This window comes from Narcine bancroftii, chromosome 3 (assembly GCF_036971445.1).
Source record: "Narcine bancroftii isolate sNarBan1 chromosome 3, sNarBan1.hap1, whole genome shotgun sequence".
Classification (NCBI taxonomy): Eukaryota; Metazoa; Chordata; class Chondrichthyes; order Torpediniformes; family Narcinidae; genus Narcine; species Narcine bancroftii.
In genome coordinates, this window is record NC_091471.1 from 145,957,700 (window position 1) to 146,029,788 (window position 72,089).

The 72,089-nt window shown below is 42.4% G+C and overlaps 1 long non-coding RNA gene across 2 annotated transcripts; it reads right to left on the reverse strand.

Moving 5' to 3' along the window:
* Positions 1-14,043: 14,043 nt before the first annotated feature.
* LOC138756250 (uncharacterized) lies at positions 14,044-38,537 on the reverse strand. 2 transcript variants are annotated; one of them, XR_011352909.1, is made up of 3 exons: positions 38,093-38,537; positions 22,171-22,303; positions 14,044-14,257 (listed from the first exon to the last, which is right to left on the reverse strand). It is a non-coding gene; the product is annotated as an uncharacterized lncRNA (long non-coding RNA). The 2 variants fall into 2 exon arrangements; XR_011352910.1 differs by lacking the exon at positions 22,171-22,303.
* Positions 38,538-72,089: the final 33,552 nt, after the last annotated feature.

The window sequence follows — 72,089 nt, forward strand, 5'->3', positions numbered from 1 at the left end:
ATATGTATTAGTGGGGGAATGTCCACAATGGAAGCCTGCACTTTCTGTCTAACAATTCACCCCTCCCCACTCAGTGGTCACCCTAAGACCTGATTGTACCTTCCGTATGATCATCTCACTAAAACTCCTCTCTCTCTATGATGTTCTCAGCATCCTAGATACACCTGAGTGAGTCCAGTTGCTGGAGATAGTCAAAAGCTGCAACTAGACACCTTTATCATAGGCAGTAGGGGCACTGAAGGTTTCTGTGCTATCCCAGGTTCTTCAAGAGGTGCCACTGCCCTTATTGTTATCTCAACTTCACTTTCTGGGACTAAAGGCACCAGTGGCCCAGGTTCAAATCCAGCGTTTGCTCGTTCTCCCCAAGTCTGTGTGGGTTTCCCACATTCCAAAGATATACGGGGTTAGTAAGTTAATTGGCCACATGGGTGTATTTGGCCAACACAGACTCATGGACCGGAAGGGCTACCATATCTCTAAATTTAAAAAAGTTAAAGTGATTTTACATCGCATCACCACAGCCGAACATCCTTGCTCCAGCCTCTGCCCAGCCAAGGCAGTCTCTGAGAACCAGATAATTCAGGTTTAAAGTATAGAGAAAAAAAAGGAAATAAAATTAAATAATATGTGACTTGATGGCAGTGTGGTTCATGCACTTGCTATCCAACACACCTCTGTTCAAATAGGATCTGTGCATTTTCAAGGCAGCTTGCTTCTTGACTGAAGTTTTCTACAATTTCACTTTCTTCCTGATCAAAACCTATTTGTTTATATGGGTTAAACATTTTCATGCACCTCCACCTTTTTTCCTTTTAAATTCATGGTGAAAGAAGCAATTGCATGAAATAAGAACTGCAGTCTTAAGGTCATGCAGCCCAGCATTCTTCATGGGGATGTCCAGATTGATATTCCACTTCTCAGAGCTATAGGCATGAGACAAATTTTATTTTTTATCAACCACTATCACATTCTGATACTTTTAGTCAAGTAGCTGATGCACCATCAATTATAACAGAAGACGGAGGTTGTGAAACTGATAGGCTTTTATTGACTATAGTCTGGAGCAGCAAGCAACCTCATCGACTGATCATGACAGGATGAATTGGGAGAATGGAAATAGTTATGGATAGGATTGGTCATGGGAGACGTGTCCAGCTGGTAGTAGCCAATCACAGTATAACAGTGGTTTACCACATTCATCCCTCCACTTTAAGCAGAGTCCTGCAGGGTGAGAGAAAAAAAAATGAAGCAAATATATAACATATACATATTTTACAGGTCAAGTTTGTCAGGGGGTCTCCTCTGCTGCAGCAAACGACATGGTAATGGTTAGGGCACTGTCATGGCACCCTGGACAGCTTGTGTGGCTGGTCTGTTATCACTGGTAACAGTTCACTGGGGGGAAGGAACAAGTGAAGGGAGGAGATATTGTGGTGCTGGTTCATCATAGGTGACAACAGTTGCTGGGAGTAGAGTGTGGTCAGCAGCAGATGGCTGTGATGGAGGGGATAGTCTTTTGGTGGTCAATTGCAGTTAGAGGGGCACCAGATGATGCCAAATCCCAGATAGAGACCCTGTCCTTGCAACTATTGGGGAAAGCAACATAGATGTACTGGGGATTTGTGTGGGGGAGGTGGACCCTCTCGACCAGTGTGTCAGTCTTAGATTGCCTGGTGTGCTCCAAAACAGGACTGGTCCTAGGGAGTTCAGCCAGACAGGCAGTATAATCCCTGATGTAGACTTCCTAGGGAAGATAAACATATATTCTTGAGGTGTATTGTTAGCGGCTGTCCTAAGAGCGACTGTATGAAGTGAAGAGTGTCTGGAGGAACTCTTGCCAGTGGGAGACAGGGAGACCCTGCGACCTCAGTGCCAGGAGGATGGTTTTCCAGACCATGGCAATTTCCCTTTCTACCTGCCCATTCCCTCTGGGATTGTAGCTGGTGGCCCTGCTCATGGCGATGCCCCTGGCCATCAGATACTGCCACAGTTCATCACTCAAGAATGAGGTCCCCTGGTTGCTATGAATGAAACAGGGGTACCCAAAGAGCATGAAGATATTGCAGAAGGCCTTGATAACTGTAGCCATGGTCATGTTCGGGCAGGGGATGGCAAGGGAAGTGTGAATACTCGTCGATGATGGTGAAGAAGTTTATGTTCCGATTCAACTAATGGGACTAAAGCCAGACAAATCACCTGGTCCTGATGATATGCATCCAAGGGTCCTGAAGGAAATGGCAGAAGTTATAGTTGATGCATTGGTGGTCATATACCAAAATTCCTTGGATTCTGGGCAGGTCCCAGCAGATTGGAAGATAGCAAATGTCACGCCACTTTTTAAGAAGGGATGTAGGCAGAAGACTGAAAATTATCAGCCAATTAGCTTGATGTCTATAGTTGGAAAAATGCTTGAAGCCATCATTAAAGATGAAATAGTGAAACTTTTGGAATGTAAGGGTTCAATCAGGCAGACGCAGCATGGTTTTAGAAAGAGAAGATCTTGTTTGACAAACTTGTTAGGATTCTTTGAGGATATAATGGGTGCGATAGATAGAGGGGAACAGGTTGATGTTGTATTTTTGGATTTCCAGAAAGCGTTTGATAAGGTGCCTCACAAGAGACTTCTCAGTAAGTTACAGGAAAGTGGAGTCCGGGGAAGTCTATTGGCCTGGATTGAAAATTGGTTGTCTGACAGGAAGCAGAGAGTCAGGATAAATGGGAGTTTTTCAGGTTGGTAGAGAGTGGTAAGTGGGGTGCCGTAGGGGTCAGTGTTAGGCCCACAACTGTTTATCATTTACATTGATTACTTGGAGGAGGGGACAAAATGTAGTGTAGCCAAGTTTGCGGATGACACCAAATTGAGTGGAAGAGCAAACTGTAATGAGGATGTGGAGAGTCTGCAGAGGGATATAGTTAAGCTGGATGAGTGGGCAAAGGTCTGGCAGATGGAGTACAATGTTAGTAGGTGTGAGGTTATCCACTTTGGCAAGAAAAATAAAAGAGCTGAATATTATTTAAAGGGTGAAAAACTACAGCATGCTGTTGTGCAGAGGGACTTGGGAGTGCTTGTGCATGAATTGCAAAAAGTTAGGTTGCAGGTGCAGCAGGTGATTAAGAAGGCAAATAGAATGTTGGCCTTCATCGCTAGAGGAATTGAATTCAGGAGTAGGGAGGTAATGTTGCAACTGTATAGGGTACTGGTGAGACCGCACCTGGAGTACTGTGTCCTAAGATTCAGGGGAGTAGATTTAGGACAGAGATGAGGAAAAAAAGTTTTTCCCAGAGAGTAGTGAATGTTTGGAATTCTCTAACCAGGGAAGTGGTTGAGGCTGCCTCATTAAACATAATTAAAATTCGGTTAGATAAATGTTTACATGATAGAGGAATTAGGGGATATGGGGAGAAGGCAGGTAGGTGGAGTTAGGTCATAAATTAGATCAGCCATGATCGTATTGAATGGCGGAGCAGGCTCGATGGGCCATTTTTGGCCTACTCCTGTTCCTACTTCCTATGTTCCTATGTTCCTAAATGCCCCTTGAAGTTGATGCTCAAGTGCTTGAAGGGCCGAGTAGCTTTGATCAGGTGCGCCTTGACCGGGCAGTAGAAGTGCGGTTTGCACTCGGTGCACACCTGGCAGTTTTTAGTCATTGTTCTGACTTCCTCAATGGAGTATAGTAGGTTCCGTGCTTTAATGAAATGGAGAAACCTGGTCACTCCGCGGTGGCAGAGGTTGCTGTGGAGCGTCTGCACTCTATTTGGATACTGTTACAAGTCCCGCAGCAGAGGGTGTCCCTGGACTTGTTATGTTTGCCAGGCCTGTGTAGGATATTGTAGTTATAGGTGGACAGTTCGATTCTCCACCTGAGTATTTTATCATTCTTGATTTTTCCCCTCTGCTTATTATTGAACATGAAGGTGACTGCCCACTGGTCCATGAGGAGCATAAATTGTTTGCTAGTGAGGTAGTACCTCCAGTTTGTATCACCTCCATGATGGCCTGGGCCCCCTTTTTGATTGGATTTCAGGGCCTTGGAGGGTTTGTAAGAAGAAGGTAATGGGTCAACCTGCTTGGTTGAGTGTGTGTGCCAGGGTGAAGTCAGATGCATCACTCTCCACCTGAAAGGTTGTGGACTCTTCTATCGCATGCATCGCTGCCTTGGTGATGTCATCCTTGATACAGCCAAAGGCTGCACGAATCTTTGCTGACAGGGGGAAGAAGTGACTTTGACCAATTGGCGAGCCTTGTCCTCATAGTTGGGGACCAATTGAACATAGTACAAGAAGAAACACAGGCATCAAAGATCTGAGGGTGTGGGGAAGGGGTAGCTCCAGTAGAGGGTGCATGTGGTTGGCGACGGGACCAAAGACGCCGTTTTTGACCACGCAGCCAGGAATAGCTAGTCGGGTTGTTCAGAACCCACATTCTCTTGTCATAAGTAAGGTTCATGAGTTTCATGGCCTGGAGAAATTTTCGAAAGTTGGCATCAAGGTTTTGCAGGTTGTAGCCACAGATAGTCATATTATCAGTGTCTGGAAAAGTGATTCACCATGCGGACCATATCCATCTGAAAAAAGGAGACCCCATTGGTTATGCTGAAGGGGACATGGAGGAATGTGGTATATTGGCGGTCCGCTGGGTGGATCGAGAGCAGGTGATAGGCTGATCTGAGGTCATTCATGGAGTATACCCAATATTGTCCAATCTGGTTAAATATATTGGATATGCAAGGGAGGGATACTCATCGAGCTGTGTGTAGTGGCTGATGGTCTGGCTATGATCTATCACCATCCTGTTCTTCACCCCATTCTTTACTATGACCACCTGGGCCCTCCGGGGGCTTTTGCTGGCCTCGATGATGCCCTCACCTAACAAAATGCTGAACCTTCAACTTGATGCTGCTCTGTCTGCAGTATTGCCTGCTCCTGGTGGCGCACCGGCTTGCATTCTGGGGTGAATTTCGTGAACAGTGGTGGAGGGGTGACCTTGATGGTCGAGAGCCCACAGGTCATGTGCAGAGGGGCATCTCAGAACTGTATATTGCAAACGGTGAGTGGGGGGATGGGACCCATCGAACTCCGATGTAATGCTTTTCAGTTGGCACTGGAAGTCCATCCCCAGCAGCCAAGGGGCGGAGAACTGCGGCATGACGCAGTTTGTAAACTGTGCATCCAGTGGTCAAAGTCACTGTACGGGACCCGTGGATGACTCATCTGCCATATGGGCTTGGACGCGAGTGATATCTTATGGCTGACTGGCCGCACTTAGAGAGATAGGCACTTATTGGGGTGAATAAAGCTTTCTGTTCTCCCACTATCAAACAAGCAGTTCATTATGTGCCTGTTTGCTATGACATAGACATGGACCGGACAAGTGTTATTACTAATACAGGGCTTTTATTAACAAACTCTCAGCCACCGCTATACTGGGCCAGTGGGAAAGCATCTACATCTGTTATACAGTAGGGTGGAGCATCTCTCCAGCTATAGCCAATAGCAAGCAACTTCATATATGAGAAGAAGTCAGTATAATACCCCCTATTACATCATCACATTCACCCCCCCACAAAAATTGACCAATTTTAATAAAATGTTACACTGACCAAGCAAAAACTGGAAAACAAGCAGGTTAAAATGTCAGAGGTAAAGGGTTACACCAGGATCATTCAAAACCAGAATTAATTGGAACACATACCAGAAAACAGGCTACAGAGATAACAGTAAGTAGCCTTTGTAATTATGTCTACGACTAGTAATGATCATAACACAGTCTCTGGGGAGGTTTAGAAATATGAGCAGATCTGCGCAAAGGCACTGGTGGGAGCGGAGCTTTATCTCCTAACGAAGGACATTTCGTACCAGCTGTGGGAGTGGAGAGTGGGAGACATCATTCTCATGTGGAGAGTATTGTTCCTTGGGCATTGGATCAAGTAACTGATTTTCTCGTGATGGGGAAGGCAGTGAGGGTGTCAGTATAGTGGAAGGGCTAGCAGACCACAGACCAGGAGAAGCCAGGTCTCTAAGGAAATAGTGTCCTCTCTCCCATCAAGTAAAGCAACATAAGCATACTGTGGGGTAGAATGAAGCAGTTGAACACGTTCTACAAGCGGGTCAGATTTCCTGAGTCTGACATGATTTTTTAATAACACTTCTCTGGGCTCAGATAGCCAAGTCAGCAAGATCGATCCAATCTTCGATTTTCTAATGAAAGTAAAAACATGTTGGTTAGGAATTTCATTGGTAGCTGTACAAAGCAGTGTGTGAATAGAGAGTAATGCCCCCAGCAGCATGTGTTGCCAGCGGCTGGTGGGAAAAACTTTCGAATTCAATGCAAGAGTGCTAGTTTTCCAGATTGTACCCTTACCACGCTCCACCTATTATCCTGAGGGTTATAACTTGTAGTACAACTAGAAGTGAATTCCCTCTCAAGAAGGTATTGCCTAAGTTCTGTACTCATGAAAGCTAACCCTCTGTCACTATGAATGAAGTTCGGATAACCGGAAATACTGAAAATCATATCAAGACATTTAATTACAGTCATAGCAGAAACATCATCATGTGGTATAACAAAGGGAAAATGAGAGAACTCATCAATGATGTTAAGGAAGAAGACGTTCTTATTGTTTGAGGGTAGAGGTCCTTTAAGATCCACATAGAGGCGTTCGAAGGGTCTAGACACCTTAATCAGCGTAGAAGTGGGAGGTTTGTAATAGCGTGGTTTACATTCTGCATAGATTGGATACTAGTCAATTTTTTTATGTCTTCTAGTGAGTACGGCAAATTGAGGGACTTAATATAATGATAAAATCTAGTGACCCCTAGGTGGCATAATTCATCGTGAAGGCCTTTCAAATGGTCCAGCTGCAGACTTGCACAGGTCATGCGAGAAAGAGTGTCCGGGGGTCATTGAACTTTCCCGGTCGATAGAGTCTATCATAATCATAAGTAGAAAGCTCAATTCACCAACACATGATCTTAACATTTTTAATCTTGCTCTTCAATTTAGTGTTGAACATGTTGGGAACAGATTTTTGATCATGTGAATTTCTTTCCGGCTAAAATGTGTCTCCAATAGTGAATGGATTCTACAATGACTCGTGCTTCCTTTTCTATAGAGGATTACCTGACCTTTGGCCCATGTAATGTCCGAGATTAAAAAGCCACAGGTCTACCATCTTGATTTAGTGTTGCTGCGAAAGCCCAATTGGATGTGTTCCACTTGGAATGGTAAATCCTCATCAACAGCTGACATTGTCACCTTGGCTATATTATGTTTGATGTGTTCAAAAGCACAGAGGGCTTCTTCAGACAGGGGAAAACTAGTTGTTTTAAACAGTGGTCGGACCTTATCTGCATAATTCGGCATCCAATGAGCGTAATTGGAGAAAAAACCCAGGCAGCACTTGGAGGGACTTTTGTGTCACAGATGGGGGCAGCTCCATGAATGGTCTCATACTCTCTGGGTCAGAGCTTATTTCGCCTCTACTCACAATATAGCCAATAGAGCCAGGCATTTAGTGTGGTATACACACTTATCATTGTTAAGGGACAAGTTCAGATCCTTGGCCACCTGGAGGAACTTCTCTAAATTACGAATGTGATCATTTAAGTCCTTGCCACATATGGTGACATTGTCCAGATAAGGGTAGATGTCTTTCAAGTTGTGAATTTCTACTAGCTTATACATTTATCTTTGGAAGACCAAAACACCGTTGGCAACTCCAAAAGGGACCCTTTTAAATTGAAATAGTCTGCCGTCTGCCTCAAAAGCAGTAAACTGCCTTTCATCCTTGTGAATGGGCACCTGATGGGAGGCTGATCTCAAATCAATTGTGGAGTATATTTTGTATTGTGTAATCTGGTTTACTGTGTCTGAGATACGTGGCAGGGGATAAGCATCCAGTTGTGTAAACCTGTTTATAGTTTGGCTGTAGTCCATGACTATTTTTGACGACTATTACTTGTGCACGCCAAGGACTCGTACTGGGTTCAATTATTTTGAACGACTAACTTCATTCTTAATAAAGAGTTTGTCCTTTTTGCTATAGCGCCTACTCTTTGTAGCTATAGGCTTACAATCCAGGGTTAGATTGGTAAAAGACACGGACGTTTAGCCTTAAGGGTTGACAAACCACAAACAGCCTCTTGGGGTACTGTGATCGATGGTAGTGGGCCGTTAAATGCCAGTACAATACTTTCCATTTGGCACTGGAAATCTAGCCCTAATATCATCAGAGAATACAGACTGGGTAACACGTGTAATTTGAAATCTTTGTATTTGTTCCCCTGAACTTTCAGGGTTATCCTGCAGCAATTTGTAATGTCTCATTTTAGTCCAGAACAAGCCATAGAAATTTTGCGCTTAGATGGATACAGGTTAAGATTCAGGGAGCTTGCGGTCGTAGGGTGGATATAGCTGTCAGTACTGCCTGAATCAAATAAACAGTCAACAGGCTCCCTGTTTACCTTCACCTTCATCGTGGAATGCTTCCGCCCATGGGATTCATCTTGGTTTATTGTCATCGACGCCAGAACAGGGTCTCCCTGCAGCGGTGATCTATCAGAGCTCGCCTCGTCACTGGCAATTCAACTCACAATTTGGTAGAAGAGGTGTTAGATGAATTGTTAGCACTCCAAGTCAACTCAGCAGTCTCAAGGTGGCGCTCCTGGTTATTAGCAGCACTTCTGCGCTTCTTTTTCCCTCTCTTCAACTCATGGTGTGAGCTAAATGAGGACTCTCATGCCCAGCAGGCTCTGGCCCAGTGCCCTTGCTTGCTGCAGTTGGCATAATTGGCTTGCTGTGCAGGGCACTTGTGAGTAGCAACTTCTGTCGTGGCCTCTCCGCTGTGGTTTCGTGGCGCTCAGCAATGGATCATCGCTGCAGGTGGGCTTTGGGAGTGCCACTTAAGCACCTCTTTCCTTCTCAAGGGCTTTAGTGCTTTGTAGTGCAGCCCTAAAGGTCTTCAATTGTTGTAGAATGGCATTAAAGGTTAGGTTTGGGTCTCCAGTAAGCATTGTCTGATGTGCCCTGACTCCAATTCGCTTATGAATGTGACAAACATTAAGAATTCTCGGTGGGTTTCGTCCATGACAGCAATGCAGGCACAGGCTCTAGTTAGCCCTTTTAGTACGAGCTCGGAAGTATCTTCACTCTCCCTGGATTGCTGTCTTCGAGTGTGAAGTTGATCTCTTGCAAATAAAGTATTTTGTGGCTTATCATAATAGGTTCTGAGGAGATTCAGTGCATTCTGGTACATTCCTATCTCCCTAACCATGGAGTAAGGTATTTCTCCGAGGAGAGCCACAAGATGGTCCATCTTCACAGCGTCTTGCACAACATTGTTTACTCACATGTATGCTTCAAAACACTGGAGCCAGTGATGAAACATTTCTCCCGCTAGATGGCATTTTGATCTATCTCGAGTTTTCCTGGTTTGAGGGAAATATCGATGTTAATAAAATTGATATGCCATAGACATGGACCAGACAAGTGTTATACTAATACAGGGCTTTTATTAACAGACTCTCAGCCACCACTATACTGGCCAGTGGGAAAACATCTCCATCTGTTATATCAGTAGGATGGAGCATCTCTATAGACAATAGCAAGCAACTCTATTCATGAGAAGCAGTCAGTATAATACACCCCACCCCCCATTACATGATCACACCATCTACCTGGATGTCTATCATGGATCTGGCGAGTTCGTGTGGTCCCTCTTGGTTCAGGATGATGGAGGCCAATATAGATCCACTGTTTGAGTCCGATAAGGGTCTGAGTTTCCAAGATGGCCACCTTTGCTGTTCCCCTGCAATGCTGCAGGCCTGAGAAGTTGGCGCCAGCTGTGTGGTCCAAAATGGCAACCGCCGTGACTCGCAACTGGCGTTGCTGGTCCGCAGAGGGGATGGCGCTGATCGCAGTGTCCGGGGTGGGGGACCATGTCTGCACATGGTACTTCTAGGTTTCTAGGGCGGGTTTGACTGACAGAGTTTTGCATAATGTCCCCTTTTCCCGCATCTAGTGCATACCACCTTCTTGGCAGGGCAGCATTTCCTTGGTGCTTGCCCTGCCACCACCGCTGCCAAGGTCAGATTACTAGAGGAGTGAAATGAAGCCTCCCACCATTGTTCCCCCGCCCCAAGCATGCAGTGGCCAAGAGGTGGCTGAATAGTTGTCAAAGATTTGGAGGGCCACCTCCAGTGTCTCTGTTAATTCAACTGCCCTTTGCCGGTCAAATACCTTCTGCTCAAGGAGTTGATGTCTTATGTATCCAGACCAGATGGCAGCCACATAGACATCCTGGATGAGGTTCTCTGCATTCTGTGCGGCCGTCACGGCTTTGAAGTTGCTTGTCCTGCAGAGGCCCCAGAGGGCCCATAGGTATTTGGCACTTGACTCACCGGAGGTGCCGTGCGTAGATCTTGTTCACCCTTCTGCAATACTGGACCTTCAGTGTACCTATGGTCTCTGCATACGATTTGGCATTGTTGATCATTGTGAAGACCAGGGTCTGACTCATGAGAAGAGGAATGTCTGTCTGTCCTCGTCCGTGTTAACAACATTCACAGTTGCTGTCAGTAAGTTCTCTTTTTTTTTAAACTTTATTTAAGATTTTATAACATGAATAACATATAGGATTACATTAAAAAAAATTAAGAATAAAAATAATAAAATTACAATACAATATCAGTAATCTAAATAAACTATACCCTCCCCAATAATTATTACACATTAATAACCCAACTCAAATTAGTCCAACCTCCCCTTCCCCCCCCCCCCCCCCCCCTGTCAGTAAGTTCTCAAATCAATGTAACCAGAGTTTGAACATATTCAGGGCATCAGAGGATCGAGGGCCTATGTTGAGTCTCTCTGGTTTCCTTTGAAAAATATAGTCAATAAAATTGATGCACCATCAATTTCCACAGAAGACTGAGGTTGTGAAACTGCTTTTATTGACTATAGACTGGACCAGCAACCAACATCATCAACTGATCATGGCAGGGTGAATGGGGAACATGCAAAGGGGTCATGTGTAGGATGGGTCTTGGGAGGCATGTCCAGCTGGTGGTAGCCAATCACAATATAACAGTGGTTTACCACTAATGTGGTGACATTTATTAGCAGCCTAGATTCCATTCAAGTTGCTTCCAAATAACAGTAAGCCGATAAAGAATTCTTTATTTAAAAAGCAGAGAATAATGATTGAATTGCTATGTGTATGAAGTTAGCCTTTTTGCAGACCTGGAACGTCAGAAAGAATTTTGATCGATATTGAAACAATATCTCATCGTTGATTTTAACATACTTCTTGCTTTACATATTAATTTTTAAAAAATTATTATAACAATGTGAATTCTCCACCCCCCCAAACGTGCACTTGATTTAATTTGTTTTTATTCTTTTGCCATGTCTTGCCGACAGCAATATATCCATAATTGTTTAAAGATTTACGAAGAAAATTTTAATAAATATTTGAACCTTTCAAATTTTGCTCATTGACCCCTCACCTCCAACCTTGGACCTTACAATTGACACGTTTAGTCCAATGAGTTTATGAGAAGCAGTACATAAATGATGATGAGCGTAGTACAGGAATTAAAATCAAACATCATACTCTGATGGAGCAATGGATCTTTTGAGCTCTTTATCTTAGTCCTGAAATTTCTGGATACACAGTAAACAGCAGATTGGTGTTTCTTTATTGACTGAATGGGATGTTCAACACAATCTCTTGGAACCCCACCCCCACTCCTGACTACTCTATGGAAATTCCCATCTACAGCATAAGCATTATGCCTCAGAAGACCATTACAGGCAGAGCCTCGAGACTTAATGCAATTAATCCAGTTAAACACTGTGAAAAGTGAGAGGATAGAGAGAACATTTTGTTAATTTTAATTTGTTTTCAATTCTCCTTACATATACAACGGACCACCCATTGGGTGTAACATATTTTCTGTGTTTCAGTAATGGGCTAATCTGTTCCAGCTTCCACCATGGCTCTGACAAATTATAGGCCAAGCCTATAAAATTGTTCAATTGAGGCAGTTCCCTCCTCTGTCTTTGTCGTAGCACATCTAGGATTTTACTCAGAGAATTTGAGACCAGTCTGACACCATTGGCTGGGACAAAATGCTGAAACTATAGCAGCTTTTCGGTGTCCAGAATACCCGACTGTAAAGCCACCTATTCTACCCCAATGCAGCTGTCAGGTGGCCACCTGAAAGTGGAGAACCCGGTCAGGAGAAGCACTTACCTAACCCTTCTCTGGCTCGGAGAATCCCTGAAAGCAGCAGTGGGACTATGGCCACAGTCCACAGGAGCCAGCGTTCGCTCGGACGCAACCCTCCTTCTGGCATGTTCAGGTGACAGAAAAGTGTCTTCTCTATGACCACCTGAACGTCCCAACTGCACTCCCCCAGCCGTGTCTGCTGGTGCATTATTTGCATCTGAGCACTTGAAAGCGGCTAATGGTTGGCAGCAAATAGAGTTAATTGCTATCAATCTATTTCTGTTAATTTCATGTGATTGCTGCAGATGTGGAAGAAGTTTTAAATATCTCCTGTGTTAGTGGATGATCTAAGCTGGGTTGCCTGGAATAGTTCTCAGCTCTTCCAAGCTGAACTAACAATGTCAAAAAGCAAAGGGTAGAAAATGGAAATAAAAACACAATAAATTGGAAATATTCAGGATTTTGTTTTCAGTTTAAATATCTGTCAGAACAAAAAAGTATGGTGTTGCACTTAGAAAAGATTAAAGTGACATCAAAGGTGGACAGTGTGATAATGAGTGTCTTTGGCACAATTGCATTTATTAGATGGGGATTTGAGTAGAAAGGTTTGGGCATTATTCAGTTGTATAAGATGTTGGTGAGATAATACAAGGAATATTGTTTGAATTTTTGGTCACGCAGTTATTGAAGGATATTAATAAGTTGGAATGCAGCAGAAAATATTCATCAGACTATTGCCAGGGCTAGAGATCTTGAGAAATAGGGAAAGGTTGGCGAGACTGGGTCTTTATTCTCTATAATAAAGAAGGAAACTGGAGCACCTGGAGAAAACCCATGGAAGTCATGGGAAGAACATACAAACTCTTTATAGACAGCTCAAGATTCAAACCCAGGTGACCTGTGCTGCTGCCAACAGTGAGTTGACATGACCAGACTGACCTTCCAATTCTGTTCTGTCAGAGACATTTTAGTGAGCTGGATTTTGCTGTGCTGTACACCACAACTTTAAGGAGTTTAACTGCATGCTATTTTTTGCCTTCTGCAGGTTTAGCTCCCATAATTCAATAGACTTTGAATTGGCAGTTTGCCTGGAAGTGATAACACCAAATCCCAGAAGTGAAAAGAGTTTTTGGTTCGAACTTCCTTATCACTTCCTTTGTGCCCGTAATCACTGGGTAAATTCAGAGTTTAAAAAAACCAATAATGGGCCACACATCCATAATCCAATTAATGAGAGGACAATGTTGTTCTTACTTGTCATGGTAACCTTGCCTCATGCCACAAAGCCCATCGTTTAGATCACATCTTTTGCTTTCCTTATCTTCAAAAAGAAAGCTTATGGGCTGAAATTTTGGCATCTTTCTGGTGCATGTCTAAAGTGTTACAGTGGAAGTCCAGCACAAAGGTGAGGTTTGGGATCCAGGTCTTACATTAAAGATTACTGAGGCCTTTGTTTATGGTAGCAACTTCGCTAAGCAAAATGCTGGAGATGCTCGGAGGACAGAGGAGGGAACTTCCTCAATTAAACAAGTTTATAGGCTTGGACTAGTATAGTCCAAGAGAGCTAGTATAGCTCGAGAGCCTGGAATGCAGAAATACATTTAAAAACAGTAAAACCATAAATAAGTGTATTGACTATTTGTAGGATAGAGTCAGGGTTAGTGAGCTGTAGACTTGGCTCCTGAAATGTTCCAAATCTACAAAATATCTCATTATTATCCCAGCCATTGATAGGATCTTCAGACATTATTAGTTTTAATGAAAATAGGTTTGATTAGAAGAATATATTGAATAACTCTTCAGTAATTCAGTGTCAATATTCCATTTCCTTTATTGAGATATTCTATTTGTATGTTAATGCTTCAATTTGCATCAGTTTATACAGTAAAGCTCATTATCTGAGTGTTCAGAAATCTTGGCAGCTTTGGCATCTGATTGACCAGGTACTGATTTCCTTGCTCCCTTGAAATTCACTGGGACTCTGGTTCCTGTGCTCTCTTGAAGCTCTTCGGATTCTTTATTATGCTCTTTGTAAATTTGAAAATAATTGAATTAACACCATATTGGAGTATAAACTGGAATAATGTCTAATAGTCTGGAAAATCTACTAGTCCAGTACCACCAAAGTTCTGATGGTGCTTGATTAACTTTAACATTACGTAATTAACTCCTCTCATAATACTCTCTCATTCTATCTAATTTTTATATTTTCTTGAACATTTAAGGCCTGGAGTTTCCATTCAATGTTCTCAGCTTAATTTCCATAATGTTGATGTATCTGGTGGAAAGGATGTGAAATTTCAGGCAATTTAAGTATCCATTTACCCTTTTTATAATATAAAAATCATCTACTTGGGTCTAAGAGTAGGCCTTGCTGACAAAACTGCAAGGCCTGCTCAGAATTTCCCTGGGGAAATTACAAGCCATCATTTGTGGCTTTGAACCTTGTAGCCTTGCTCTGAGATCTGAACACCAGAAAATTAAGAAGGTGGGAGTGATGCACTTGTAGAGGTGCCACTTTTCTGATTGGATATTAAACCAAGGCACCGAATCTCTCTGATAGATAGAAGAAATCCAATACAATCTCCAGGAAGAATAGAAAATTCACCTTGCTGTCCTGCTTGATTACTTTTTCTTCCATTGACAGTTTTACTAGTTAGATTACTTTGTTATTATCACAGTGTTTTTTTGAGGGAGCTTATGGTTTGCATTTTGTCCACCACATATTTATGCTTTGGCAGAAATGTGTCATAAATATTTCAGATGTTTGAGGCTTACTGTCATTCTTTCTATGGATTCTTCTTTCTGAAAGGGTCAATGTGACAGACAGAAAGAAAAAGACAGAAATCATAGGACACATAGATTTTGGCCAGTGGAGCAAAAAGAGATTAGATGTCAGATACATCCATTCATTGGGAAATGCATGCATTAATTGGTGTGCATTTAGATAGCACTTCTACACTTATCCCAGATGTTAAAGCTCCTGCCTCACAACTCCAGCAACTGTGCTTCTTTCCTAATATTTGATGGTGTCTGTGAGGAGTTTATATGGTTCCAGGGCCACAATCTGCCTGGTTTCAGTTTGCTGTTCTCAGGTCATATGGTTTTTTCAAGCAGAGGGAGATAGAGAGAGAGAGAGAGAGAGAGAGAGAGAGAGAGAGAGAGAGAGAGAGAGAGAGAGAGAGAGAGAGAGAGAGAGAGAGAGGAGAGAGAGAGAGAGAGAGAGAGAGAGAGAGAGAGAGAGAGAGAGAGAGAGAGAGAGAGAGAGAGAGGGAGGGAGGGAGAGGGGGGGAGGGGGGAGATCAACCAGGCTTTCTTTAAGCAGAGAGAGAGAGAACTGGTTTCTGCAGTCATGACAAGATGGCAGCTTGTTGAAACCCCATTTTAAAGATGGGTTGTGACTTCTGAGTTCAGCCTGTTCAAAACCCTTGTGGTCCATACTAGAGAAAATAGCTGGCTAGAGTGTTTCACCTGAAATAAGGGAAACAAAAGGAACTCTGTTGTGACCTGCAGAAGAAGAGGTTATCATTTGGAAAACCCTGCTGGGGCAAGTTTCTTCGGCAAGACACTGAATTGGCTGATTGGAGGGAATCAGTTTGTGTGTGTCCAACGAGCATCAAATATCTCTCTGAAACTGACAAGAACCTTCCTGAGTGGTAACTAATTACCTTTAAGTACCAGAGCTTGGTGAAAATTCATAAATATTAAATTCTGTGCACAGTATAACGATTCCCTGTTATCGGAGAACTTGGAGACATGAGAAGTAAATGATTGGACTGTGAATGGAAGAACCTTTCTGAACATATACACATTACATACATGTGCGTTTAGAATTAGAAGGGGGTTAAGTTAAGTTAAAAGCAATGTTAAAATTGATCCTGTTTTTATTGTTTAAAGAAAATTAAAAATGACTTTTGTTTAAGTAACCATTTGTCTTGGTGAATTTCTATTGCTGCTGGGTTTTGGGGTCCTCTGGGCTTGATAAGTATTCTGAAATAAGTAATTTTTTAAAAATTACCGGTTAGCTGAGTCTCATCCCTCAAAGGTTGATGGACTAATTAGGTGTGAACTGTAGACTTGAAACATTGCCTGATCTATCCAGATGGAGTACCTGCACAAGATCCTCGCAAACTTCAACTGAAGGTGCTGTTGTGCATGTTTCAAGATACTCTTTGAGCTAATTGATTGCGGAATTATGGGTCTGCAATGGACAGACAGCATCCGCCACCTGCTGGTGCTGCTGTGTACCTGTTTGGAGGACACACTACCTGCCAATCAAGGTCAAAGACTCACCCCAAGCCATCAAGGTGACCCTTGCGATTGGCCCAGACTCAGTCTTGACCTTCACCCAATTGGTCCAGGTGAATCACCTTGGCTAACCCCTGCTGAGCCCTTGCACTTGGCTTCGAGCCATTGGCCACAGCAGTCAAAGGGGTCCAGCCTGCCTCGAGTGATTCTCCCCCCAGTACTGCCTGCAGAACTATAAAGGACCATGTGCCCCTTTGTTCTATCTCTTTGGACTCCTTGTGGCACGTAGGTAGCACCTTTCACACTGGGTTGGGGTGAATCCTGAGGTCAGGTAGTAAGAACCATGTCCGAACTGGTCAAGGGGTAGAGGCACGTAGTATCACCTTGATCCTGACTGCTGAATGTGTATGTTCATGTAATTTCCCCCAGTCTTCTGTCGATCCCTCCCTCACTATCCAAAATGTATATTTACCCCTTGCGTACTGTGTGTGTATGTGTATAGAGGTTTGCCTAGCATATTGACTCTGTGGTCCTGTTTTCATCCCTGAAATAAATGTGTGCTTTGTATCTCAACTTTGGTCTGGCTCTTAACCTGTGGGACCCACATGAACCTGAACAACAGGGTCTGCATACTGAAGTGCCCTACTTGATGTTCTGTAACGGTAGGATCTATCTTCGCTTTTTTGAACTTCAGTACAATGAATTCTCATTCCATGACACTTCAGTGTAATAGAAGAAAAAGGAAGGTGATATTGAGGAGGTATTACCATAGACTGCTCTTGCACACTACCTACCGAATGGCTACAAGAGAAGAAATGGCAGAGGTCTGGGTGAGATCACTATTTCCTGGCTTTCAATAGATTATGATGTGCAGGATAGAAGAGAAACAAGAAATCTAAAAATATCCAACACTACATTTAAAAAGTGTCATTAGTACTGTTCTAATTGGATCAGACATTATTGTCTTTGCACATCTATACTAACAGCTTACCTAGCTTAATCTGCAGCTTTATTGCATTTGACTGATGGTACTATTAATATTAAAGTATTTGGTATTTTAACATCAGCAAATATGTAGCCTACATGCATCACGTTAAATATCAGTGTTCCAGCTACAATAGATTCATTAGCATAGTATAATATCTTTAGCTATTGTAAGGTCAATAAACCTGATGCCTGAAAGAGTAATACAGTTTCTTGCATACTATGGCATCATTAAGCGCATTAATTTCTCTTATTATTGCTTTCCTTTTGTGGAGAACTGAATGATCAGCTGTCAGATTTATGTCGCCTATGCAAAGGAAAAACACTTTCAGCTGTTTTATCAGCTGCCGTACGTGAAAATACAGCCTACACACTGAGAAAGGACATTTTTAAAAATTCTTCATCAGTTCTTCAAATTCTTCCAAAATCTCAAAGGTATTTTGCTTAATTAACTCCTGAATGACCAAAGTGTTGAGCCTTTTGAGAAATCTAAGAAACACAACAGTTGGCATTTAAAATTTACACCCCTGCTGACAATTTCATTAAAACATTTTAGACCCCGTGTTAGTTGATGGCGATGATGATTTTATTGTCCTATGAATAGTGCAACATACATATGCACCAAATTGTCATACACAAAGTACAATGCACCAAATCCTTAATTGCTGCAGCCGAACAAGTATTTGTAAAGAATGACTAACATAGTAAACTAATTGAAGAGACAAGAAAGATAATAAATATTCTCAGTAATCCTAGTCTAGAAGAAGTGACTTGCAGCAGAGCAGTTGGCCCATGATCAGTGCACTAAGTGTTTCTAGAGTCTGATAGTCGTTGGAAAGAAACTGTCCTTGGCAAATGTTGCAAATGTAACAGTGTCTGATGCTCAAAAGAAATGCTTTTGGTCATCGGGTGCTTCAGCGACCCAGGTGTGTATCTGGGGTGCTGTCTGTAAGGAGTTTGTATGTTCTCCCTGTGTGTGCATGGGTTTCCTTTGGGCGCTCCGGTTTCGTGCAAGAGTGGCAGGTTAATTGCTTTATTGGAGGAGGGGGTAGGATATGAGTCTATGGGCTGGAAGGGCCTGTAACTGTGCTTTGTGTCTAAGAAAGTAGGAATACGGGGGGGGGGGGGGTGGATTATGGTGGTGAAGAAAGCATATGGATAAAGGAGGCAGCGTGTGCCTGGAGGCAGAGACGGTTGGGGAGGTCCTATATTAGTGATTCTCAAAGTGGGCATTGCTACCCATCTGTGGATGGTGGAAAGATCCAAGGGGGTGGTGAGGAAAAAGGGGGTATTCTGGACTTTCAGTCTTGTTATTATTCACTTTACTGCAAAGTTTAATTAAGCAGCCAGTGCAGTAATTTTCTGGCCAGACTCAGGGTGGCAGCAGTGAGCAAAATAAACAAGAGCTGGATTCGGGGGCTTCCATGTTGTACTGGCATCCCTACCCCCCACCCTGCTCAGCGGAACCACTCCTCCCCAACCCCACTCAGCGCGGCCACTAACCCCCCCCACCCCATTCAGTGCCACCACTAACCCCCCACCCTGCTCAGTGGCACCACTAATTTCCCCCACCTCAGTCAGCACTGCCACTAACACCCCCCACACAATGCTGTTATATGGTGGGGGGAGGGGTGTGCTCGGGATGTGGCCTGGAGGTCAAGGTCCCTGTTCAAGGTAAGTTCAGAATAGAACAAGCTTGTGTGCTGGACCCATGTTGAGATTAAGAAAGAGAAAGTGCTGGATCTTCTTAAAAACTGTAAAATTGATAAGTCCCCAGGGCCGGGAGAGATCTACCCTATGTTGCAATGGAAGGAATGAAAGAGATAGCTGGGGCATTGACAATGATCTTTGCAGGATCCTTGGGCACAGGGGAGATGCTGGAGGATTGGAGAATGGCAAATGTGGTCTCCTTGTTTAAAAAGGAAATAGGGAGAATCCTGGGAATTATAGACCAGTGAGTCTTACATCAGTGGTGGGTAAACTATTGGAGACGATTCTTAAGGACAGGATTACAGTCTTCTCAGGGACAGTCAGCATGGCTTTGTGAGAGGAAGGCCATATCTCATGCGCCTAATTGAGTTCTTTTGAGGAAGTAACAAAAGAAATTGATGAAGCTCGGGCAGAAGATGTGGTCTATATGGATTTTAGTAAGGCATTTGACAAGGAGAGGCTCGTTCATAAAATTATGAGTACTGGGATCCATGGAACCTTGGCTGTGAATTGGCTTGCATGTAGAAAGGGGAGCATAATAGTTGACAGAAAGTATTCTGCCTGGAGGTCATTGATGAGAGGAGTTCCACAGGGATCTGTTGTGGGACCCCGCTCTTCGTGATTTTTTATTAAGGACCTAGATGAAGAAGCTGAAAGATGGGTCAGTAGATTTGCAGATAAAACTAAGGTTGGAAGAGCTGTGGATAATGTTGGAGGTTGTTGCAGGTTACAAAAGGATATAGACAGGATTCAGAGTTGGGCAAAATAGTGGTAGATGCAGTTCAATCTGGATAAGTGTGAGGTGATGCATTTTGGAAGATCAGACTTGAAACCTGAGGGTAGGGTGAATGGCCAGAGATGCAGAAAAAATTCTTTAGTCAGAAGGTCTGTGGAACTTGTTGCCACAGGCAGCAAGGTATATTTAAGGCAGAGATTGACAGGTATTTGATGAGGCAGGGCATCAAGGGTTACGGGGAGAAAGCTGGGGAATGGGGCTGAGTGGGAGAATGGATTAGCTCATGATTAGAATGGTGGAGCAGACTCGATGGGCCAATGGGCCTACTTCTGCTGTTATATCTTGTGGAACCTAGAGGGCTGGTTTCAGGCTTCTTTACCTTCTGTCCAAAGGTAGCAGTGAGGAGAGGTTGTGATCAGGATGGTGGAGGTTCTTTATGACATTGTCTGCCTTCTTGAGGTAGCATCTCACTTAGATGTCTGAAATGGGAGGAAGGTCAAAGCCTATAATGAAACTGACTATGTTTACTGCTGTCTGTAGTCTTTTGCATTCCTAGGTGCATGAATTACCAAACCATGCTGTGATGTAACTAGTCAGTATACTTTCCACAGTGCACCTATTGACATTTGCTAGACTATCCAACAACATACCAGAACTCCTCAGACCCCTTCAGAAGTAGAGGCACAGGTGCATTTTCTTCATGGTTGCCATGAAAGGTCTTCTGAAAAATGGACCAAGAACTCAAATGTTCTGACCCTCTCCACTTCCTGTCTATCAATGCAGACAGGTGTGCAGTCCCTCGACTTCTCCTTCATAAAATCAACAAAAATCTCCTTTGCCTTGGTGACAATGAGGAGAAAGATTATTGTTCTGGCACAACCCACCCAGATCCTTCATCTCCTTCCTGTATTCTGACTCATCATTCCCACTTATTCAGCCAACAATGGTGGTGTTGCCAGTGAATTTGCAGAGGAAGTTGGAACTGAACTGAGCAGCACAGTCATCGGTGAACAAGGAATAGAGCGGGGGACTGAGCTCACAGCATGAGGAGGTGATGTTGCTGATCCGCACTGTTTGGGAGAGCATTTGCAAAATTATTCGATTTCAGAGTTATCCATTAAATATAATAAGAAATTCAACCAGCTGGATGAAAAGATTTGGAGAATGCCTCTGAATTACTATACTGGTAATAAACTAACATGAAGGATAAAGCTAGGCACATAAGTGTTTGAAAGTATTGTTGTAAGGGACTGGTGGAGAATTTATTACATCTCAGATATGGCAGTATAGGGAATCGAAGTGGAATTAGGGGGATGCGAGATTGTGAGAACTACTAGGAAAGGGTTGGTAATGATAATGATTTAAGTCCATCGGAATATAGATGCGAGTGAGATAGAAAAGTAGGGAACCATGAAAATTGGGGCAAAATGTTGTGAAGTAAGATTTAAAAAAAATGAGGCTCGAATGGAATTGTGGCTTTTTTTCATTTGTCAGCATTGCTGAATCTGATGATTAACTCACATACGACTATGTTCTCAGCATAACTTTTGATCATTAAATGCTGCTTAAAAATATATCTCATCGCTACTGGTATTTATATGCAAAAGCCACGTAATTGCCTGCTAAAGTAAAAAAAAAGGCAAATTTACCTTTTATGTAGAGGTTGGAAAAGGTGGATAGCGCAGTCCTTTTATGTAGCCCACAGCAATGCGCTGGCTTCTCACAGCAAAAGGGGGTGAGATGTGTTGCACAGAGGCGGCTGCCCTACAACAGCCACATCATCCCACTGCCTAACAGCTCCACACCCCCCCCCCCCCCACTGCCTGACAGCCTTGCCAGCCCGCTGCCTGACAGCTCCGCTGCCATGCTGCCTGATAGCCCCACCGCCTCGCTGCTTGACTGTCCCTTCAGGAGCGGGTGGCATGAGAGACTGGTGGGGGTGCAACTTGAATGAGTGGGGCAGTGTGAGGGAGTGGGGCAGTGTGAAGGAGTGGGGCGGGCCCGTGGCATGAGGGAGTGGGTAGCCTGAGGGAGCAGGGCAGTGGAGTGGCGTGAGGGAGCGAATGGCATAAGGGATTGAGGTGGGGTAATGGCGTGAGGGAGCGGGGTAGGGCAGTGGCATCAGGGAGCAGGGCAGCGTAACGGAGCGGGTGGCATGAGGGGTGGGGTGGAGTGAGACAGTGCAGCCTGACAGCTCCACTGGCTAGTCTGTAGCAGTGCAGCAAGGCAACAGGGCTGTCAGCACGATGTCAATCATCTTACCTTCCTGTTTGGAGCCACTTCCAGCAGCAATTCTTTTATGTAGGAGGTGAAGTGAATTCACTTCACCTCTAAGTGTTTCCCCCTAGGCGAATGGAAGCTGGAGTGAGTTTGAGCAGTCAATCCGTCTTCGGACCTTTTATGGAGGTGAGTGCAATGATGTAAAGATGGAGAATCTTTGTCTTTACATTCACATTTTTTTCCTCTATAAAGGACCTACTAATTTGTAAGGCCAGTTATAAAAAAATCAAGGTCATGCATTTTTAGAATTTCTCTATGTCGACATTTCTCATGCAGACCTTCACTGCATGAAGGGTAATTTGGTTAATTTATCCAGAGACATGGAATGTTATCAAGTACCAATATTTGTGGGAAACCATGCCATAAGCACCAGTAGCAAGAGGTTCCCAACCTGCAGAACATAATGGGTTAATTTAGATTTGTGCATTTTGCTATCAATGTGCTCATTCCTGCACAATAATCCTCATTATTGAGGAGTCCACAACTGAACTCAGTCTAGTTCATTGCTACCCTCATGGATATTTCAGTGTAACTTCAACGGACCTCAATTCGTAACGATGGCTCCAAGTTTGCAGTCATATTTCAAGCATTTTATAGTTCACTTTGACAATATTCACTACTTTGCCACTCAGTGAATCTCTGCATGGCCTCCTTTTTGTTTTCAGTCACAGAAGTAGTAAAAGTCCTTTGAATTTGAAGGTCACATTAGAACTAAGTAAAAAATATAACCACTATTAAATTAAAATATTATTTGTGATGCAATGTGGTTTCTGGACACACAAAGTTAGATAAAAGAAGATATTTTTTATGGCACATTTCATGATATGAGCGATGTCTTGGAAAGTTTACAACAAATGAAATATTATTGAATTGCAGTTATAATATAAAAAAATATGGCAGCTATTGTGCCATGATTTCATCCAGCAACCAGCAGGCCTTTTAGATCTGTAAAGTGACTCGTGACCCAGTTGGAAGATGAAATCTGATCTGCAATATTTGTTTTTCACAATTATCATTGTCTTTTGGTGGCAGCATTTTAAGTACATTAGTTTACTGTCTCCTCCCCTGGGCTAATAATAATGTTTAGTGTAGAGCCTGCAGGAGATTCTGCCTGTGCTACTGGAGAAAAGTACAGCAAGAAAATGCTATACAAATCATTTATGATTTGCTTTATTCAATAGAGCTCTATTATTGTTAGTTTGAATAATAAGTTTCTAGTGTGTTAGAGGATGATATGCTTATGCAATTACATGACACAGGTTTGAAATGCTTGATGACTGTGAGAATGAAGAAAGACTTAGGGAAATAGAGTCACCACATTTTGAAGCTCGGAGAAAGATTACTGGAGCAAAGTGGCTCCAGATTTTATTAGATGGGAACATCACATTTTTATTTTGGAGTTTAGAAATAAAGATTGAGGGTTAAATGATAAAAGGAGCAAAGAATGGAAGATATCAGAAAGAAATGAAGGCTAACAGTGAACTCATGATTACAGATTAAAATTAAGCTATTTCTTTCATCTTTTTTTGGAAGGGAATGGCTGTAGAATATATGAGTAATATTTTTATTTATGGGGATTGGAAAGGGTTAATAGTTATGAAGAATTAAGGAAAAAAAATCAACCTTTTTTTATGCTGACATTTTTAGCAATAGATGAGTTGTGGGAACTCTGTTTAAAGTCTAAATGCCCAGGTATATTGACAGACGAAAGAGTCATCAAGCAGCAAAATTCGTGACTTGAGGCTTGTGGAAGGTCAGGTGATAACTAAATAGAAACCATAACCATTATTAAAATAAAATATTACTTGTGATCCAAAATGCTTTTTGGACTAAGTGTCACAGTAAGTAATTAAAGCATCTTTCCATTATATATTGTCAAGATTGTTAAAAAGTAAGTACTACATTATGTAAGTGGGATTTGTAATTAGTTGAGATTGGCAGAAATGTTTATTCAAGATGAGCATAGACAGTGCAATATTTGCCTTAGCAGTTGCATCAATGCCCAACATCTAGACAGAATTTCTGTAATAGGAGAAGAATAAAAGGCAGTTAATTAATCAGGTTTGGCTAGATTAAGTCAGCTATGCCTGGCAGTTTCAAGAGGAACTTCCAGCATTCTGCCACTTGCTGGTTAGTACATCTCAGCCCTTTAACAGCCCCATTCTAAGTGCAAGACAAGCAGAGTGATGGCTGTGATAGTACAGATTCTATCACCAATGTGTATATGTACAGATGGTAGTGTAGGATGACTGTGATTGGCTGAGAGCGTAGCCACACCTACTGGCAGGTCTTAAAGGATTGCTCCTAGCCAGACCAGGTCATTCTGGACTGGTCGACCTACTTGTGATATGCTCCAGTCTTTTAGTTAATAAAAGCCTTGGTTTGGATCAACAAGTCTATGGTTCTTTCGACGCGCACTACAATGGTATTGGCAAGCCTATCCCTCCATTCCATCACTGAATTCCGGGTGAAGTGCCGTCAGGAAGGCAGATTGTGCTGGAATTTGCCAGCATTACTGTGGGGTAACAGTCCTGCAATCTTACGCTGGCCACATCTGGCACAATAATTGGGATCACCTTTAATTTGAAAAAAAAACTGAACCTGGAGCTGAAAGACAAATAGGAAAGAAACTGTAGATTCAGCTATTGACTTTATTTTGATATTTTAATTATTTATTAGAGTTATAATGTTCTTAATTTCATTTGTAAAATAATTTGGTGTGATTTTTATACTTTTTAATACCTCCTACATTAGATCACTGATAACATTTTATTAATTTAGGCTCCACCCGAGTCAGGTCTTGATTGACTCGCAGCTGAACCCAAACACTTCCAAGGTATCACCTCGCCTTACTTCCCACGTCCATGATTGGGAGGCACAGGGAAATTGGGCTCATACATCTATACAAAGTTGGTGCAGGTGTGGAGAGCCCATGGTAGAGGTGAGTCAAATTAAGCATAATATAGTTCAATACAACAAAAGTAGAGGCATGATTATTAGCATCCAGGAAAGATCAAACATCAAGTATTTTTAGGCATAATTTGTAAAATCTGAAGGAATTATATTGGCTTTCTGTAATGAAGTTAGGAAGGCATATTGCATTTCATTTTATAATATTCCAGCTGTGTGGCCTTTGCATCTCTCTGCAATATTGGCTCACAAGCAATATATCTATCTTTCAATAAGAGAAGGAGGGAGCCGTCAACCTGTGTCACCTTTAAATGTTTGTGACATGAATCAGATAAAACCATTAGTTGCACAGAATAGAGAAGGCAACCTATGCAGTGGGACTAGCAAGGTTTGTGGTGGTTATTCTCATTCTTGCTTCTGGAAGAATAATCTCATTTTTTCACTGTGACAAATGACCATCACATTCATCTTACTCAAAATATTTTTCACTTCACTCTCAAAACTCCAAGGCCACACTTTCAAGTATTTATATTCCTCTCTCTCTCTCTCTCTCTCTCTCTCTCTCTCTCTCTCTCTCTCTCCAATGTTGCAACCAACCAGCTGCTACAGATCTTAGTGAGAAATTCATGAAAATTTTACCAAGTTATCCCGATCTCTTCCCAATTTGAAATTTCCTAACTTGGTTCTGAATTTTAAGTCTCGCTTTAAAATGGATTAAATTAAAATTAAAATTTTAATTAAGAAAATTCTAAGCACATCCCACATTAATTTGATGTTTTTATAGGAAGTTAACAAGCAAATAAATGGTATCAACAGATTAAATACTTTAAGAATAAATAATGTTCAGAAGTAGGTTAAGAAGTGTGGGAAAAACATAATAAACATTCAGTTATTGCTGAATGATTAAGTTATAGCCTCTCTCATACAATAAACCATACATCTCATGCACAGAGATTTGATTTCAATCCTGTTGCAGAGACCAAATTATCAGTTGAGGCTCAGACATTTTGTTCCAGGAAAAGGAAATATAATAGTGTTAGTAGCTCTTTCATTTGCTCCAGGGTTGCTGGCTCTCTAATAGTTTTTCTCTTGATCAAGTCTGCCAAGGGATATGGCTGAGGGATGGTGGCAACTGAACAGCATTGTAAATGGCAGTGTCATAAACTATAACACAATTTGTCCTTCTTTGACTCAGTCTTACAAATCCTCTCACCTGAGTATGCATAGTTCAATATAAAAGAAATTGGAGCAAATGTTATTTAAATAACTATGTAGAAGAAGATAATAGCATGACATATTTTATTGTAGAACAAAAAGAATGTTGTCTTATTTTGGAGCATCAGCATATCTCAAGTTAAATTGATACTTTGTCATTCCTAGCTGAGTACATAAAAGTACTGGAAAATCTTAGCAGATCAGACAGCATCCGTAGGAAGTAAAAGGCATTTTATGTTTCAGACCTGAGGCTTTCTTCAGGAGTGCCCCAAAAGACGCTGATTCCCAAATAAAAAGTAGAGAGGGGGGTAAGGGGAAAGGGGAGGAGCACATACTAACACATAAGAGCTAATAAGGTGGATACGGGGGGGGGGGGGATCGAATTAAAAATTTGAGAAATTTTTCTTTGCCTTCTCCCCCTAAGATTTCTCAGCTTCCCAGAAAGGAAGGGAAAAGAAGGGAAGAGTAAAGGGAGTTAGAGAGGGGTGAGAAAAAGTGAGATACTGAGAGGCAGTTAATGGAAATTGGAGGTCATTATTGATACCATCTGTTTGGAGGTGCTGTTTCTACAATTTGTGGGTGGCATCACCTTGGCAGTACATGAGGCCATAGGCAGACATGTTGATGTGGCAATGGTTTGTGGAATTGAAGAGGTTGGCCAGTGGGATGCTGCGGACAGGGCAAAGGTACTCAACAAAGTGATATTCCAGTCTGTGTCCAGTCTCCCTGATATGGAGAAGGCTGCATCAGGAGCACAGGATGCAGTAAATAACCCTGGATTCAGAAGCGAAGTGGAGATTTTTGGCATAGATACAGATGATGTTTCTGCTCAGTTCCATTGCATAAAGGAAACCAAAAAGTAGTTCCAAGTAACATACAATTATTGGATTGGGAAATTGCCCTTTTACTCTTTAAATTCTCAAAATGCTTATAGTTGAAGGGAAAGACAAAGGAAGAGAGGAAATATGGCCACAGCAGTTTCCCAGCATTGCATGCATGTGCTGCAAAGACGTTGTTCATCCAAGACTGGGAATTGCCACATTCTAAGGCTTCACTCAGTATTTATTCATATTTGGTGACAAAAAGTACTCCCATGAGCTAAAACTTTCTTTGTACTGAGGAGCAGTGAAACCCTTTGGTCTAGGAGGAAAAAGTAATACTCTTGTTATTGTTATTCAACTGTTTCTGGTTTTTTTTCTTTGAATGTAAGTACAGTAAAATAAATATTCAAACTTCTGAGTTATGAAATAAAAGCAAACTAAATAACTAAGCAACCGAAAAAAAAACCTGTGGCATAATTTTCAAATTAACCTTCTGTTTTTTTTTGATGCTTTAACTCTGAAATAAAACTAATATTTGAGAACTAAGTGCTTTAGAATTTCAGTCTTTTTGCTGATGGGTTGAGAAGGAGGTGAAGAGCTGAGCTCCTAATCTGATAAACCTCTCCCATATCATTTGAACTGCAGCTTGAAATAGAGGAAATCAACATTTCTCTGCCTCAAAAATTGAACAGAGGTGATTTGTATTAATGTGTGATTTCTAATTCATGCTTAATTAAACAACCATACTGAGTTTTCAGATTAATGCCTGTGCTTTTCTCTACATGTTTCACATAATTTAATTCCTGTCACCTGATTGCTGCTTGCACTTTGTTAAATTGATCTTTTACAAGCACTCCAAATGGCTGATTCTTTTGCAATAAGCACATTCTTTAATTGAAGAATATTTGTCTGGAAATTAATTGGCATTTGCAAGGTACTGTATTGTACGGTGGAAGGTCTGCCCTTGAGCCCATACCTCCTCCCTCACCACCATTCAAGGTCCCAAATAGTTCTTCCAAGTGAAGCAGCACTTCACTTCTGAATCTACATGATGCACCATCAATTACCACAAAAGACTGAGGTTGTGAATCTGATAGGCTTTTACTGATGACAGATTGGAGTAGCAACCAACCTTATTGACCAATCATGGGAGGGTGAAAGGGGAACATGCAAAGGGGTTATGGGTAGGATTGGTCTTGGGAGGTGTGTCCAGCTGGCAGTAGCCAATCACATTATAACAGTAGTTTACCACACGGCAGAGGTCATCTACTGCTCCCGTTGTGGCCTCCACTACATTGGAAATAATAGATGCAGACTGGGAGATAGTTATGTTGATCACCTTTGCTCAGACTGCTGCAATAGCAATGACCTCCCAGAAGCTAACTATTTTAATTCCATGCCTCACTCCCACACCAACATGGTTTCATGCATTGCCTAACTGAGGCCACACCCAAATTGGAGGTACAACACTTATATTGCAAAATGGGCACTCTCCAACCAGAAGACATTGACATCGACTTCTCTGGTTTCTGTTTGGCCCCTCCCCTGCTTCTCTCTCTCTCTCTCTCTCTCTCTCTCTCTCTCTCTCTCTCTCTCTCTCTCTCTGTCTCCCTTAATCCCCTTTCTCCAGCTCCCCACCACCTTCCCTCTCCAGAGAGCTATCCCCTTCCCTATCACCCCATATTTTTCTCTTCTGCCTTCTCATCTATTTGCACATATGACCTCTTGTCTGTGACCCTCTGCTTCTCCACTGCTCCTTGCCCCCACAATTTTATTCAGATGCCTGTCTGCTTTTTGCTCTACCTTGATGAGGGGCTCAGGCCCGAAATCTTAGTTATCTATCTTTGCTACATGAGGAAATTTGCATGACCTGCTGAGTTTTCCATCTCTTTTGTGCATTGAACTAACAGCATTGTACTTGAAGGCCTTTCACTGGGAAATTTAGAAGCACACAAGGCCTAGGGGAGAGGTCAGGTTTGGTAATTGGAAGGGTATTTAGGGCCAATTAACAGGTATAGGGGTTGGTGTGAGAATTAGCCTCTATGGGTAGTGAAGGTGGGATTGCTGATTTGGAGGTTAGGACAACTTGAAGGGTGCTGGATCAGATGGACAGATTCACAGGCAGAAGTGTCAGGTTACATCAGCAGATCAGTGAGTGGATGGGGAGGAATTGTTTGAGTGTCACGCTCTGAGAGTTGTGCTGTTGCGGTGGTAAGTTCTGTGTGGGGCACTCAAAGAACAGCCTGTAAAGTATATGCCTCACAGGCATTTAATAGGTGCTAATAAAATGAGAACCTTATGTTTGATGAATTGCTGCTATTTTAAAAACGGTAGTAATGTGGTTGTATTTGGTAACATTGCTGGCAGTTTAGTTGAGGACTGCCACAACAAGCATCAAAGTTCACTTAATGCTTCATGCCCAAATGCCACACAGGGCCAGAACTGGAGAACTTATGGTACACCACATGCCCATGATGAAGTTTCAGTGGAGCTAGGTTCCTAGTGATTATTTAAGTGGTAGAAAAGTCTCTGTCTACAAGAGTGGCTTGGTACAGCACCTGTTGCCTGCCGTGGGCAGGCACAGTACACATCTATGGTACATTGGTACAATGTTTACTTTACAGAGACAGGGAAGAGTCGGAAATAAAATGATGGAGACAAAAAGGAGACTGCAGATGCTGGTATCTGAAGCTAATCATAATCTGCCGGAGAAATTCAGCGAGTCGAGCAGTGTCAGACAGTAAGGTCGACCATACCCATCTTGAAGAAGAGTTCCAGCCCATAACATCAACCTTTCTTTTTCTCCCACTGTTGCTGCTTTTGACCTGTTGAGTTCCCCAGCAGAATGGGCTTATTATCCAAATGGTTTCAAATGCCTGATTCTCAAATATATTGTTTTCATGCTGAATTTATATGAAGTATTCTTTTGTATTCTACCAGGCAACTCACTTTCTAGATAATAATGCTTCATGATTGATTCTTTTACAAGGCCAATTTCTAAATACCTTTAAAAAAATGTGTGCATATTTCATTTCACTAGTTTTTGGTGCTCTGAACATTTCACCAACTATGTCACCAACTCCCAAATGGATCACCTGCAAAAATGGAAATTGATTCAGTTGACAGTTACAAATGAAGGCCTGACAAAGAATTCCATTTTACCCCGATCCAGCAAGAGGCCAGGTCTCTGTCACACAAGAGCAGCTGGATGCTCTGAATAAACAATTACATGCCCTCAGGGAACAGCTTCATGTTCTTAGTGATCCAAGGGATGCCACTCGCCAGCCTGTTGCGCTTCTCGTTAGGCAGCCATTTAGACAGCAGATTTCTGCTCCTAATTGATACAGAGCTTGTTGTCATGACCAACTTGTGGTCCAACAGGAGTAAAGCGCTGCTATGTGCGGGCACCTTATTACGGATGCTGCAAGCAGAGAGATGCCTTGTGTGAGGAGATAAAATCTTCCAACAGGAATAGACGTATGTCATGTCAGAACTCATGGTTTTTCAGCAGAAGTCAAAGCAATTCCTGCTCCACAAACCCTATCTCCCCTCCCCCATGATTCCCCCCACCCCCTGCCAGGTCCTGCTCCAACTGCACAGAGATCTGATATGATGGAAGAAGGTGGAAAGCAGACACCAGACCTGGGTGGATTAGTTCCAGGTCTGAAGTTTGAAAAAGAGGTGTAACCTGGTTGTTCAGGATATTCACAAGGTGTGGTGCACTGTTAGCCAGAATCAGACACTCACAAGGTAAAGACTGTACAACAGGCTTTGATCCACAAAGACTTCCACAGAGCCAGGCTGGCTGTAGCTGCAGTAACTCTGAGTGAGCTTTGAGAGGCCAGCGCAGGCTTATATCCCAGAGGGTGATTGACACCCGACTGGGTGGGGCTTGATCCCTTCAGGCCCACTGATTGACAGCCAGCCAGGTGTTGTCTTGTCCCCTTACACTCCTGCAGGTACAGAGGTCGCCCCCCTGCAGTAGGCTGGCGGTACATTCCTGCAGGTACAGAGGTTGCCCCCTGCAGTAGGCCAGTGGTACACTTCTGCAGGTACAGAGGTTTCCCCCTGCAGTAGGCCGGTGGTGTACCACCATACAAGGATACTATCACCTTGTACAATGCAGACATCTGCTTGGACATAATATTAAAAACCTCAGATAAACCTGACTTGACCACTGCCAATCTGAGCCCCCAAGCCTGTAACACATAGTTCCATCAGATTCGGGTTGAGTAAGTGGGGTCAATGCCATGCTCTCTCAGACAGCACATTCACCCATATCCCACAGTTTGCAGATCCAGACTGTTGCTTCAGTTAGGATATCACTGAGTGTTCTCAGCAATGTGTTATGAAGCTTGAGGTAATTTAAAAGCTAGCAAAACATTGCCGACATTTGCACTTTGTCAAATGCATGTTTAATCTTGTGACCCAAGAATTTAAATTGCATTTTCAACAAATACTTTATCTTTCCATTCAAAATAGCTGTCCAATCTAATTTTTAATGCAGACATGTTTACTGCATCAACCACTGTGCCTGTAAGTAAATTTCACAGCCTCACAACACCAGAGGACAAGGATATAATGCCGGGGATAAGAATGCAAGGAAACCCCCAAAGTCTGCAGATGCCATGATTGAAGTACTGCATTCAGTGCTCCCTTTGTGGCTTCCTCTACATTGGAGAGAATGGACATAGAGTGGGAGATTGCCTCGCCGAGCACCTTCACTCTGTCCGCATCAGTGACAGGGACCTCCCAGTGGCCAAACATTTCAATTCTGTGCTCCCATGCCAACATGTCTGTCCATGGCCTCAAGGCCACCTGTATTCCATCTGGGCACTCTCCCATCATGTGGCATCAACATTGACTTCTCCAGTTTCTGCAAGACATTTCCCCATTCTCCTTCTCTTTCCTATCTCTCCATCTCCTTACCTCCAGCTCTCCACCCCCATCCTTCTAACATTCACAGAGCCATGTCCCCTCCCCCTGTTTGCTGTTGTGCCCTCCCTCTCATATCCACCTATTACTACTTGCCTGTCGACCTGTGCTCCTCTCCTTGCCCCTCCCACCATTTTATTCAGATGCTTGCTTACTTTTTGCTCATTGTTTGATGAAAGGCTCAGGCCCAAAATGTTTGTAATGTCTTTTTCCCTATGCTTTTTCTCCAACATTGTTTATACTGTAAGGATGTAAGTAGTGGTAGCCCATGTTTCCCTTTAGACAGGTGTTATGTTTATAGTTTTCCTAACACCTGAGTCCTTTCCAGTACTTAGTGAAACTTGGAAGATCAGAACAGATCCACTGTCTCTACAGTTACTTTTGTCAAGGCCTATGACTGAAGACTTAAAAGGCCTGCTCAGTTTTGTAGGATTATCAGTCTTTAGTCCTGAAAGTTTACCTAGTAGTAAAAACACACTGAAATGCTGGAGGAACTCAGCCAGTCTTTTCAGCATCTCTAAAGGAGACAAAGATATGTTGCTGATGTTTCGGGCCTGAGCTCTTCCTTCAAGGAATAAGAGAGAAGCAGGAAATCTCAGAAAGTTTCAGAATTCAGACAGTGCTAGCTGGGGGGAGAAATCCAGATCCACAAAAGTTGTTAATTGGATATGTTAAGGGACAAGGTAAGAATTTATCATGTTTGGGCAAAAGGAGATGGAATGGAGAGACAGAGATAGGGAAAGGTGACTGTGGGGAAGGAGTTGTTTAACGAAAGCTAGAGAAGTCATATTAATGCCATCCGGTTTGGAGGATACCCAGTTGGAAGATGAGGTGTTGTACCTCCAATTTATGGCAGTCTCAGTCTGGCAGTGCATGAGACAGACCATGGACAACAATGGAATGGGATGAATCCTTTGTTGAATAGTGTGGATCCAATTCTCCATCCCATTTCCTTGATAAAGGACTCAGGCCAAAAATAACAGCAATGTATCTTTGACTCCTATAGATGTTGAAAAGTCTGGCTGTGTTCCTCCACTATTTTGATGTGTTTTTACTATAATCACAGCATATGCAGACTTTCACGTTTCACTTACTTTACCTCGCATCATTTCCCTAGAGTTACTGATTGTTTTAAATTCCTCTCTTCCTATTGTTCTTGGCTTTCCCACTGTAAATTAATGCTTTCAGTATTTTCTAATGTGAACAGAGGTATAAAATATTTGTTATTTTAACAAGAAAGTCTGCTGACTTTGTAATGGTGGTTTACACAAAATTTCTGGAGAAACTTAGCAAGTCATTCAACATTCTTTATGTAGCAAAGATAAAGATACACAATCAACTTTTCAGTCCAGAACCCTTCATCAAGGTATAAAGCAGCCAGGCCCCTGAATAAAATGGTGGAGGGATGGGCAGGGAGAGGAGTACAGGCCCACGGACAAGAGGTCATGGTTAGATATGGGAGGGAGGGTGTGATGGTGAGAAATGATAGAGGGAGGGGATAGCTCTCTGAATGGAGAAGGGTGTGTGGGGAACTGGAGAAAAGGATGGGGATGAGAGGGAGACAGGGGAGTGGCCTAATTAAAATGGAGTATTTGATGGAGTGTGCCCAGAAGGAATATTAGGTGTTGCTCCTCCAATGTTCAGATGGCCTTGGTATGACAGTATAAGAAGCCATGAACAGACACGTCAGTGTGGGAGTGATGTGTGGAATAGAAATGGTTGGCTACTGGGAGATTATGTTCAGAGTTTCTATCAAAGTTTCCATATTTCCAGTTATTAGTTCCCCAGTCTAATCGTCTAATGGCCCAAATATTTGTCTTTTCCTTTATTTCTTCATTTTTTATTTATACCTACTATTTAAATTCTTATCTGTGATTACTCAGCCATCTGTGACAACACATCTCTCTTTATCTTTCTCTCATCTCATTTTGCAGATTTTTAAATCTTTCATCACATGAGCTCATCACCTGCACTGTTCTAAATAAGGAAGAGCCAATTTTTCAAATCTTTCTTCAGATTTGTATTTTTGGACAGATTGAATATCTATACACAGTTTGATGCGAAGGACAGGGTGACACAGAAGAAAGTTCCATGTCCCCTGGATGAATGGGCCCGCTGCATAGCCCATGGCTGAGGTAAGGAGAATCCTATCCAATATAAACGCACACAAGGTGGTGGGACCAGATAACCTACCTGGTCGGGTACTGAAAGACTGTGCAGACTAATTGATGGAGGCATTTGCAGACATTTTCAAAATTTTACTGCAGCAGTCGATCATTCCTGCAGCATTCAAAACAGCCAGCAACATCCTGGTACCCAAAAAGCTTCAATGACTACTGCCCTGTGGCACTGACCTTCACCATTATGAAATATTTTGAGTCTCTGATGATAGCATAGATTGAAGTACATCTTCCAGAGATGCTGGACCCATTTCAATTTCAATTTGCATATAGAAGAAACTGTTCCACGGACAGTGCCTTGTCCCTGACCCACCTAGAGACCGAAGCCTCATAAGGCACGCTACTGTTCATTTACTTCAGTCGGCGTTCAATATGATCATTGCTCAGAGGCTGATGGAGAAGCTGCCCTCATTGGGACTCAACATCCCTCTCTGTAACTAGATTCTGGACTTCCTAACTGAAAGACCAGGTCAGTAGCAGAAGGTTGAGCAACATCATGTTGAGCACCGGTGCAGCTCAGGGTGGGTGCTCAGCCCCCTCCTGTTCACACTTCTGACCCACGATGGCATCACCTGATCCAGCTCCAACAGTGTCATCAACTTTGCAGATAACACAACAGTCGTTGGACTCATCATCAATAACGATGAGCTGCACTGCAGAGAAGAGGTGGAAAATCTTGTGATATGGAATGAGAGTAACAACATGAGTCACAAGATGGACAAGACAAAGGAGATGATTGTGGACTTCAGGAGGACTAGTAATGACCACCTTCCATGACACATGAACTCGTTAGTGGAAAGAGCAGAGAGCAACAAGTTCCTTGGAGTTCACATTAACTAGTGACCTATCATGGGCACACGACATCTCCTCACTTGTCAGGATGGTGCAACAGCAACTGCACCCTGAGAAGTCTGAAGTGGGCAAGGCCACTGGCTACCTTCTATAGGAACTCTTTCGAGAGTGTCCTGGTCAGCTGCATCACAGTGTGGTATGATTGATGTAGAGAAATGGATTGGAGATCAATCCATAAAACCAGGAAAGTGGCAGAGAAGATCACTGGAGTCTCCCTCTGCCCCATCAATGTGATCTTCCGAGTTCATTGCCTAAAGAGGGTGTGCAAAATCATTGAGGACTCCTTCCAACCTGTATATAGCATCTTTCAGCTGCTCCTGTCAGGGAAGAGATCTAGGAATATTAGAGCCAGCACCATCAGGCTGAGGAACAGCTTCTTCTCATGGGAGTGAGAATGCTGAATGACCAAAAGATCTGCTTATAGTAACCATCTGATACGCTCATATTTATGAAACAATACTTATTTATTTGTATATATGAATACTTGTCCTGCATATGTATTGTTGTCTGTATGTGTGTTATTTCTGGTTGTATGTCTGCATGCTTTGAGGACCAGAGAATCCTGTTTCGTCGGGTTGTACTTGTGCAATCAGATGATAACAAACTTGACGACCTGACTTTTGTGATATGAAGCAGCAGCCGAGTTAATCTCTGAAGCCTCGGAAGTCCAGAGTAGCCATTCTTAATGGGGGCCATATCAGAGGCCACAACATGAGGCCATGGAGTGAACTCATAAAATATATATATATATTTTTTTTGATGGAGTCATTTGGAGTCAAGTACAGAATAAACCAACTAAACTTGGCTGCTACACAGGGAAGGGAGGTCATAATTTTTGATGCGAGTCTTAAGGGTGCCACAGCAAAAAAACGTTGAGAATGACTGGTTTAGAGACTGTATCAGTGAGGATTGTGGCAGTACTTCCTGTACAAAGCTGCATACTCAGCCCCCTTCTCTACTCTCATGTACAATTATGACTCTGTGGCAAAATACTACTCTAACTCCATTTACAAGTTTGCCGATGACACCACGTTGTAGGCTGGATCTCAATACAGTCATGAGACAGAATACAGAAAGAAGATAGAGAGTCTGGTCTCTCTCATTGTCAACAAAACAAAAGAACTGGTCATTGACTAGGGAAGTGGGTAGGGAGGGGACGCGCACACACCATTGTCTCTGTCATTTGGTTCCGAGGTGGAGATGGTAGAGAGCTTCACATTTCTAGAAGTGAATACTGCCAACAACCTTGTCACCATCCAACCAACCACATTTCTGCCATAGCCAAGAAACCTCACCAATGACTGTACTTGCTCAGAAGCTGAAGGAAATTTGGTATGTCCCCCAGTGTCACTTATCAATTTTCATTGTTGCAATATAGAAAGTATCCTGTCCAGTGCATCACAGCTTGGTATGAAACTGCTCTATCCAAGACCCCAAGAAATTGTAGAAGTTGTGAAAGCAGCTCAGACTATCATGCAAAACAACCTTCCCTCCTTTGACACCATCGATACATCTCTCTGATTCATAAAACCAGCCAGAATATTGGGACCCATTCCATTCCAATCTCTTTACTCTTTTGGGCAGAAGATACATGAGCTTAAAAGCACAAACCTCCAGATCTAATGAGAGTTTCAAAGGCATGTTATAAGTTTCCTGAATGGACCTCCCATCAGTAAAAGGTGATTCCCCTGTATTTTTCTCTACATATGGTCCTGTAAGTCTCTACTCTGCACTTTCAACTTCTTGTTGAGTGCTGTCACAGCAACAACCTTGCACTTAATGTTAGCAAAACTAAGGAAATGATTGTGGAGTTCAGAAAGAGGAAATCAGAAGAACATGATCCAGTCCTCATCGAGGGGAGGTAATATCTCTGAAGATGTATCCTGGGACCATCATGATAATGGAATCATGAAGAAAGCTCGCCAGTGGCTATATATCATTAGGCGCTTGAGGAAATTTGGAGTGTCACGAAAGAGTGTTGCAAATTTCTACAGATGTGCTGTGGAGAACATTCTGACTGGTTGGATCACTGTCTGGTGCGGAGGTGCCAATGTACAGGACAGGAAAAGACTGCAGAGAGTTGTAAACTCAGCCATAACCATTAATGACATCTACAAGAGGCAGTGTCTTAAGAAAGCAACCTCTATTGTCAAGGACCTCCACCACCCAGATGTGCCATCTTCACTCTGCTACTATCAGGATGGAAAGGCAGGAGCCTGAAGACAAACACCCAGTGGTTCAAAAACAATGTCTTCCCCTCTGTCATCAGATTTCTGAAAGGACTAAATTTATTTATTTTTAAAATTACATATGAAGAAATGCTCTGGTAGACTGGGCATGACCAGAATGAACACGTACCTAAGAAAAGGACTGGACCTATTGTAATTCACCTGACATCACAATTGGTCCACAGCAGCTCAATATCATTGGCTCTCCTCTCAGCTCTGGATCACCTCGAAAAAGGAACTTATACATATGGCTACTCTTCATCGACAACAGCGCAGCCTTCATCACCATTATTCCCTCAGTGCTAGTCATCAAGCTCCAAACTTATCCCTCTGCTCTACTCATTATACACCCATGACTCTGTGGCCAGGCACAATTCCAATGCTATATACAAATTTGCTGATGACCCCACTGTTGTCGGCAGTATCATAAACGGCAAGGAGAAAGTGTACAGGAGGGAGATAGGTTAGTTTGTTGAGTGGTGTCACATCAACAACCTTGTGCTCAACATTAGCAGAACCAAGGAGATGATCGTGGACTTCAGGAGAAAGTCAGGAGAACATGAACCAGTCCTCATTGAGGGTTCAGTAGTGGAGAGGATCAGGAACTTCAAATTCCTGGGTGTCAACATCTCTGAGGATCTGTCCTTGAGCCTCCATGGCAAGGCTCCCCAGTGGTTATACTTTGTGTTATAAAATACAAAATGCTGGAGAAACTCAGCAGGATGAACAGTGTCCTTTATGTAGCAAAGGTAAAAATACATACCTGACATTTTGGGTTTGAGCCCTTCATCAAAGTATGGAAAAATATCATCAGGCATCCAAAGAAAAGAATGAGTGGGGCAATGGCAGGAGGTGGAGAAGGGCAGGAGGGGACAGCAGTGATTAGGGGGAGGAGGAATGGCTAGGTGGGTGGAGGGGGAAAGGAAGAGAAGAACTGGAAAAGCTGGAAAGGGGGAAGAGAAAAAAGGTGGGGAGGTTAGCAGAGGAGAGAAGCAGAGAAGTCAGTTAATGCCATCTGGCTAGAGAATGCCCTGATGGAAAATAAGGTGTTGTTCCTCCAATCTGCAGGTAATCAGGTTGGGATAGTACTTAAGGCCGTGGACAGACATGTGAGTATGGGAATATGACTCAGAATTGGAATGGTTGGTTATTGGGAGGTCTCTGTTGTAACAGAGAGAGCAGAGGTGCTCAGTGAAGCTGTCTCCCAATTTGTGACCAGTCTTACTGATGTCACAAAGGCCAGTCCCTTCTCCATCTACCCCTGATCGCTGCTGTCTCCTCCACCTATCATCTCCTGCCTTTGCACCTCCCTTCCCCCTCCTTTTGTTTGGATGCCTGCCGGTATTCTTCCATACTTTAGTGAAGGGCTCAAGCCTGAAATGTCGGTTATGTATTTTTACCTTTGCTACATAAAGGACACTGTTTGACCAGCTGAGTTTCTCCAGTATTTTGTGTTTTTACTTCAACCATGGTGTCTACAGATTTTCATGATATATTTTGCTTTGCGTTTGAGGAGATTCAGTGCGTCACCGAAGATGCTTGAAAACCTCTACATATGTACCTTAGAGAGCATACTGGCTGGTTGTGTCACTGTCTTTTTTTTCCTTATTTTTATTTTTTATTTATTTATTTTTAAAAAAAATTCTTTTTTTTTCATTCTAGGGAGAACACAAAGTTACTTGGAGAACGTTCTAAAACTCAGCGCAGCTGGCTTGAGTAGTAACTTTACCTGACGCCCTGGCATTTTGAGAGCACGTTGACAGCTCTCCTCCAAGTGTCCGGCTGATCAGGATCCTCACTACAATGTCATCGTAAATGGTGCCACTTAGTTCAGGTTTTGTTATTTTTAACTATAGATCCAAAATACCTTTTTAAAAAAAAATTCTCCAGAAGATCTCCTAAATACTGCTTTCCACCTCCCTCCCTCCCCCCCTCCCCTCACACACACACTTCCCTTACGCGAGCCCCAGGCTTTTCCACGGCCTACGCCACAGCCAGTCAGCCTCACCCGAAGCGGAACCCGTGGTTTATTTTCGTCGTGAAACCCAGGCTCGGTGCATTGCATGCTGCGCTTTCTATTTTAAACCTACCTGCTGTCGTTGTGTCTGATATGGAGGTGCCAATGCTCAGGACAAGAAAAAACTCTAGAGGGTTGTTAACTTGGACTGCGACATCATGGGCAATAGACTTTACTCCATTGAGGACATCTACAAGAGGTGGTATCTAAAGACAGCAGCCTCTATCCTCAAAGACCCCCCACTACCCAGGCCATGCCCTTTTCACTCTGCTACCACTGGGAAAAAGGTGCAGGAACTTGAAGACAAGCACTCAAGTCAAGTCGTCAAGTTTATTGCCTTCTGATTGTATAAGTACAACCCAATGAATCAGTGTTCTCCGGTCCTCAATGCAAAACATGCAGGCACACAACCAGACATTACACACATATAGACAAACAATGGTACAAGGACAGCTTCTTCCCCACTGCCATCAGATTCTTGAACGATCAATGAACCAAAGCCACTGCCTCACCTTGACTTTGCGTGCACTGGTTTTATTTATTTTTGTCAGGTTTATATGAATGTTTGCACTGTGACGCTGCCTCAAAATAACACATTTCGTGACTTGTTCATGACAATAAATTCTGATTCTGATTGATAAAAACACTAAATCCTGCACTTTTATTATTCTACTTGCTGCTGTATTTAACAATGAGTTGACTTCCCTGGAGAGCACACAAGAGAAAGATTTTAACTGCATCTTAATACAGGTGACAACAAATAATTCAAGCCAATTGAGCATCATACTACATAAATTCCAAAGTTATCGCTCATAGAAGTTTTTTGTAGAGTTACCATGATTTATTGATTTTTATATGCCACTTTTCTTGAGATATAAACTGGCATTCTGTTAGCTTTTTGTTTTAGTTTTCCTGATCCGTGGCACCTGTTGCAATGTCTTGCATAACTTTTCTCTGCAGCATTGCTTAGTTCAGAATATAAATACTTAAATCTTGTTGCTACAAAATGTTCTTCACATTTTGACCCTCCCCTGCTGAATTCTTCGCCTGTGATTCTCACCCTTTTCTTTCCACTCACATGCCACCCTAAGTAATCCCATAGGTGCTCTGTGATTAGCAAGGGATTGCTTAAAGTGAAAAAAATGGTTGAGAACCACTGAATTAGTGCTTACATTTGGCCTTCTATGAATATTACTATAATTCATGGTCTGCGCCAAGAGGAAGGTGGGGTGCATTCGTAGGGATGGCCCCGATGCTTGTGAGGTGCTGTGCCCCCCATAAGCTCACGCCAATCACTTGGTCAGACCTGCCCCGACCTGCATCACTAGTGTATGTCAAGTGTCACTAGCGTCCAGCTGGAGGTACGCTAGTGACTGTCCGCTCAATTAAAGCAGTGCTTTCGGCAGCTACGTCAGAGGAGGGATACATCCGCTTGGCAGGTAGGCCACCACCAGGACCTCCCAACCTCCCCGACCAAGTCTATGACTGTTAGACTGTGCCCCATCTGGTAACCCTAATGCCTTTCTCTAACACTTGTTCTGGCGCTGACCCTGCTATAACTTCTATTTTGATATTTTCTTCAAATAAGAAAATGAGATAAAAAGTTTAAACTAGGATAAGATCAATTGAGATATTATATCAGGAAGATCTAGCTCTCTATCTCAACTACAGAACAGTAACTGGATTTGGCCCTAAAATGTCCAACAATTCTGAAAACTGACCAACTCTTTTTTTTAACATTTTATGTATATAATATTTATAACATTATACTCTTTTCAATGGATTGTCTAATGCATGTTTACCACATCAATTGCATTTTCCCAATCTGCTATATCTATCCTATTTTGAAAGGGTTCTGAAGTGTTTTGAGCATATCCAAGTCAGCTGGACCTCTGCACAGCCCAAAGTGGTTACACAAACAGTCTGTGATACACAAAAGGTCAGACCTTGAAGAATCCAGATTTTATCAAATAGGGAAAGATTTCCAGTGATGGGAGGGTGAGGGTGAAAAGATTTGAAGATGATAAGCGAGAGGCAATATAGGTCAATAGACACAAAGATACTGGATGAGTTCTTTGCACTATGGGTTGATTTGTGGATAGTAGTAAAACTGAAGTTCATGTGCGATGAGGGCAGACCGCAGACCGCTGGCAAAGCAGCAGGTATGGATGGAATCCCCCCAGAGGTCTGGAAGGCTGGCGGCACAACTCTGCATGGCAAACTGTATGAGTTTTTCAAGCTTTGTTGGGACCAAGGAAAACTGCCTCAGGATCTTCGTGATGCCACCATCATCACCCTGTACAAAAACAAAGGCGAGAAATCAGACTGCTCAAACTACAGGGGAATCACGTTGCTCTCCATTGCTGGCAAAATCTTCGCTAGGATTCTACTAAATAGAATAATACCTAGTGTCGCCGAGAATATTCTCCCAGAATCACAGTGCGGCTTTCGCGCAAACAGAGGAACTACTGACATGGTCTTTGCCCTCAGACAGCTCCAAGAAAAGTGCAGAGAACAAAACAAAGGACTCTACATCACCTTTGTTGACCTCACCAAAGCCTTCGACACCGTGAGCAGGAAAGGGCTTTGGCAAATACTAGAGCGCATCGGATGTCCCCCAAAGTTCCTCAACATGATTATCCAACTGCAACAAGGTCGGGTCAGATACAGCAATGAGCTCTCTGAACCCTTCTCCATTAACAATGGCGTGAAGCAAGGCTGTGTTCTCGCACCAACCCTCTTTTCAATCTTCTTCAGCATGATGCTAAACCAAGCCATGAAAGACCTCAACAATGAAGACGCTGTTTACATCCGGTACCGCACGGATGGCAGTCTCTTCAATCTGAGGCGCCTGCAAGCTCACACCAAGACACAAGAGAAACTTGTCCGTGAACTACTCTTTGCAGACGATGCCGCTTTAGTTGCCCATTCAAAGCCAGCTCTTCAGCGCTTGACGTCCTGCTTTGCGGAAACTGCCAAAATGTTTGGCCTGGAAGTCAGCCTGAAGAAAACTGAGGTCCTCCATCAGCCAGCTCCCCACCATGACTACCAGCCCCCCCACATCTCCATCGGGCACACAGAACTCAAAACGGTCAAACAGTTTATCTATCTCGGCTGCACCATTTCATCAGATGCAAGGATCGACAATGAGGTAGACAACAGACTCGCCAAGGCAAATAGCGCCTTTGGAAGACTACACAAAAGAGTCTGGAAAAACCACCAACTGAAAAACCTCACAAAGATAAGCGTATACAGAGCCGTTGTCATACCCACACTCCTGTTCGGCTCCGAATCATGGGTCCTCTACCGACATCACCTACGGCTCCTAGAACGCTTCCACAAGCATTGTCTCCGCTCCATCCTCAACATCCATTGGAGCGCTTTCATCCCTAACGTCGAAGTACTCGAGATGGCAGAGGTCGACAGCATCGAGTCCACGCTGCTGAAGATCCAGCTGCGCTGGGTGGGTCACGTCTCCAGAATGGAGGACCATCGCCTTCCCAAGATCGTGTTATATGGCGAGCTCTCCACTGGCCACCGTGACAGAGGTGCACCAAAGAAAAGGTACAAGGACTGCCTAAAGAAATCTCTTGGTGCCTGCCACATTGACCACCGCCAGTGGGCTGATATCGCCTCAAACCGTGCATCTTGGCGCCTCACAGTTTGGCGGGCAGCAACCTCCTTTGAAGAAGACCGCAGAGCCCACCTCACTGACAAAAGGCAAAGGAGGAAAAACCCAACACCCAACCCCAACCAACCAATTTTCCCCTGCAGCCGCTGCAACCGTGTCTGCCTGTCCCGCATCGGACTTGTCAGCCACAAACGAGCCTGCAGCTGACGTGGACTTTTACCCCCTCCATAAATCTTCGTCCACGAAGCCAAGCCAAAGAAAAGTAAAACTGAAATGCTGGATGAACTCAGCTGGTCTTTTCAGCACCTCTATATATCGGAGAGTCTCAGAATTCAAGCAATGGGGGAGGAATCCAGGCCAACTAATTGGATGTGATAAGGGATTAGGTAGACTTTATCAAGTCTGTGTGAAAGGAGAGAGGGAATGGAGCGACAATAGGGGAAGCAGGGGGTGGGAGTGCGGGGTTAACAAAAGACAAACAAGTTGATATTAATGCCAGTTGGAAGATGATGTGTTTTTCCTTCAATTTATGGGCGGTGTCAGTCTGGCAATATGAGACAACTTTTCTGCCAACTTTCACCTCAACCTCAAATTCACTTGATCCATCTTGAGCAACTCTCTCCCTTTCCTCGATCTCTCTGTCTCCATCTCAGGACACAAACTCTCGACAGACATCTTCTCTGAACCTACCAACTACCTCTACTACACCCCTTCCCACCCTGTCTCCTGTTAGGATTCTCTCATTCCTCCGTCTTCATCACATCTGCACCCAGGATGAGGACTTCTACACCAGATCATCAGAGATGTCCTCTTTCTTCAAACAAAGTGGCTTTCCCTCTACCACCATCAACTTGGCACTCACCCACATATGAGATATCCACACATCTGCCCTGGGTCCCTCCATCCCCACACACAAGGACAGGATTCCTCTTGTTCTCACCTACAACCCCACCAGCCTCCACATCCAACACATCCTCCTCCACATGATCCCACCACTAGACACATATTTCCCTCTCCTCCCCACCTGCTGTCTACAGGGACTGCTCCCTCCTAGACTCTTTGTCCACTCTTCCCACCAATTGTCCCTTGGGACCAACCCTACTTGCACCCACACCTCCGCCTTCAGCCCTATTTGGAGCCACAAACAGTCCTTCCAAGTGAAGCAACATTTCACTTGTGAATCTGCAGGGATCATCTACTGCATGCAGTGCTCCCGGTGTGATCTCCTCTACTTCAGAGAGACTGGGAGAATGCAGACTGGGAGATCACTTTGTTGAGCACCTCAGCTCTGTCCACTGCAATAGCATGGATCTCCCAGTGACCAGCCACTTTAATTCTCCATCCCATTTCCTTGCCAACATTTCTGTCCATGATCTTATGTAATGCCAGACTGAGACCACACATAAATTGGAGGAACAACATCTCATCTTCCAACTGGGCACCTTCCAACTGGATGGCATTAATATTGATTTCTCCGGCTTTTGTTAAAGACCGCCCCCCCGAATCCCTGCTTTCCCTATCATCTCTCCATTACCTCTCTCCCTTCGTATAGACATGATAAATTCCACCTAGTCCCTTATCACATCCAATTAACACCTTTTTTTGGTCTGGATTCCTCCCTCAGACTTTCTGAGACTTCTTGATTTTGCTTTTTCTGATTTTTCCTTGAAGAAGGGCTTGGGTCTGGAATGTCCACAATGTATCTTTATCTCCTTTTGATGCTGAATAGACTAGCTAAGTTCCTCCAGCATTTCAGTGGTTTTACTACAATCACAGGGTCTACAGCCTATTGTGTTTCTCTCTTTGTGGAGAGTAGTGTTTGAAATTATCTGAATCTCACAGGGGAAAAGGTAGAACAATAAATGTGAAATATTACATTAAGAACTATTTTTGTCTTCAATACACATATTAGGCTGCCAGGGCATGGCTGAAATAACGGTATCCATACCAACAAAGGAGCAATTGGAAAACTTGTGCCCATTTTTACAATTTGGTCTGAAGAAATTATCTGGTCTTATGAGTTTTGAACCATTAATTCCCATACATATCTTTGACTTTGTGGCATTTTGAGAATGCAGATAGAGCTAAATTGATTGTGAGAACTGGAATATATTTTAGGAAATTGTTGAATCAAGTGCAAATTATTACACATCATTTTATCTATAATATCCCCAACTGTACCTTATTACTCAGTATTATAGATTAGATTATGCAATTGCTGTTTTAAATGCCATTTGAGCATTAACTTGACAACATTAATAGAGATGCGCCATAAAAATGCTGACATCAAAAATATTTTGATTTCTCTCATCAACAGTAAAATTATCTGCCCAATCAAGAACAAGCTGTGATTATCCAAATTAATTGGCTTTAATGAAACATAAATTAGCCACTTGATCTTTATAAATGGATATAGTGATATTAACACTGGTAGTCATACTTGCAGAATGTGAGTTTCAAAAAATTCAAGGAAACCATGTTAGGTTCCTAAAGTGGTATGCGGACACATTAAAATGCTATTTTTGGAAACAACCCAAATTTGTGAACCCAAGACCTAGAGGACTGCCTTAGAAAAAATTCATGAATTTTCTAAATGTAGCTTCACACATTAGGAGGAACTGGGATGATAAGAATAAATATTTTAATAGGCTTTATCGATCCAATGTTCCTCACAGATTACTTAAAGCTGCAAAAGGCAGAAGACACAGTTTTCAATTTCAGGTGGTGGTGGAGCAGGAGACTCAGATGGGTTCAACACTGCAGCTTGGGGAAAATCACTCCTGTTTCTTCTGGTGATAGCTCTGCTTGAGAGGCTTCTTTCTGAAGCTGTCCTTGGTTCTGATGTCAGAAAAAAAAACAGCTGGCCATAATTCCTCCACCTTCCTGTTCTGAAATGGAAATGAAATGTAGATGCTGCCTGACCTGGTGTCCATTTCAAATACTTCCTCTTTTCATTCAGGGTGTCATGGAGATGTAGATATATATGATAATCTCTAATCCAGGTTGATGTGTACAATTTCCTGTTGCCATTTTTTATCACAAATTATTTATTTCATCAATCTTAGATGCACCACAGAATCATTTATTTGTTTTTTTCTGTACTTGCACAGTCAATTAGTTTACAATTCTTTCTTTGTTTATATTTCTCTCTTTTGTATATGCAATTTTTACTTGAATATAGTTTACACCAATAAGTAGAAATTTTGCCTGGCCTACAGGAAAAAGAATCTCAGGCATGTTGTGACATCACTCTGACAATAGATTCGAACTTGAACCAGTTGTGATACAACACTTTAGCTCACCTATTTGCTCTTGCTAAATAGGTTGGCTTGTTCAATTATATTTTAATTGTCTAAACTATAACAAGAAAACTTGAAAGCAAGTATATCATGCTTAACTATTGAATTTTCTTGGCTTTATCATACCTATTAATCCCAGTTCTATTCACAAATTGATTCATTATATAGATTCTGGCCCCAGGCTAATAAGCAATGCCCATAGATTTTCTGCAATTATTGTGATTTAACGTGGGTATAAAATTAAGACTAAGGGTAAGAATCAAAAAAATTTTTTTAGCGTTTTGTTGTGAAATTGAACTGTTTTATTTTATGGATGCCTCTTTAAACCTAGCTGTTGAAATATAACCTCACTTTCATGAAATATGTAGTTTTGGTAATATATCAATTTTTGTGGAACTGAATGACTGAAAATTATAGCACATAGGTACTATTTTACAGAGTCATTTAGTACAAGCAACCAAAGGTAAATGTTTATGTTCTAATCTGTATTTTCTGGGGTTCTTTTGGACACAATTTTATGGTTTTACTATAAGTCACATTAAAATCGTCCATAACTGCAAGTTTTGAAACATGCTTTGATTTTGACTTTGGACAATAGTATAAAGTAGTTTAGATTCCTGTTCTGTTATTCACATTGACTTTGGTGGAATCAAAAATTGGGATGGCCGTTTCATGGGTGCCACTTAATTACACTGTTATCCCTGCAGTTTCCATGATCAAGTGGTGTGAATTCCAGTTGGTGTTTTTCTTAAAGCCCAAGTGATCCTAAAATTTCTATTTGTTTTACCCCTTGATAGAAAAATTTGGTTCAAATAGGAGATATGTTTGTCATTTTGTATGTATTCAATGTGACTTAGTAACATTTTGTATGTATACAATGTGACTTAGTAACATTTTGTATGTATACAATGTGACTTAGTAATATTTTGGTCATTCATTATGAATGGATATGTAAGGATTGTGATGACATTGACAATTTAAAAAAATCTCTGATACTAACAACATAAAGTATCATACTTTTCCATTGCTCTTGAAATATTCTAATATATATCTGTAATGATATGGTATTGTATGTACTAGCCAGTACAGGTACGGGCTGGCCTGCCCTCCTGATGACATCCTCTCCCCGTCTCCTCCCTGGACTCCTCTTCTGTGACCCAGGCTGTAAAAGTCGAGTCACCTCTTCCTTCCCTGCACTTTCCTAGCTTGAACCCGGGCCAGCAGTCTTGTGTGTAATAAAGCCTATCGTTCCCCTCAGTCTTTGTCTCTGTGATTATTGGGACAACTGGTAGTGCCTAACAATTTATTACGCACAATTTTTTAACGTCTCTGGTAATGGAGAAGTTGTTGCACCCCAATCGGCTAGAGGTAGATCCCCAAGTCCCAGGTGCATCCAAACTCTTTGAACAGTGGGTAAACTGCTTCAATAACTTCCTTGAGGCCGTCGCTGGAGTGGTCGATTCGGATGAGAAGAGGCTGAAGGTCCTACAGGCAAAAGTCAGCCAGAGGGCTTTCCAGGCTATCATAAGCAGCAGGACCTACACCGAGACAATGGCTGAACTACGGGCTCTTTACAAGCCCAAGATCACCTGCTGGTGTCCAGAGAACAGCAGCCTGGTGATTCAGGTGAAGAGTTTATTTGATCCATGGTCACACTGGGAAAAGAGTGTTTGGGGAACCCCACAGCCTTGATATCTATGGCCCAGTGTGTGGAAGACCTGGTCCGGGACGCCTATGTGTCATTGTTGAGGTCGGATTATATCCGACAATGACTCCTCGAGAAGGATCAACTGCCACTAAAAAGAGCGATCTGACTGATCAGAACCTTAGATTTGGCCCAGCAACAAGCGGAGATGATCGTGGGAAGAAGCAGGCCTACAACGTACGTACTGCCACGAGGGCCGCTGTCCTGGGAATCAGCATCAGGGGCAACTGACCTGACCATGGCTGTGGTGATGCTGGCATCGTCGTGACGCAAATTCTGCGGGCAGGCTAGACACTTGCGACGCCTCTGACCCGCGAAAGGAGCTACCCGCTCGGGCTGCGGGTTGAAGGGCCACTACCAAAATGTTGGTAGGTCCAGAACCCTGACCAGGAGCAGTGTGGTGTGTGCGATCGAAGAACTTCCAGTACTGACTGCATGCATGGTAAGGGGGGGCCATCTTACTTGCTACCGCCCTCATCCTCTACACCGCGCCCTACCTCATCGATGACATCATTTCCACCCTTGACAACAACATTTCTGCCTTCTTCCCCAATGATGGCAGCATGGCCAACATGGAGCTGCCATCTTGGGTTTTGGGCCTCCCCACTTACGACAGTTGAGGAGATACCTGTCCTGGCGTCAGTCACCCTGAACCAAGCCAGCCCTCACCCGATCACGAACTCCATGTTGCAGATCGAGATGAATGGGTGCAAGACGAACTGCCTCTTTGACAACGGCAGCACTGAGTTTTATCCACTCCAAGGTGGTCTGCAGACTCTCCCTTCCCATCTGGCTGATGACCGGATTGGTATCGATGGTGGCGAAGGACCAACAGACTTGTATCCGGGGGTACTGTGTGGCATCTCTGATGGTGGGAGGGGGATGTAACAATGATTTCGTATTATGGATCATGCCCCAGCTCTGCGCGCCAATCCTCCTGGGCCTCGACTTCCAGAGTCAATTCAGGAGTGTGATGATGATGTTCGGGGGCCCCCAACCGCCGTTCACCATTCACAACCCCAGCTTACGGACTCCACTCCCCAACCAAGCACCCAGTCTCTGGCACAGTCCTGCAGCCTCACCACCCTGCGGGTGGCCCCTCCGTCACTATTTGCAAACCTCACCCCGGACTGTAAACTGATCATCACCAAGAGTAGGCACTGTAGCACTGAAGATATTTGAGTTCAACCGGGCTGAGGTTCAGCGACTTTTGGTGGAGGAGATCATAGCCCCTAGCTCCAGCCCCTGGAGGGTGCAAGTCCTCGTGGTCAGAGGGACAGGCAAGCCCTGGATGGTGATTGACTATAATCAAACGATCAACCGCTTTACCCAGTTGGACACGTACCCGCTACTCCGGATAGCCAACCTGGTCAACAAGGTCATGCAATATAGAGTCTTTTCGACCATTGACCTCAAGTTGGCTTATCATCAACTCCCCCTCCGCCCAAGCGACCAAATCTTCAAGGGATTCAAGGCTGACGGCAAACTATTTAACTTCTTGCGGATGCCTTTTTGTGTTACTATTGGTGTTTCTGCTTTTCAGAGGGTGATGGATCGGATGGTGGAGGATCACAAGCTGACAGCAACGTTGCCATATCTCAACAATGTCACCATCTGTGGCCACGACCAGCAGGACCACGAAGCTAACCTTGCCAAGTTCTGATGTATGGCTAAGTCCCTCAACTTGACATATAATAAGGATAAGTGCATGTTCAATACAGATCGCCTGGCCCTTCACGGATTCATCGTGGCACAAGGTGTCATTGGCCCAGACCCTGACTACATGCGACCACTAATGGAGCTCCCAGTCCCAAACACCCTAAAGGCGCTGAAGAGGTGCCTGGGGCTGTTTTCCTACTACGCACAATGGGTGCCCAATTACCCCAATAAAGCCCACCCCTTGATTAAGTCCACAACTTTCCCATTATCGGCAGAAGCCCAGGCTGCTTTTCACCAGATCCGAGGAGACATTGCAAAGGCCATGATGTATGCTATGGATGAATCCTTCCCGTTCCATGTGGAAAGCGATGCCTCTGACTTCTCACTGGCTGCCACACTTAACTAGACAGGTAGGCCAGTAGTGTTTTTTACCTGCACCCTGCACGGTCCCGAAGTATGGCACTGCTCCGTCGAGAAGGAGGCACAAGTGATTGTTGAGACGGTGCGCCACTGCTGACGTTACCTGGCCGGTAAAAGATTTACCTTGCTGACAGACCAGAGGGCCGTGGCCTTCATGTTCAATACAAAACAGCGGGGTAAAATCAAAAATGACAAGATTCTTAGGTGGAGGATCGAGATATCGATCTATAATTATGATATCTTGTATCGGCCAGGTAAACTCAACGATCCCCCAGATGCCTTATCCTGGGGGACGTGTGCCAGTGTGCATCTCGACCGTCTCCAGGCTCTACATGACAATCTGCGGCACCCCAGAATCATGAGGCTATACCACTTCGTCAAGACTTGGAACATCCCTTACTCTGTAGAGGATGTCCGGTCCACGACCAGACGCTGCCAGATCTTCACGGAATGTAAGCTGCAATTCTACCAGCCAGAAAAGGCACACCTCATTAAGGCCACACGCCCCTTCAAATGACTCAGTGTCGATTTCAAGGCCCCCCTTCCAACCTCAAATAGGAATGCCTACTTCCTGACGGAGATGGATGAATCCTCCAGGTTCCCCTTTGCTATTCCCTACCTGGATATAACCTTGACGATGGTTATCAAGGTGTTCAGGTACCCCGACTATATTCACAGAGACTGGGGGTCCTCATTCATGAGTGAGGAGCTGCGATAGTACTTCCTGGCCAGAGGCAGAGCCACCAGCAGGACCACCAGCTATAACCCCAGGGGTAATGGCCAGGTGGAAAGAGAGAATGCCACCATCTGGAAGGTGGTGCTCCTGGCCCTCAGGTCCAGAAACATGCCAATGTCCCGCTGGCAGGATGTTTTGCCCAAGGCGCTCCATGCCATCTGATCGCTGCTGTGCACCAGTACTAACACCACCCCGCATGAACGCCTCTTTGCTTTCCCTAGGGGATCAGCAAATGGTTCCTCCATCCTTCCTTGGTTGGCAACCCCAGGACGGGTCCTGCTATGGAAGCACATCAGGGGCCATAAGACGGATTCACTGGTGGAAGCAGTGCACCTCATTCACGCCAACCCCCAATACGCGTTCATGCCATGAGGACACTGTACCAATCCGAGACCTGGAGAGGGCCAGAGACCCCGAAGCAGCCTGGCCTGCTGCCGACCAGCCTATGGATATGTTCACACTACACTTCACGATCCTGGAGTCCGAGCCGCCTGGCTCCTCACCCCAGGAGTCGACCTCCCGGGAGACATCGGACTACCCATTTCCCCGGGAATCCCCCATCATCACCTTGACCCAAACTGTTCCCACCCCAGCCTCTCCCGTGACAGCCTCCCCCCCAAGGAGCAGCGCACAGACACGCTGGCCCCTCATCGGTCCGGCAGAAGTAGGAAGTTGCCTATGCGACTGAACCTCTAGTCAGAGTTACCTTTCCCATTTTTTTCGTCTTCTTCCTCTCTCTCTCCCCTTCCTCGTTATTGTTCCCTGTGGTCTCTATTTAAAAAGAGGGGGTGAATTTAATGATATGGTATTGTATGTACTGGCCAGTACAGGCACAGGCTGGCCCGCCCTCCTGATGACATCCTCTCCTAGATTCGTCCCTGGACTCCTCCCCCGTGACCCAGGCCATAAAGGTCGAGTCACCTCTTCCTTCCCTGCACCTTCCTAGCTTGGACCCAAGCCAGCAGTCTTGTGTGTAATAAAGCTTATCGTTCTCCTCAGTCTTTGCCTCTGTGATTATTCAGGCAACTGGTAGTGCCCAACAATATCTTAATACTTTTTGATTTTTGCCTCAGCATAGAAGAGGATTGCTTGCCATTAACAATACTTTCACTAGTGAGACTAGTCTTGCTGTTGTCCAGCATACAAAGTCCTGTTCATTCCCTGCTTTAAGAATCTCATTGGAAATTCAGTCAGATCATCGTAATTCCTAGGGGCTACAGCTCCACAACACAAAACTATCCAAGTTGAACACAGATTAGTTCTACATTATTGTTCCTATTCTGAGAGATTATTGCTACAACTGTTTTTTTTTCCAGCATGTTTGGGCTAGAATGCAATATTAATTTTCAGTTCCTATTTCTTTATTCCCACATTCGTAAACAATAGAATGTCTAGCTTTGTAAATTAATCAACAATTGCAACAAACTACTACATAAACTGCTCATTATACTCTCAAGTCATGTTAAAAGCAGGAAGAATGACATAATGACAATCAATAGCTACAGGCTAACCTGCCTTGTCAAATTTATGTATTGTAGTGGCACACTCACTATGCAAGCGAACCGACTCCCAAAATGGCAGCTACACTCCCAAAATGGCGCTGGGCCTTCTTCATTGAAGGCCCGCACGCAGGAAGAGTCCCTTGTATGTACCAATGATGTCATTTCTGCTGGGAGCAGCAGAAACCAAGTAAACTCATATAAGCTTGGACAAGAGGCCTGAATAAAGTAGTCTTGAGTACAACTCCAAATGTGTATGTCATTATTGCTTTAGCACTGTGTGTAGTACATCACTACAATTGATGACCCCGATGGTCCAATTGTTATTTAGACCAAAGATGAATCTTCATCCATACACGTAATTGCGTTGAAACTACCAAATTTCTGGATGTTGTGGCCACACATGTGGTTCTACCAGCTGAAGACCAGTTCCAAATTCGACAAATAACTTCAGACTCCACGAGCTACTATTACGTAGTAAGCTCCCTGAACCAGGAGATGGCAAGCTGGGTCACGGATTTTATACAGGCGTCCCCGGAAGAAGGCAAAAATATAACATTCAAAGAGCTGCTCATAAAGACCTTTGGCCTCTCACAGCAGGAGCAAGAGGTCTGCCTGCTCCACCTGGATTGTTTGGGGGACAGGCCCTCATCAACATTGATGAAAAAGATGCTGGCCCTGGCTGAAGGACGCACGTTCTGCGCTATGTTTGAACAGGCGTTCTTGAAACAGCTGCCTGAGGACATACGTCTGGTACTGGACAACACATACTTCAGTGACTCCCGAAAAGTGGCAGCTGAGCAGATGTGCTATGGGGGGCCAAGAAGGAGAATGTGGCATCTGTTGGATAGATTACAAACACCCACAATCAGCAGCAGAATGGAAGGGGCCCAGCAATAGAATGCGCATACCTAGTGAGCAGTGATGATTCTACCACCAGCAGTGGGGCACAGAAGCCCGCCGTTGCACCCACCTTGCACATTCCTGGGAAGCGCCAGGGCCAGCTGCCACTAATGGCTATGGCGGCTGGCCACCAAGACAGCCTCCTGTATGTATGGGACAAACAGTCCGGATGCCGCTTTTTGGTTGACACAAGAGCGTAGATCAGAGTCTTTCCCCCGACGGGGTATGACACCTACAGCAGGAAGATGGGACCCACCCTGAAGGCAGCAAACAGCAGCATGATATGGACCTATGGCACCTGCACAGTCCAGCTGCAGTTTGGCACCAGCAGGTTCACTTGGGAATTCACACTTGCCACTGTAGCCCAACTGCTCCAGGGGGTAGACTTTCTGTGAGCATACAGTCTGCTAATCGATCTACAGGGGAGAAGACGTCATGTTCCTGATGTTCTCCTTGGGTGAAGCCAAGTTGCCAGCCCCACACCTGGACTCCATCACACTCACGGAGGAAGAATTCACGAGGATTCTGGTGGAATTCCCATTGGTGCTGGCCCCACAGTTCAGGTCAACCATTGCCTAAGCATGGAGTGTTGCATCACATACTGACCCAGAAACCTCCACTCTACATCTGAGCACAGAGACTTCCCCTGGACAAGCTCTGCCTAGTGAAGGAGGAGTTTAAGAGGATGGAGGAATTTGGGATAATACAGCGATTCAACAGCCCATGGGCCTCCCCCCTGCATAAGATGCCCAAGGCAGCCAAGGGCTGGAGACCATGTGGAGACTAGCACTGGCAGAACGAGGCTACAATTCCAGACCGCTACCCTGTACCACATATACAGGACTTTTCAGCAAACATGCATGAGGCAAGCATCTTTTCCAATGTAGACCTCATCTGGGGATACTATCAGATCCCAAAATTGCCATCATCACCCCATTTGGCATGTATGAGTTCCTCTGAATACCATTTGGCCTGAAGAATTCCACACAGATGTTCCAGCGGGCTAATGGACATGACGGGACATGACCTGGACTTTGCATTCATATATTTAGATGATATCCTTATAGCCAGCACCATTCATCAGGAACATCTGTCCCACCTCCCCAAGCTCTAAACGAATTTAGCCTCACGATCAACCTGATCAAATGCCAGTTTGGACTTAACACCATTGATTTCCTGGGCCACAAGATTGCCAAAAATAGTGCAACACCACTACCCGCTAAGGTAGACACAATCCGACAGTTCACCAGGCCCGACATAGTCAAGGGCCTGCAGGAGTTTGTCGGCATGGTGAACTTCTTTCACCGCTTCATCCCCTCAGTGGCCCGCATTATGCAGTCCTTGTTCGTCTTGATGTTGGGTAAGGCCAAAGACATTATTTGGGGCAAAGTTTCCATGGTTGCCTTTGTGCAGGGGAAGAAAGCCTGGCAGATGCTGCACTGCTAACTCATTCCAGGACTGGCATTCCTACCGTCCTCACAGTGGACGCACCCATCATGCAGTCGGTGGGGTGATGGAACAGTTAATCGAAGGGCGCTGGAAACCTCTGGCATTTTTCAGTAGGCACTTAAGGCCACCTGAGCCTAAGTACAGTGCTTTCGACTGGGAGCTATTGGCGCTGTACCTGGCTATCTGGCATTTTAGGTAGTTCTTAGAAGGCAGGCCATTCACCGCTTCCACAGTCCACAAGCCATTGACCTTTGTGTTTGCAGTGGGGGGGAGAGGAAGAGCCTGCAGCAGTCCTGGACTGTCTACGCGAGAGTACCCTGGGCCCTATGCCAACATCACAGCACGGATGGATCCGGACCTTTGTGCCCAAAGATCTGCAGAACTGTAAGTTTGTTTTTGTATGGGGGGGGGGGGTAGAAGCACATTGGACACTGTTTCAGTGACTTTATAAGTGGCCATTCAAGGTGGTCAAGCACAACGGGTCCACATACATCTCGGATATTGGGGGAAAGAGGAGGTTTCCACAGTTTTTGTTCTATTTTATTTATAGGTGCCATATAATCACATATATTTCATTCACAACGTCATACATGGATTTTACAAATTGAAAAAGAAAATAGAAAGAGAAAAAAGAGAAGAAAAGAACCCCCCCCCCAACCCACCCAATCCCCCAAAGACCCTGGTTTTCACAGTTGACCGACTTAAACAGGTCCATGTGGATTTAGCTCGACCGGTAGAGTACCAGGCCCTGCAGCACAGGGGCAGACTGCACAACCAAGACTGATCAGACTTGTCGGGAGGTGTATCGCCAGTTCTGGGAGGGTGGGGGAAGTTATGTGGCAGCCCACTCACTATGCAAGTGAATCAGCTCCCAAAATGGCAGTCGCATGTCAGCCAGGAGGCCAGCACCCAAGAGGTGAAAAGCGGTGGAAACTGAGTAAATGGATATAAGCTTGGGTTAGAGGCTCAAATAAAGTAGTCTTAAGTACATCTCCAAACGTGTCTGTCGTTATTGCTTTAGCGCTGTGTGCAGCACATCGCTACAGTATCAAGGAATTATTCATGGCAGTTAAATAGAAGCAATAAAGGCCTATCTAGGGAGTTGTATCCCAAGCCCAAAGGATGTCTGGCTTGAAATTGGATCAGGCCATGTTTCAGGTTTACTGGTGGATGCTTGAAACAGGTGTTTACCCCCTGAGATATGAGAGATATGAAATATGAGATCATGCAAATAAGAGGCCCAGCTCATGATTTTAGGGAATTTTGATGCTGCAGTCCAAAGTCCACCAGATGTCGTGTCTACTTTTCTCTGAATGTTAGAGGTGACTGCCAGTCATAGGAACGATTTTATAGCAAAATCTTTTTTTAAATATCCTGTTTTAATTTCAAATTAAATCAACATAAGCAACTCCACATTCTGCTGTTTAATTTTATTAGCTGCGTAGCTTAAAATTTCTTGGGAGCATACAGTGAATGGCAAAAGTGACTGAAGCTGGTTCTCCATAGGAAGCCTTATCGAAGCAAAAGATCCCCCGGGGTAGCTGAAGGAAGCATTATTGAGATTGGAAGCATTTTTAGTGAGACTTGAAAGAACTCCCTCCTGCTGTGCAGGTATCAGTGTTAAGTGAGTCCTCAAGTCAGATTGATGGTGTCTTTGTAAATCAAGATTGAAATGTAACCCTGCAGGGGAAACACAGTGGATGCTAAAAGTTGGTGTCTTAGCTGTTATGAATGTACTTCTGTGTTCAAAAAAGAAACTTACTGTGAGTCCATAATCAAGAATCTGAACCAAAAGCAATGCCTGTTTGACATGAGTTGAGTGAGTAGGAGCCATGGTGGGAGTGATGACAGTATTCCTGAACTATTCATGCCTGTGATCATTTATAATATACCTCCAGCATTGTTGCAACATTTAATATATGAAGTGAATAAACTGTTGATAATGTGGAAATCAAGGCCGAAAGGGATTTTGGTGGATGCCACATGTTCCTGGTGTAGAAAGGCCAACCAAACCATTTGCCGTATGCATTAGCTCTTAAAGTCATGAGTGCTTTCAACATTCAGAGCAGAGTTTATATGATGAATCTTGACATCCGTGTAAATAACTATCCATGGGATAATGGGATTCTCAGCATAAACAAGGAAGTGTGCAGATGCTGGGGTCGTGCTGGAGAAACTCAGCAGATCACGCAGCACCCATTGAAAGTAAAGAATGACCAATGTTTCGAGCTAGGGTCTTCAACAGTGGAATAAGGAAGAAATCAGGCAGATGCCTGAATATAATATTGGTCACCCTTAATTTCTATGGATGTTGCATGGCCTGCTGAGTTCCTCCTGCTTTATTTGTGAATATTGAGTCGGGATGTTTCTTAGAAATGAGGATAAAATAGTTAATTTTAAAATCCTTAGTCTTCATCTGTTAAATCATCTATATGCCATAATTACCATGCCAGATTTCTTTGCAGTATAGAAGGAGACAATTTTACCTTTTGGGTCTTTGAGGTGTGGGGGAGGGGGGGGGGCGGGGGAAACTGGAGTAGCCAGAGGAAACTTCACAATGAAAGAACGAATGTGCAAACTCCATCTGGATAATACCAGAGGTCAAGATCAAATCTGGGCCACTGGAGCTGTGGAGAAGCAATTCTACTAACTCTGCACAGTGCTGCCCAATTGATTCCATTATTGAGTCTAAATTACAGGATTAAAAAAAAAACTCATCAAACTAAGGATTATTGTCATGCTGTCTTGAATTTTGGTAGTACAATAACTTTATTTACATTATCGTCAAACCCCAATCATTACTTACAGGAAGACATCATGGCAATACAAGGCAAACTCTGATATCAGAAGTTTATTCTTTAACCAGCCACCATGTTAACACCATAAAACATGGGAACTGAAATAGGCTATGAAGCCCATTGAGTCTGCCCCACCATTCAATCATGAGCTGATCCATCTTTCCTCTCAGCCCCACTGCCCGGCCTTCTTCCCCATAACCTCTGATGCCTGGCAATTCAAGAAACTATTTATCTATGCCTTAAATAGACTGTATGACTTGACCTCCACAACCAGCTGTAGCATCAAATTTCACAGATTCACCAAGCCCTGGCTAAATCAAAAAGGTGATGGACACCTTTCCATCATGAAATTGAACCCTCTTGTCCTAGATTTTCCCACCATGGGAAACAACCTTTCGACATCTACTTTGTCCATGCCTTTCAACATTCAAAATGTTTCAATTAGATTTCCCCTCTTGGCCTGTACTCATTGGAATTTAGGAAAATGAGGGGGATGTAATAGCAATATTTCATATGGTAACCCTGGTAAACCTCCTCTGAACCCTCTCTAACATCCTTTCTTAAATGAGGAGACTGAAACTGCTCACAATAATCCGTAATTCCTCACCAGTGCCATATAGAGCCTCAACATCACATCACATCACTACCCTCATATTCCATTCCTCTTGGAATGAATGCCAGCATTTCAGTTGCCTTCTTCATCATTGATCAACCTGCAAGTTTGTCTTCAAAATCAGAATCAGAATCAGAATTTATTGCCACGAACAAGTCAGAAATTTGGTGTTTGGTGGCAGCATCAGAGTGTAAACATTCATATTATAGTCATGTTACAACCTTACTATAAAAAAACAAAAATAACAGTGCCCAAAAAGTAAGTCAGTGTCTTTGGTTCATTGATTATTCAGGAATCTGATAGCAGCTGGGAAGAAGCTGTTCTTGTGCGATTGTGTGCTCATCTTTTGGCTCCTATACCTTTTTCCCAATGGTAGCAGAGTGAAGAGGGCATGGCCTGAGTGTTGGGGGTCTTTGACAATAGAGGCTTCTTTTTTAAGTCACCGCCTCTTGTAGACGTCTTCGATGGAGTGAACTCCCAGGTCCCTTTGCATCTGGTAATTTTCAATTTTCTTCCATTTAGAAAATAGTCTGCCTATATATTTCTTCCACCAATGTACATGACCATACACTATCCAACATAGTATTTAATTTGTCACTTCTTTGCCCATTCTCCTAATCTCTCTAAGTCCTTCTGCATCCTCCCTGTCTCCTCAACACTACCTGCTCCTCCACCTAACTTCATATCATCTGCAAATTTGGCCACAAAGACATTCATTCCATCATCTAAATCACTGATAATCAATATATATATAAAATGCAGTCCTTATACTGACCCCTGTGGACAACCACTAGCAACTGGCAGGCAATCAGAATATGATCCCTGCATTCTGACTCTTTACTTCCTGCCAATTAACCAATGCTTTACCCACACTTGTATATTTCCTGTTTTACACTGGGATTTTACCTTGTTAAGTAGCCAAATGCCTTCTGAAAATCCAAATACACATCATCCTCTGCATCTCCTTTATCTAGTCGGCTTGTCACTTCTTCTAAGAATTCCAAGAGATTGGTCAAGCAAGGTTTTCCCTTAAGGAAATGATGCTGGGTTTGGCCTATCTTGTCATGTGCCTCCAAGCTCTCTGTAACCTCATCCTTGACAATCGACTCCAACATCTTCCTGCCTATTATTCTATATACAGATGTAAGTGCTTGGTATGTGCACGTTCAATGGATAATATTTTTAAAATCAAATAAATGTCAGATGTCAAAGAAATCTTAAACTATAATTTCTATTTGACTGGAAAATCTCATTCATCCTTCTGGAGGTATCTCATACATCGATGTCCAGAAAGTAAAGACTCTGGTCAGCACTGGGCTAAGACTTCACAAAGTTTCTCTAATTGTTCACTTAAAAATAAATAACAATTTTTATCCTCTTAGTTTACAGTACACTTTCTCTTTAATGTTCAGCCATTACAAACCTGTTAGTTAAGATACTGAGGTAATTTTAGTTGTATAGAGAAATCCTCAAAATCAGATTTAACTCCATCTCACCTACTCCAAGGAGTTGGTTAATTATCCTTGGTTTCCAAGGGCATCACAGAACTGTGTGTTTTGGGTATTAAATACTCAAGACTGATCTTAAAGGTAGACACGTTTCTGAAGTCTTTTTGCTCCAAGATGTCATGACAATCTTAGTTTGAATGATCACTATCTCATCTCTGTTTTATGGTTTGGAGGCATGGAATATTTGAATATTTGAACTTCATTAACCTCGTACTTTTTTTGGAATCTTTAAATCCAGAGTACAATCCAGAGTGGCATAGATTGTGTTGATAGCCAGTGTCTCTTTCCCATGGTAGGTGTGCCTAAACCTTGAGGGCCTGGATTTCAAGCAAGATAAAGGTAAAGGTTCCATTATTGTCACATAATACTACATTTAGAATGTAACATACATGAAATTCTTTATTTTTTCTACTGTAAAGAAGACAGAGAGTTTCCATATTGCTAAGCACCTCTCACAGAAATGAGGCCCCAGTGAGGAAAAAATTTGTGACCTCTTGTTTATAAGACCAGTGCTCTAACCATTGATATGGGCATTGTGCAATTTGGACGTTGTGCGAACACCATATTGTATACTAATGACGGGTGATTAAAAGTGGCATGGGTGCTAGGGTAATTAAACTGTTCCATGACAGCAACATTTGGCGCTGTGGTATTCTTGCGTTAGAATAATTGTTAGAGCACATTTTCACCTGCGAGGCCACAGCTTCAAACATCATTAATCTTAGAACATGGTGCCTGGAGAAACGGACTCAGACTCATTTTCTGTAACAGTTTTTCTGCTTGCCCAGAGTTCTTTTGTCTTGTGGCAGTAGTTCTGTCAGTGTATGTGAAGAGAAGCATTTTGCAATAATGACAAACTGTGGCTGTGACTGAGAGAATCACTGAGTGAACTGAGAAAGTTCAATTACGAGAGAAATGTCCGGTACGTCCTGTTCTCCGATCAGGATTTCTGAATGGATGTATATACAGTCGGTGTTGGACATCGCCTGAATGGACATTATGCAGTGCATGACTGTACTTAAAATAAGCAGGACACAGAGGGGGATATAGAGTTAATGCAGGCAAGCTGGATTAGTGCAGATAAACAGAGATATAATGGGCTCCTATACTGTATGAGGAACAATTCTCAGCATTGCTACTCTATGAATTATTAGCCGACTAAACAATAAACTCACCCAGAGACTCATTTAAGGACTCTTACTTTGCACAGTATTTATTTTTCAATATTTATATTCTATATTGCACAGTCAGTTTATTTACATGTCTTTCTTTGTTTATATTTCTCTTTTTTGTATCTGTATCTTGAGTAGTTTTTTGCACTACTGATAAATAGAAATGTTGCCTGGCCTGCAGGGAAATAAAAATCTCTGGGTTGTATATGATATCATGTATGTATGCTGACAATAAATCTGAACTTTGAACTCATGAGTCCATCACCTGCCAAGTTAAAATGAATAAAAAGCAACTTCTCATTCGCCATAGGCACAGGAATAACCATCAAGTAGTTAAATGGCATACAGGGTGTTATTTGTGAGAGAAAGGGGTTGATTGGAGCTGTGGTATTGTTGTTTTGGAGGCTACAACATTGCTTTTTTAAATGTACTTTCTTAGGATATAGATATTGATAAATCCCTCATTATCATAGAAAAATAAACATTATAACAGAACAGGTCTTTCAGCCCACAATATTCTCCCAACAATCTAATTCTTCCCTACCTCACACCCACAAACCTCTACCTTTCTTACATCCCATCTGCCTGTCTAAGAGTCTTTGAATGCTCCTATTGTACCAGTCTCCACCCCTACCCCAGCAATGCATTTCAGGAACCCATCATTTTCTATGTAAAAAAAATCCCCCACTCACCTTAAACAGATGTCCTCTGGTTTTTATTATTGTCACCCCAGGAAAAAAGCCAGGAAACATGTGGTAAAACAACTGCATTCTTTGCTGTGAAGAACATCTGCAGGGTTAATAGATGGGGAATCCCAGTCAAGGTGAATAAATGTGCGTCGTTTGAAACTTGAAGGAGAACCTGAAGAAAAAAAGGTCAAAGATTGCATGGATGAATGAGAACTTTTGGAAGGACTGAACACATGTTACATAATACAATGATTGGAATTAATCCTCAAATTACTAACTTCTATAATATTTTTAATGCAGTGTCGAAGACTCAATTCAATTTACACTGGAAAGTGTAGCAATGAATGATACTATCACACATATTCATTGACTAATACAAATACACATCCATTTATTTCTACTATCTAGTATTTCTTTATATTTACTTGCAAAAATTTTCTTTTCAAGCAAGTACTGGTAACTAACTCCATTTTGCAGAAGAAAGAAAACATAAAAATGACAAATAACTGCATCCTCTGTTTGCTGTATGCTGTGAAATTCTAATCACATTTGTAATTCTATCATACAGAGCGGAAAAGTATTTCCAAATTAATCATTTCTTGTTCGCAATAACAAAAAATTTCGGTCCTCAAATATTTCATGAGTTTGGCTATATGGAGATGGTTAGATAAAATTACCAATTTTGTCTGCTGATATTTATTTATGTATTGGATGTGGCTGAAAACACCACACAGTGGTTTGAATGTTGCCAGTGAAACTGAAATGATCTTACATTGAGAGAAAATAGGACCACTGGAACTTTTCAGAAGGGAGAAACCAATGGTCTGCAGAGTTTCAATTTTACACTAGACAGAATGCCAATCAGTCATTCTTTGCTTTATTTATACATTTTAAACTATCATAGGGAAGTCAATAGTAATTAATCAATAGTAATCAAGTATTATTGCATTATAGTCATGTCACTTGTCTGAGTGCTACTGGTAACCCATTACTACCTGTCGCAAGGTCGGGTGGTCAGTAACTAAACTGTCTCCCCTACGAGGCTTGCTCGGTGCGGAGGGTGGCTAGACACCCTGCAGGATGAGAAACAAGACCTGTCAAAGGGTAGATGAACCCTCTCATAGAGTCAATGGCCATCTAGCAAACACATACCGTGAAAGGGCATCCCTTGCATCAAAGCTTGGACTGGCCATTCACTGCAATAGAACTTCCCCCAGCTGTCTTGGACCTCACCATACTGCTGGATCTGGAAGGGGATGTCGAGAGAGTTGGTCTGGACCTGTACAACCCCTTACTCACCTACATGCACATGCTCTTCCTTTCTGAGGAGTGAGGTATCCTCATATCAAACCCCACAAACTGACTGAAAGGAACCATCATCATCCTATGGGATGGATTGCCCGAATTATTGCATATGATGCACATCATATATCTTCTAATTTTTATGTTATAACTATTTGACAAAGTAATAGTCAAATAAAAAGGTTAATGTTTTTGATCTCTGATCATGCTGTTTTCACTGGGCATCATAAATATTCCAATGATAAGATTAGTGGAGACTGAGAATAATGGAAAATGAACAGTCTTTCTAAATGGATGCAGTCACATCTAATTACGTGAGACTTTATGGTCAGTTTGATTTTTAAAGTCAAAGATGAATAAATATGTTTGCAATCCTGGTAACTTGATAGAATTCATTAGGATTACTTACACACATCATCACATTCAAGATGAAGAGTTCAATTGATAGATAGAATTGACTCCAAATTTCCTTGTGCATTTTTAAATCATGGATGTTGTCGGAAAGTATGGGTGGCAATAGGAGGGCCATGCCATTTGATAATCCTTAAGCATGTTAAGAAAGCATATGTATGTTCATTTGTGCATAACAGGATTTTAATATGTTCCTCCAAATGTGGACACATTTAAATTCCTGCAATAGCTCTTGATATATTTCTATTATTTGTAAATCCTTATCGATATATATTGTATTTCTTACCAACTACATTATCAAACAGAAGGATGGAGAGGGCCCATTACTTTTGCAACTAACTATAATCTTTAAAACTACATGTGCTAGGTACTGGCTTTCTTTCAAACTATCTAATCAGTATTTGCTGAATTCATAAAGGAAATGTATGTTTTGCAGCAACAAAATGTGTGCTCGTACAGGATGTTCATGACCTGACTATTGTTCCTGTGATTATAGGTTTTGAAAATTTGTATTTCATCTCTTTCCCATCGTGGATTCAAATGTTTGATGCTGTTTCTATCACAGGCCTGACCCTTCTGGTGCTTTCTAATGGTAGCTGTACATATTTTGCTTTTACCCTTCATACAGTTTATTTGGTTTCAGTCTCATGGGTTTACTGAAGTGAATCTAAGCCAAAATGCTTTTCAGTGGGTCATATACAGAAAGCAAGTTGGTTATTGTTTAAAATATTTATATTCTCTAAAATATTTTTAGCATCTTGAAATAAACAGGTTTAAAGATATTTTGGGAGTGTTTCACAAATCTGCTCAATATAAATATAAAATGGAACTGCACAGAAGTGTAATAACTGATTAAAGATTAAACTGATTATCCAAATTGCATTGATTGAATTTGGAATCATCACAGAAATGTCTGGAGCAGAAATTCACTCTTGATTAGAAGCTTCCTCCTCAAATTCAGTCATTTTAAAATTCAATTTCACAACCTGTGTCAACTCACAGGCATTAATAAAAATGCATGTTTACAATTCTTTTGGGATGGTAGACTTCCTCACTTGCATCTGCTCAACACTGGTATAGCTCACATTGCTATTCCATTGAGAAATTTAGTTCTATTGACTTCAATATGCAGTTGTAGAATACAATGTAATGTCTCAACTATGCATACAGTTTTTAATATAAGTGCTCAAGAATGAATTTTTATGTGTGCATCTAATAAAGGCATTATCTATAGGACCCAAGTACAACTGAATTTTTGTGTTAATGATACCTATCAGTCACTGATAGGGTGCAATGTTTCAAAAGTATTTGTAATAAGAAGTTGTTCTTTATGTGAGAACTTAGCCCATAGAAGATTGATTTTCAGGCCTAATAATTGAACTGCATAGTGCATGCTCTTTTATGCAGTGTGCCATTGAATTGATTGAATAGAAGCACACAATCGATTGCAAACTGTGATTGGCACTGCCATGAACCCCTAGGGCTCCATGTGAAACTGAATTACTGGCTTTCATCCACGTGATATGCTTACAGATGGAAGCCACTGTGTGAGGAGCCGTGATGTCGTTCAGCTGGCAGAGTACAGTTGATTTACTTGTTGCCATGATGAAGCCCAAACGATAGTAGGGTGGACCTTGAGTTTGAAAACTGTCCTAAAAGGAAGGACGAAGACCTGCCTGAACATGAGCTAACAATGTTCTCCTTATTTTAGCTACTGTCAAGGTATTCAACATGGAACCTTTGGAATCAGAATCAGAATCAGGTTTATTATCATGAACATGTGTCATGAAATTTGTTGTTTTGCACGAAAAGTATTGTGCATTACAGAGGCCAAATTGCTACAAACGACAGTTCTCCAAATGCAAGATTCATCGTCCTTTCAGAAATTTGATTGTGGAGGGAAAGAAGCTGGTTTTGTAACATTGGATGTTCGTCTTCAGGCTCTTATACCTCCTTGCAGATGGTAGAAAAGCACATTGGCACCTCCATACAAATAGCGATATACCCAGTCAGACTGCTCCCCCCAATACACCTGTAGAAATTTGCAAGAGTCATTTGTGACATAACAAATATCCTCAGACACTTAAAAAAGTATATTAAGCCACCGGCGAGCCTTCTTCTTGTTTGCGTCAACATGATGACCTCAGGATAGATCTTCAGAGATGTTGACACCCAAGAATTGGAAGTTCTTTATGGTCTCCATTCCTGGCCCCTTGTTAAGGACTGGTTTGTGTTCTCCTGGTTTTTCCCCTTCATGAAGTCCACAATCAGTTCCTTTAATTTTGCTAGCATTGAGTGCAAGGTTGTTGTTGTGACATCTATGTCACTCCTGAATGCTTCCCCATTACTCTTTGTGATTTGGCCGACAACTGTGGTATCATCAGCAAATTTGTAGATGGTATTTGAATTATGCCTGGCCACACAGTCATTGGGGTAGAGCAAGTAGAGGAATGGGGTAAGCACACACCCTTAAGGTGCATTTGTGTTGATTGTCAATGAGGAGGAGATGCTGTTATCAATCCACACTGATTGTGGTCTTCCGATGAGGAAGTCAAGGATCCAGTTGCAGAGGGAGGTGCAGAGGCCCAGGTTCTGAAGCTTGCTGGCAAGTACTGAGGGAGGGACAATTTTGAAAGATGACCTGTACTTGTTGAAAAGCAGCCTGATGTACTTCATCAGACCAGAATCATTTTCCCATTTCAGGTAATATTTCAGTTCTCTTTAGAGGTGGGAGTCATGGTTCACTTGCAAATCTGTTCCCAACCACAAAATATTTGGTTGTCTATCTAAGCAGAGGAGGAGCCATGCTGAAGGTTTGGGTTCTGTATCTCTCTCTTGCACAACTCCTTCCATGTTTGACACATAGGAATATTATCCAATCTCTTCCATCAAAAGCCTAGGGAGAATCTAGCAAGATTTCACTGTGCTGTTCCAGTTTCAGTGCAAGTTTCTGGCTCACCATACCTTATTTTTGAATGAGAGAACTTCCTGGTGATATACTACTGTAGTGATCAAATTTTGTTTTTAACAATTAGATATCTCTGGTCAACTTATATTGTCAACTAATGATCAATTTCCAAGAGAGACTGCTTTTAACCATGCTTTGCATTGACCATAGCTGACAATAACTGTAAAATCTTATTCATCAAAGCCACTAAAAATTGTTGGAAATCTAAAAACACCATCCTGCAATGATCTTCACCAGGGGAGTGAAATTGTTTGACATTCTTTGCTAAAATTGGTGGAACCAATTGACAACATGAACATGACTGAAAACTGATGAATTTTAAAGTATCATTTTGGGGCTGTACAGATATTTGGACACCTGTATCCAATGATGTTTGGTAATGATATGCATTACAAAATGTATCACTAGGTTAAAATAGAGATTGATAGGCACATATGAATTATAACAGATCAGCTAATCTGTTTGCAATCTCAAAACTGCCTTCAACTAACTCAGAGTAACCTACCATTTCTTGCTTTCCTAGACTCTATCTATCTCTGACTTAAAATATTCAAAGAGTTAACTTCCATTGACCTTTGTGGGAGAGAGTTCCAGAGACCCATGACTCTCTGAGAAAACCAAGTTCATCTCATCTTTGTTGAAAATCAGTGACATCTTATTTTTAAATACTGATCCCTTTACGTTCTCCCATCCATGATAAGCAACCTTACCATATCCACCCTATCAAAACTCCTTGGGATCTCCTTTTTCTGGACATCAGAGGAAACAGGGAAAGTGTAGGAAACTAGTGCTAAAGTGAATAATCACCTCTTGATGAATGGCAGAGCTACCTTGAAGGTCTGGATGACCCATTTTTGTTTCTATTTCTTATGTTCTTATGGAAGTGTTTGGTGAATATATTTCAAACATTCATGTTCAAATTATTGATCATTGAGAAGAATAGGAAACTTTATTCTACACCTCTAGTTAAATAATTGTGTTGTTTCATCTCTCAATTTACTTGTCTTAGAACATGTAAATGCCTGACCTTGTAAGTTCAGTGAAGCCTAGACTGATAGCTGTAAAGAGGATATATGCCCAATGTAATATGGTGTGCAGAGCAATGTAAATTGTTCAAATTGCTTTCTTTCTACAATTTATTGAATCTTATTATAAGTTAATTGCCCATATAAACCATTTTCAATACATCTATATTTTAACTGACCTTGGTTCTCCAACAAGATTCTAAAATTAAAGCAGCATGTTGAGAGTTCATATGTACAAACTCGGCCTTTTGTAAACTCATGAAGTCCACAGACCCCAGTTTTAAAGCTTATGTTATAATGTTTGAAATGTTATTTTATATATAGGGTTTCTGTATCTTTATAAAAAATATTTTATTTACATTTCCATACATGTATTAATATCGAAATGCAGAAAGTTACAGTCATATATTTCAAATCAGTTATACATGCTACATATTATACCCCAATAAACCACACCAACCCCATTCCTCCAAATAATAATCCACAAAAAATACAAAAAACAAACAAAAGGAAGATATAAAGAATAAAGAAAAAGCATAAGAATACAGAAAAGTTAAGAACAAAGAAAAACAAACCTGGTTTCCAAAATATCATCACCATTCACACAACTTTGCCTTCTCAATATCATCATTAATTTATCCTAAAGAGTTAGCAAAGTTTCATGAGGTTCAGGGAAAGCTCTTTATATATTAATACCTTTGGTAAGTAAGTATGGCCATGAAATTGTTAAAAAGTATCAAATTTATTCCTTAAATTATATGTAATTTTCTCAAGGGGTGGGTCACGTCTCCAGAATGGAGGACCATCGCCTTCCCAAGATCGTGTTATATGGCGAGCTCTCCACTGGCCACCGTGACAGAGGTGCACCAAAGAAAAGGTACAAGGACTGCCTAAAGAAATCTCTTGGTGCCTGCCACATTGACCACCGCCAGTGGGCTGATAACGCCTCAAACCGTGCATCTTGGTGCCTCACAGTTTGGCGGGCAGCAACCTCCTTTGAAGAAGACCGCAGAGCCCACCTCACTGACAAAAGGCAAAGGAGGAAAAACCCAACACCCAACCCCAACCAATCAATTTTCCCCTGCAGCCGCTGCAACCGTGTCTGCCTGTCCCGCATCGGACTTGTCAGCCACAAACGAGCCTGCAGCTGACATGGACTTTTACCCCCTCCATAAATCTTCGTCCGCGAAGCCAAGCCAAAGAAGAAGATAAATCTATATATTTCTGCATGTCATCTTTACATTCCTAAATAGGAATCTGATTTTCATGTCACTGCTATACATTTTTTTGCAACTGCTAATGCAATTTTCACAAATACCTTTTGGAAAAATATTCAATTTCAATTTTGGTCTTATCACCAAAATATTACCCAGTAATAAAACCATTGGATCTTGTGGAAATGTAACTTATCTAACTTGTTCCAGAATTTTTCCTAATTCTATCCAAAATGGTCTAAATTTTGAACATAACCATGTAGATTGCAAAAATATGTAGAATACCTATCGCTTGACTACACCTAAAACATTTATCTGATAAATCTGATTTCAATCTATTTAATTTTTGTGGAGTAAGGTACAATTGATGCAAAATATTTATGTTGAATCAATTAATATTTAACATTTATTGTGTTTGTCATGATATCATAACATAATTCCTGCCAATTTTTCTTCCACAATACATATTTAAATCTATTTCACATCTCTGTCTAGATCTATGGATTCCCTGCTTCAAAGTTCCCCTTTGCAATAATATATACAAAGCAGATATAAATTTCTTAATGGATCTATTGCAAATCAAAGTTTCTATTTCACTTCTTTCAGGCAATTGTTGGACCCAATTTATCTCATAAATATACTTTTAGTTGGTAAGAACAAAATGTTGTGTTATTTTGTATCCTGTATTAATTTGTTAATTAATCAAATGACATAAAATGTTGTCCTTCATAACAATCTGCTATATTTCTAATCCCTTTATAGAACCAAATATTAAAAAGTTGATTATTCATAGTAATGGCATAAACCAATTTTGAATCAAAGGCATTTTAATTAACCCAAAATTCCTTATTCTTATTTCATTATTTCATATAGTAATCAAGTGCAACAATGGTGTATCCCTGTCTATAGATATTAGTCTCAGTTCCCATTTATATATAAAATACTCTGCTATCTTCTTTCCTATCTTATCCATCTCTTTCTTAATCTATGCTGGTTTCTTTCCCTCTTCAGCAAAAGAAGAGAGAAATTTCATTTGTGTAGCTTTATAATAACTTTTAAAATTTAGAAGTCACAGACATCCTAATTCGTATGTCCATGTTAATTTTTCTAGCAAAATTCTTGACATCTTGCCCTTTCAAAGGAATTTCTTACATATTTATTTAATTCCTGAAAAAAATATTGCAGAAGAGATATGGGTAACGTTTGAAAAAGATTCTGCACTCTTGGAAATGTATTAATTTTTATACAATTACTGGTAACTCTTCCCAATAAATGTTATTGGTAATTCCATCCAATTTTTAAAAATCTTCATCAATTATCTTAAATAAAGGGTATAATTCAACTTATATATATTATTTAAATTATTATCTACTTGTATCCCTAAATATTTTATTCCATTCCTTGATCATTTAAATTGGGAATCTCTTTTACTCTGAATATAATCACCTCTAGTAAGGGGCATTATCTCACTGGCTTTCTATATCTCCACAATCTGACCTTTAGGGTGCAAACTTTGATAGAGTTTGCAATATAATTGAATAAAATAGACCCATATACTGAAAACATAGGAAAAAGCTAACATGATCGAGAATCAGCCATTCTTAACAGGGGCCAAAAGGCTACTCTGGGGGCCACAGGATATTTAAGGGTGGTGGAGGCCTGAATGAAATCATAAAATATTTTCAAAGTTTTTTTTGTGTAGTTGGTAGGGATGATTCAGATTTAAAATTTACTGTCAGAGTACATAAATGACATTACATCCAACCCTGAGATTCCTTTTTCCTGTGGGCTCAGCAGAATTAACATTAATTGGTAGTGCAAAAAATAAACTGTACATGTGTAAACATGTAAACCAATAAAAGGACTGTAAACAAATAATGAATGCAAACAAACTGACTGTGCAATACAGGGAGAACAAAAGAAAATCAATAAAGTGCACAAATAAGAATCCTTAAATGAGTCTGATTGAGTTTGTCATTGAGGAGTCTGATGGTGGAGTCTGATGGTGGTGAAACATAGAAACATAGAAGATAGGAGCAGGAGTAGGTCATTCGGCCCTTCGAGCCTGCTCCGCCATTCAATGAGATCATGGCTGATCTTAAAGTTCAGTACCCCGTCCCCGCCTTCTCTCCGTAACCCCTAATTCCCTTATACTGAAGAAATATATCTAATTCCCTGTTAAATGTATTCAATGAACCTGCCTCTACTGCCCTCTGTGGCAATGAATTTCACAGATTCACCACCTCTGGGTAAAGAAATTCCTCCTCATCTCGGTCCTAAATGGTTTGCCTATTATCCTCGAACCATGGCCCCGGGTTCTGGACTCCCTCACCATTGGAAACATCCCTTCCGCATCCATTCTGTCCAGTCCTGCCAGAATTTTATATGTCTCTATGAGATCCCCTCTCAATCTTCTAAACTCCAGCGAATACAATCCCAATTTGTGCAATCTTTCCTCATAAGTTATTCCTGGCATTCCAGGTATCAGGCTGGTGAATCGCTTTTGCACTCCCTCCATTCCAAGAACATCCTTCCTCAGATAAGGCGACCAAAACTTCACACAATACTCCAGGTGTGGTCTCACCAAGGCTCTGTACAGCTGCAGTAAGGTATCCTTATTCCTATACTCAAACCCTCTTGATATGAAGGCCAACATACCATTTGCCTTTTTAACCTGTACCTGCATGCTCGCCTTCAGTGACTGGTGCACAAGAACTCCTAGGTCTCTCTGCACTTCCCCATCTCCCAATCTATTGCCATTCAAATAGTAATCTGCCCTCCGGTTTGTATTACCAAAGTTGATAACCTCACATTTATCGACATTGTAGTGCATTTGGCATGTATCTGCCAACTCCCTCAATTTATCCAAATCACACTGGAGCTTCCTGACCCCCTCTTCAGTGTACACAACCCCTCTTAGCTTAGTGTCGTCTGCAAATTTGGAGATATTAGATCCAATCCCCTCATCTAGATCATTAATGTAAATTGTGAACAGCTGGGGTCCCAGTACAGATCCCTGTGGCACCCCACTGGTCACCACCTGCCTACCTGATGGTATGAGTCTTGTAGCACCTATACCTCTTTCCTGATGGCAGCAATGAGAACAAAGCATGTGCTGGGTGGTGTGGGTCTTTAAGGATTGCTAATGCCCTCCAATGGCTGCCTTCACTGTAGATATACTCGATAGCATGAAGGGTTTTGACTGTGATGTCCTGGGCTGTGTCCACTTCATTTTGGAGGGCTTTACACTCAGGAGTATTGGTGTTCCCATACCAGACTGTAATGCAGCCTGTGAGCACACTTTCACATCACTTTAGAAATTCGTCAGCATTTCTGGTGTCATACCAAACCTATGCAAACTCCTGAGGAAGTAGAGGCACTGTCGTGCTTACTTCATGATGCCTTAGGTATGTTGGGTCTAAGAAAGATCCTCTGAGATAGTGACTCCCAAAACTTAAATTTGCTCACACTCCCCACCTCTGATCCCCCCCCTCCCCAATTGTACACCTCTGGCTTTCCTTTCCTGAAGTCAACAATCAACTCCTTAGTTTTGGTGACATTGAATGCAAGGTTGCACCATTCAGCCAAGCTTTCAATCTCTATCCTGCATGCTAACTCATCCCCTCTTTTAAACCATCCACTACCATGATATCGTCAGCAAACTTATGGAGGGTGTTATTGTTGTCCAAAGCCACACAGTGAGTACAGCAGGGGACTACGAACACAGCTCTGTGGTGCTCCT